The sequence below is a fragment of the Erpetoichthys calabaricus genome, chromosome 9 (assembly GCF_900747795.2).
Source record: "Erpetoichthys calabaricus chromosome 9, fErpCal1.3, whole genome shotgun sequence".
In the NCBI taxonomy this organism is placed as follows: Eukaryota; Metazoa; Chordata; class Cladistia; order Polypteriformes; family Polypteridae; genus Erpetoichthys; species Erpetoichthys calabaricus.
In genome coordinates, this window is record NC_041402.2 from 93,012,297 (window position 1) to 93,063,247 (window position 50,951).

The following is a 50,951-nucleotide window of genomic DNA, read 5'->3' on the forward strand; positions in this document are numbered from 1 at the left end:
CTGTTGCATTTCTTGCTCTTACTTCTTTATCATGAAAAACCTGAGTTAGATTGAATAAACACTGGTATGTTTTGGCACAGTTACCAGATTACTAAGAGATTATATTATTATTATTATTATTATTATTATTATTATATAGGAGCTGTCAAAGATGTTAGCTGACAAGGTAAAATTCTTAGAGAAATCTCTGAAGCTCCTATTTCATCTAATATGAATTAAAGTCTTATCAGGTAAATATATAGTAATCCTTGAATGAAATTTCTGCACCCACTTCTCCTGTGCAGAGATGCTGAAATAAATGTATTAAAAAGAAAAAAAAAAACATTTTCTGATGTGAAGGTGAATACAATTTAAGTTTGAGCTTATACTACAAAGTCATGTTTTTCAAAATAATTGACACAACACTAAAATGGCAATGAAGATGTAAAAAACTGATGAAAGATTTTACACATACTGAAAGAATGTTTGAACTTAACACAGTGACTAGGTTGCAAACTAAACTCATTAACCTGCAGCCACGAGGCAGCAGTCACAATGTCATCAAACATCCATAGAAGTGAATTTACATTTTAAATACAGTAAATAAAGTTAACTATTAATTAAAGCAAAAATAATACATTTTGAAAAAAATAAATAAATGAGAGATCTTCAGTTATTTCCAGTATTTCATTTGGTTACTTGGTAGATGATGGATCTGAGATTCTATTTCAATGTATCCATAAAGTGCAACAGAGCAGAATGGAACACAAGATGATTTCAAATAATATATACAGTATATCTTACAGCTGTTAAAAAGAAGGGGACAGGCAGAGATCATTATAGGGCTGAAGGTTTACAGAATACAATCTTCTGCCTTTATCTTTCAGCTTTTTTGGATCTAATTCAACAAAAGATATCATGGTGTATAATTAAGGAAATGGGCAAGTGCTGCCTTACAGTACGTCACACATCCTGTTACTTTGAACTCTTCTTGTGCTCACATGTTCACTAATACTAATTTAATTTAAAAACTAATATGACATGTGAGTTAAAGATAATAGCTGCTGTTAGATAGTTCAGGCCAAAACAGACATTGAGAGTGAACTAAACATAGAAAGTAACAAAAAACAAATGAAATTCATATAAGCTGTCATATAAGAATCTGCCAGTAACAATAAAACAACTAGCTACAGGAATATTTGAGGAGATCAGAACAAAATGCAAGCCAGGAAACAACTTTGGACAGAATTCCAGTCCATTGCAGGGCCCATTCAGTCACACACAGGGCTAGTTTCGATTTGCCAGTCAACCTAACTTGAACGTTTTTGGCCATGTGTAATGGAAACTGGAGTACCTAGAGAAAATCCTTCACAGACATGGGGAAAATGTGAAAATTTCTAACAGAGAACAACCAGGCACAGGAATTGAACACAGGATGTTGGATCCATGAAGCGTCAGCACCACTGTGCTACCCAGCAAGAGTAATGGTCACATGTAAATTTTTAAATTTGTTTTATCAGCCTAATTTCAAAAACTTGACTGTGCAGCTTACATTTAATTAATTAAAAATAGGCAAACTTTACTTTCTTTGTTGATTGTAGGGAAATTTGTAGAGAAATCCATATCTACAACTAGTGCCCAACCAGTTGATTTGACTCCATAATACTGACATCCTTGTATATTGACTGTGTCAGCTAACTCAACTTTATTCTAGAGCTCTGTCTCTTAACTCTATAAATGTTGTGTTTCACAGTATAGACACATTGCCTTGTGATCAGCTTTAAAGGCACTATATGGAGAATATTGAATTAAGATAGATTATCAATACATCTTTAAGGCAAGGATCAGAATTGTCATATTTTAAAGATTTCACTTCAGCAATGCAACAAAAGAAGTGGTTCTTTAGTCTGAATTTGCATGTTTGGGATGAAGGAACATCAAATGTCAAACTCTTAACATTACACTTTTACATCTTTATTAATTATTGTATGTTTCTTGCAGTCTAAACTGTGTCTTGATAGAATGGTTGACATTTATTCCATGAAATGAAAAGCAATTACACTAATCTCAAGTGAGCCATAACTATGTATCGTGTCAATAGAGCTACATTCCAACTCAGTTTCGTGAATATTTGTAACTGAGACTATAAAGGCAGATTTGAATCATTTTTGCTGGTCACAATAATTTTATCTTAATTATTATTTTATCTTTTGAGCACAGCAGAATCTGACTCTGATTTTGCATCCAGGGATAACATTTAGAAATGCAGTGTAGTGGCTTTCCTGTGTATTTTTCTGGTTTTGCATAAATCACTTAACTCCAGGTTGACCCTGAGGTGAACTAAAAACAAGTTCTGGAGGTGTGTGGGATAGGAAGGAATGAAAGGGGTGCTTTCCTCAGTGATAATTCACTCTTTGAAGTGGCTCAAATGACACTATATATTTTTTATATATGTTATTTTGAACATTCCCCTTTCTTTCTCCTCACTACAGATGAGCATAGCCTGGTTTTCCTAGGACAGAGAGCCACTAGCTAATCAGAGTCCTTCAAAGTGTGTAACGAGATCAGGCTCATGAGTGACGTTGGCGCTCGAGACCCAGCAGGCTTGAGTCCTTGATCGGATCAAGACAGTCAAATCCAGTTCGCCATTTGAGCACCATTCTTGTAGAGGTATTGATCCCCTCCCTTCAAATATCTGAAGATCCAATTAAGAGCGATAAGCAGTGACCAAGCTCATTAGCTCTTGAGGGACAGCGGAAGGCTGCCTGAATTGCCTACCTGATGGGGAGACGGGATATCAAACAGATCTCTCTCTCTCTCTCTTTCTGAAGAGCTGTTTTCACTAATGCTTCCCTAAGATATTTCTTCTCATTCCTTAACTGAACTGCTGCCTTGTATTGTTGCTTCTTCCATATACATCATTTTATGAAGGCACTTAGACCAATTTACAGTTACAAAGAGATGGATCCTATCTTCCCAGAGTCAGCTGTAAGGCAGGAGCAAACCTTAGATAGGATGCCAATAAATCACAGAAAATAATCAAAGAGATACCCAAACTGATTCAATCTGGACCAGTTTAGAGACAACCATCAACAAACAAACACACATGGTGACTGGCGAAATGTGGTATTGCTTTGAAGCAGCAATATGGATCGCCTCATAATTGTGCTGCTCATGTCATCTACTTCTCCTGTCTCTTTTAATTTTCACAGATACATTCCTTGCTATTTGATTATACTTAATATCTACAAGAAAAATATCTAATAATAAGATTCAATAATAAGCTGAAAAACAATTTTAGAACCTCAGAGACTACAGTAACATGTTTAATAGTACATACTTTCTTAAGGTACTAATTTACCCATGATTGCACAAAATCCACATTCTTAAAAGTTAGGATAAAACACCCTGAGGGCATCATATGCAACAAAAATGCTCTCACATTGATCTGTCAACAGATATAGCTGTACAAAAAGGACAGTGGGCAACAAAGTAAACCTTAAATCCAAAAAATAAAAGTCCATTAAATCAGCAACTGAAATCGTAATGAACTAGGTCAACCAAACCTTGTTTGTGAGGAGTATATTACAGTAAATCACTGACTTTTCATGTAACTGCTTTTTCAAATTTGTTTAATGAGCTCATGATAAAAGAGAAAATGGCTGAAAGGCTGCAAATAGTTGCCAAAACACAAGACAATTAAATCCACAGTGGGGGAAATGCTATAATCAAAATATTTTATTTCGTAGCAAGCACTTATTTGATGGTATCCCTGTTTTGCTTATTAGACTTCATTGCACCTAATAAATCTTGTCCTTCAACAAGCTGACCCGGCCCGGTTTCCATTGTTCATATTATTGCAGGTCTAAGGACTTAGGTTTGACTCTTGGTCTGGTAACTTGGTGGGTTTTCTCTGGAAACTTAAGTTTTCACTAATATTTCAAATATCTATGTGTTACATTAAAAATCATTTACTTTAAATGTGCATCCTTAATTTTATCTGAATGTTGATAATTAGCAATGAGCAATATGGACACGGGGTAAACAACACTGAATGCTAATGATGTGTATCTACTTCAGTAGCATTTTTACTTGTCTGTTCATTGAGAAAAGTTTCTTACAATTGGACAGACAAGGCAATGTGGCACTGAGGTCATTGTTCCTCTTTAGCAGTCACTGTTGTCAGCAGTTGGAAACAATTAAGGGTGCAAACTTCATAAAAAAGGATAAATTAAAATGAAAATGGCAAAAAAAAAACTTAAGCATTTAAAGTTTTGGTAAAAATTCAGATATTTCAGAATTTATTAGAATAGAGAATAAATAGGAGAGCTCACTAAACAATGACATCAATTAAAAGTACAAATGATTCACTGATTATGAAAATGGTTTTAATAAAATCCCACAGGCATAGGAGTCTCTAGAACTGAAATTTGGCAACCGTTGCTATAAGTAATTCACTGTTTCAGTATTTGTAACTCATACTGGGTTTATGAACAAAATATCAGGATTTAGAGTGTATTATGTTGAGATTGTGAATATTAACAGGTGTATTTTGTTGAATGGTGCACATTTTCGTAAATGTAGATGTCAATACATAAGAAATATATTGTAGTAATAGTAGTAGTAGTAGTAATAGCATAACAATAAAGTATCTGCAAGCAGTCTATCATACAGAACATCATCTCATCTGCATTTTTTTCACTGTACTATTATATTAGGATACAGTCAGCAAGGTGTCATTATTATGTACATTTTTACTTTTCTCTGGTTTTGGTTCATATTTTTTCCCAAATAGCGGCTTAAAATGTGTTGTGATCATGCTTAGCATTTTTTAACTTCTCTCCAGCATCAGTATTATATTTAGATATATTTAGGTGTTTGCTAATATAAAAAATCATTTGGAATGAATAAAAATGCTCCATCTTCTTCTTGCGTAACACTTAAATATCAGAATTATTATTGCGTATTATGGCACTCTGTGTTGTTTTGGTAATAAATGTTATGTTTTGTTTCCGTTGCTAACAACAGTATTATGTTCAAATATGCCAGAAGGGCATCACATGCAATATCTGAGGTTCAGCACTTTAAATTGCTAGCACTGTGGTCCTGAATGCATCCAAGATTATGTATAAATAAAAGAAAAATTCACTTTGGTATTGTTTGAATCCATTAGGTTATTTTTGGTTTTTGGCTTCTGGCTTGTGTTTTTTTTACTTCAGTTTCTTGGTTAGCATTTCAAACGTAGAGGACAGTATGACTGGTTCTCTGGTATTGTCTGTTTACTTGATTTACATCTATCGCTGATCACTTAATATAAATATTACTTGCGTGCCTACTCACGGTGACAAAACAGAACTATGAGGAATCAAATTATTGTATTATTTTGAGAATTTCAAATTATTCTAATGTTCTCATAATAGTTTCATGTGTTGGCACTCAACCATCTTGGCTTTTCATTGGCATTTCCATTGTGGTTGTTTTTTGGGTACCATTACTAATTATGCTGCTGCCATGTGGCAACTGGAAGTTGCATTGTGTGATGTCATTGTTGCAGTGGTATAGCAGTCAGCATCATGCGCTTCCTGGTTGCTAAGATTCTGGATAACAAAAAGATTTTCCATGGTGTTAATGGTGTAGTTTTGACTAAAGGATTTGAGAACATTTTGCTTGCTTTTTCACCAAATTTTTGGAATTGTACAGTCATATGAAAAAGTTTGGGAACCCCTCTTAATTCTTTGTATTTTTGTTTATCATTGGCTGAGCTTTCAAAGTAGCAACTTCCTTTTAATATATGACATGCCATGAAACAGTAGCATTTCAGCAATGATATTAAGTTTATTGGATTAACAGAAAATATGCATCATAACAAAATTAGACAGGTGCATAAATTTGGGCACCCCAACAAAGATATTACATCAATACTTAGTTGAGCCTCCTTTTGCAAATATAACAGCCTCTAGATGCCTCCTATAGCCTTTGATGGGTGTCTGGATTCTGGATGGAGGTATTTTTGAGAATTCTTCCATACAAAATCTCTCCAGTTCAGTTAAATTTGATGGCTGCCGAGCATGGACAGCCTGCTTCAAATCATCCCATAGATTTTCGATGATATTCAAGTCAGGGGAATGTGACGGCCATTCCAGAACATTGTACTTCTCCCTCTGCATGAATGCCTTTGTAGATTTCAAACTGTGTTTTGGGTCATTGTCTTGTTGGAATATCCAACCCCTGCGTAACTTCAACTTTGTGACTGTTGCTTGAACATTATCCTGTAGAATTTGTTGATATTGGGTTGAATTCATCCGACCCTCGACTTTAACAAGGGCCCCAGTCCCTGAACTAGCCACACAGCCTGATGGAACCTTCACCAAATTTGACAGTAGGTAGCAGGTGTTTTTCTTGGAATGCGGTGTTCTTCTTCTGCCATGCAAAATGCTTTTTCTTGTGATCAAACAACTCAATTTTTGTCTCATCAGTCCAAAGCACTTTGTTCCAAAATGAATCTGGCTTGTTTAGATGAGGATTTGCATACAACAAGCGACTCTGTTTGTGGTGTGAGTGCAGAAAGGGCTTCTTTCTCATCACCCTGCCATACAGATGTTCTTTGTGCAAATTGCGCTGAATTGTAGAATGATGTACAGATACACCATCTGCAGCAAGATGTTCTTGCAGGTCATTGGAGGTGATATGTGGGTTGTCTGTAACCATTCTCACAATCCTGCGCATATGCCGCTCCTGTGTTTTTCTTGGCCTGCCAGACCTGGGTTTAACAGCAACTGTGCCTGTGGCCTTCCATTTCCTGATTACATTCCTTACAGTTGAAACTGACAGTTTAAACCTCTGAGATAGCTTTTTGTACCCTTCCCCTAAACCAGTGTTTCTCAACCTCGGTCCTGGGGACCCCCTGTGGCTGCCGGTTTTTGTTCCAACCAGATTCCTAATCAGTGACAACACCTGATAGCACTGATCGCATTTAATTAGCTGGTATTTTTCTTTTATCCTACATTCAGAAAAGCACAACAGCATGATTTTTACATTTATAAGACATTTAGAAATATTTCTGCTTTTGCTATGGATTTAAATGCTTAATTCTCTTTTGTTGATTTCATCATATTTTGCCCTCTGTGCAGTTTTTCCCCTTTGTTGTATCTTATTAATGAGAATTAAAAATGAGCAGAGCAGACACGCTAGCCAGCAACACTGAATAAGCAAAGGCTGCAACTACTTTAGTATCAGATCCACTAATTAGTAAATAATGGAATAATTAAACAATTAGAACACCTAGAAAAGTAGAATGAAAATCAAGATGAAAATATTATTAAAAAGAACAAAATACATTATACCCATATAACTTAATTTCTTTTTAACCAAACTTAGTTTTCTAATTTCTATATTGTTCCCAAAACACAGAACTTGGGAAATAACAGTTCACTTAATTAGCTCAGGAGTCCAATTAAAAACAGAAGCTGGTTGGAACAAAAACCTGCAGCTACATTGGGTCCCCAGGACCGAGGTTGAGAAATGCTGCCCTAAACCGTGATACTGAACAATCTTTGTTTTCAGAGCTTTTGAGAGTTGCTTTGAGGATCCCATGCTGTCACTCTTCAGAGGAGAGTCAAGGGAAGCACAACTTGCAACTGACCACCTTAAATACCTTTTCTCATGATTGGACACACCTGTCTATGAAGTTCAAGGCTTAACGAGCTAATTCAACCAATTTGTTGTTGCAAGTAATCAGTATTGAGCAGTTACATGCATTCAAATCAGCAAAATTACAAGGGGACCCACATTTTTGCACAGCCAGTTTTTCACATTTGATTTAATTTCATACAACTAAATATTGATTCACTAAAAATCTTTGTTCGGAAAACACCCCAGTACTCAGATGTTCCTAGGAAATGAAAGACATACCACTGTTATCTTTTTGTTGAAAGTAAATTATTATGCAGGCTGAGAGGGGTTCCCAAACTTTTTCATATGACTGTATATTGGGCGAAGTTTTCATTGGTAATTTTAACTTTGGTAACAACCCCTGCTTGCTTGGCTTTTGGATATTCTGAATTTGTAAGTATTCTGTCTCTGCTGTTATTTGTCCCTGGCAGAACACTACTTATAGTTTCCTAAAGAGTAGTTTTAAATGAGCTAAGTGTTAAGTAACACTATGGAAAACTTAATGAACAATGAGAGCTGTTCATTTATCATTTTAAAAGTATTAATTAAATATAGTTACTGTCCTGCGGTGGGTTGGCGCCCTGCCCAGGATTGTTTCCTGCCTTGTGCCCTGTGTTGGCTGGGATTGGCTCCAGCTGACCCCCGTGACCCTGTGTTTGGATTCAGCGGGTTGGAAAATGGATGGATGGATAGTTACTGTCACTGTTAAAGTGATAAAGAAAAATATGACAGAAGCAGTGTTTTCCCCTCATCCCTTTCTTTGTTTTTACTAGACAAAAATACAATTAAATATGAACATTACACTTCAATTATAGGCAATAATGATTTGTGTTACTGAAAATTGCATCAACCCAGTGTATATAGCAATATGAGCTTGTCTAATGGGGTTTTCTCCATGAAATAACAAATTGAATTAAGATGAATGTATCAAGGGTAGAACACTAGCACAAATGATTAGCATTACACTACACTGCTACATACCAAAGAGTTAGATCCTTGTTCAGTCACCCTTGGAATACTTAATGGATTCTCTTTGGGTACCTCAGGTGTACCCCCACATTTCAGATATATTCATTTTAGGTTAATTCATAACTCCAATTGGTAGGGCGTGTGTCTTATGATGGACTGGCATCCTGTCCTGGGTTGGTTCCTGCCTTGTACCTAATACTGATAGGATATGCTTCAGTTCTCTGTTATTCTGTAATGAAAAATTTGCATTGGGAAAACAGATGGATAGACGGTCAGTGTGCTTGTTAACAAGCTGCTCACTCTTTTTTATCTTCACTGTTTGAACAGGAACTAATTTTCATAAATAGAAATAAGTGCAAATGGTAGGTAGTCTTTAGGGTCACTTTCTTCATCAAGATGTGGTTGTTTTTTAAAGCTGCAGTCTATAATTAGTCAAGGAGAACACATTCAGTACAACTGTGTGCGCACAACAATGAATATGTAAAAAAACATCTTTCCTTAGTTTCTTACCACCACTTCCTACTAAGGTTAAATGTAAAAAAGTAATATACAATGAAGCCATTCCCCTGTTCTTTTCTACTTTAATCTTTTCTTAGCGCAAAATGTTACCAGGTTGTACCTAAGAACCAAAGCCAGCATAATACTGACCACACACATAGACACTGCCCTACAGCATGTCCCTCTCATATGTAACTCTAAATGTAGCTTGTGTTAAGCATGAACAATGTACAGTACTTGGCTATTAATACCTTCAAGGGAGTGTTTTACCTTACATTCAGCATTGCATTTTGTGGATTCTACTTAAAATGTTACTACAGTAACACTCCTGCTGTGACTGTACTCTTCGACAATACTTTTTCATTATCATCTAACCTTTTTTTTTCTTTTTCAATACAGATGAAAAGCCCTACTTTTACTGTGAATAAGATTGCAGTCTGCCACAATGTTCTGTTTTAGCACGTTTTGACAAAGAGATATTGTTTGGATGTTAGTAGCCTCTCTTCTCATGGTACTTTTATTCTTACTTATCTCTCACATTGATAGCACTATTCCAATGTAACACGTTTTGGTAAGTGTTTTACAAAGTGATTCCATATTCTTACCCTTCATATAATGATTCAAATGCAAATAGCTTAAATACAAAAAAATAATACACAGAATAAATCAACATATTATGTTTTTATTTTATTTCTTGTTTCATACACATCTCAATATTAAAGAGGTTTGTATCATTAGTAGTCTATGGAGTGCACCTTCCAGGACCTAATGAATTACTTTACTTATACAAACAACTCCACAACCCTGACATGCTTGCTACCTTGAGCAGCTGGCATTAGGTAGCTATATCACCAATCGGCCATCATTTGTCCCTGCTACTGTCAAGATTGTTAGCTGCCATTATTTGCACTCTCTTTAAATGCTGCAGGCTTCCCATATCAATATGACCACCCTCTGCACTACTTCCAGGTTGAAAAGGTTATTGGGCAGCTTGAATGGCTGCATCAGTATAAAATATAATGTCAGCCTGGAGTTGTCTTTGCTGAATGAACTAACGACCTGTAGCACCCAGAAGTAATCTTCTGTACTTTTTGTATAAAACAGATTTGATTGAGTAATAGTTGATCATCACTTGGTTTATATTTTCCAATTCATCTACTTTATTTTTGCCCCAACCCATACTTTATGCTGCCACCTTCTGCTCAGATTCTAATGATGACAGTGGCTACAGTTGACAGAAAGGTATAATTAATGTTTTGAAATATAGTACGTAGCAAAATGAATCCTTAATGTGATTTAAAGGTGGTGTGACTTCTAGATTTCTTGACTTGTAAGCAGAGTATTCAAGTACAAATGCATCCCACCAATATCAGCTACTCTTAAAGCCCAGCTCACTGCAGGAAAAATGTAATTGTAAATTCTTTCTGTAAGTGTATTGATGACAAAAGTAACACACCAGACATGTATCCAAACACAGAGAGAGAGACTGACAGGCTTACCTTAGTGATGAAATTTACAGCACTTTAATCCTAGTACTGCAGTTAAATCTGGATTAGCCAGTAATCTGGAGCACGTCATAGAGTGGAAGGATTAAAAGGGAGGAGGAGGGAGAGTTATAAAGGCAGAGACAGAGAAAACTGCGGCTGAATGATGTCAGGCTGAAACCATTGGAAAAAGGTAAAAAGATGAAAATAATGATACAATGTGAACTGCAACAGACATACTTTAATTACACTTTATTACATTTGTACAAGGTACGAAGAAATAAAACCCTGAATTGTCCTCTACTGAACAATAGTGCAGTTTCCCTGACTTTTCACTGGTCTCAGTCCCTGCCAACCATCAGATAATAAGGGACCACAGTTCATACTGGTTTCTTTTGGACAATCATATAACTCCCAGCCCATAACAGAGGTAGCCCTCACAATTCATCTCTTGTCCCCTTTGTCTCTGATCTTCCCCTCACTGTCCGACCTAATGCCTGAGGGGGTTCTGGTACTTGCTTCTCATTGCTGTCTTCTTCCTCTGGTAATTCATTAATTAGCTGTTCAGCTTCTTTACGCTCCTACAAACAAACAAAATACAATTCAAGTCCTACTCCTACAATTTTTTAAATCCAACATAAAAATGTCACATAAACTTTAAAAAAACTCTCAAAAGTGTTGATGAACCACAAAAAAAATGTGTGATTCAACAGCAAGTCTACTGGTTACCTCATCAGAGCGACTTTCGTCCAGTGTAAACCACAGTGCCACTGCACACCGCTGACCAGATGTCACAGCACGGACTCCATGAGGATTTTGTGAGCCGGATGTGAAGGCAACAAGTCGGCCACAGTGAGGGCTCACCTCTGCCTAAAAGCAAAGGGTAAGAGGTATAAAAAGAGAGACTTTGCCATGCTATATTTTATTTCTCAACTTATACATTAAAAAAGTCCCCGGTCTAGATTGGAACTCCACCTAATCAAATTTATATTTGGAATAGACTCTTTCCCACTTCATTGGTTTGTGAAAATTAATGAATAGAATAAACAGCTAAAACAAAGACAAAAAAAGAAATCATGACAAATAACCCAGGACTAAATACAAGGAAAAACCTCAACAGAGGATTAAGAAAATGGAAAGAGATGTGATAAAAAGGAAGAGGAATATAGGTCAATAAAGAAATGGGAAACATAAAAAGGACATAATTAAACATAAACTCTTACTGTGACTGTTTTGCCATCTCTAGCAGTGAAAATCAAGTTTCCTCCTTCAAAGTCATTGTTCAAATATAAAATAGCACTGAAAGAAGAAGGCAGTGATATAATGGTTAGGAAAGATCAGGAATATCCAGGAATAAGAATAAGTGAAAGGAGATGGTATGAGTGTTCATGGAAGTAAGATAAATGTTATGCTGCAGTACCAAATTGCACTCCATGGGACAAAGTGGTAAAGTAACATAGAATGGAGAGTTTATCCATCTTTGTACAACATGCCATCTAGTGGTAAACCTGTACAACTTCACTGCATAACATAACTCACAACAATTTATTTATTCATTCTGTATTATCTTTTTTCAATCAGAATATAACCAGATATAAAAAATACAAATTTGACAGGACTTAAGGGGGACTACCTTAACCATTGTGAATAACTAAAAACCTTGATTGCCCATAATGATGGTGCAATCCCCAGGCTCCAAAATGTGTCATGTTTTTCTAATTTCAGGTGACATTTTAAATATAACAACCAAAAGGAGTTGGATTGGAGGTGTAACAAATCTCAGATATAATGCTGGTTTTGCAGTGTAAAAGGGACAGAACTGCATGGACAGAGCGTTTGTTTTCTATATAGGTTTTTTTGTATTTAAAACTCAATGAGACTAGTGACAACTATCACAATGTTTTCAACAGCAATTTAAAAAATCCCCAGGGGCCTCATGTATAAACGGTGTATACGCACAAAAATGTTGTGTAAGAACGTTTCCACTTTTCAAACCTAAAAACTTGGCATTAAGCCACGCACATTTCCACGGTAGCTCATACCCTGTCGTACGCAAGATCTCCACTCGGTTTTGCAGACTGGTGGCACCCAGCGCCAAAGCAGTGCTACTGTTCCTGTGTGGTTACCCTTTCTTTTTTAGATCCACATTCCTGACGCGGCTTTATAAATACACTGAAATTAACCGCATATTGTTTATTAATTTAATGTATCTGATTGTAATTAACCTGTAACAATATAATGGTCCACAAAATGGTCAAACTGTTCCAAATACCATAACTGTTTTAGCGTTGTTACTCTCACTGCACCTTCATCTTTCAGCTGCTCCCATTAGGTGTTGCCACAGCGGATCAACTTTTTCCATATTACTCTCACTTGCACCACTCAGAGTATTTATATCCCTGTATCTGAGTGTGGATCACAGCTGTACAGCAGCTGATTGGAAAGAGAATTATCGATATACAGCATCAAGCACACGCTGCCTCAGCCATTCGCTATTTGAACTGCTCTCATCCGACAAACGCTTCAGAGTCTTTCCTGTACTGACCTCGCAGTTCACAAATAGCTGCATCCCAAGAACTATAAATGTACTCAATCAGTCCATCAAGAGCTCCTTGTAGAACTATTTGTACTTATAAGTACAATTACCTCACTGTAAACTTGCGATACAGTTATAATATTGCACAACCTGAGCCACTTTATAAAGCACATATTTACATATGATGACAATATCATTTTTAAGATGAAATGCAGCAAAATATGTTTTTTATACAGATAAAATTTTAACTACACGGTGCCGCAGCGCTAGCGAGGAGCTGGAGCTTCGTTCACCGATTGTTCCCGCCTCACGCTGTATTCTTGCTGTGGCTGGCGCGACACTGGAAGGATAGATGGATAGAATAATTAAACATTACGAAGATATTTCAGTGTTCCTTAAAAGTTTTGAAGAATCTGCATTCTGAGCTTACAGATGGCTTAATGTCTATTACAGAGCTGATTGTGTGGCAATTGGGTATTAGGAGAAAGAAAAGTAAGGACAGATATTGGGGGTTAGTACATTTGAAAGAGACAGTACTTCTGTAATAAAGTATTTCATCGAAGGTCGCGCAAGCAAGCATCTTGCGTGAGACATGAACAATCACTGTGCCACCATGTTCCCATGTTTAATAACATGCTTTAACTCCTATCATCATGAAAATGATATCACGTATACATCTCAGTATTTTAATTATTCAGAGAGCTGTAATATTACGAATGTAATGGATTCTGTGTCCTGTCAGAGGAAGAGAAAGCCTGGAAGCACGTAGTGATTCATGGACATAGAAGATCAAATATAAAACAAAGCATTTAACGTGCTACTTTAGTTATGATGGGATTTGAGAAACTAGTAAATTAAACGATTTTAAGATGAAATTTATGATGTTCTACTTTAATGACAAAATAAACTACGTGACTAAAGTGGAAATTTTGAGATTAAAGTTGACATTTCGTGCTTTTTTAACACTGTGTGCCTTTTTTTTTCTCTGTACCCTAATAAGCTTTCATATGACACTCAGACGGTGGGCTACGACTCGCCTTTTCACGGCGACTTTGATATCTGACAACTTCTTTTTTTATTTCGGGCATTGTGCGACTTTGTGAACTTGAGCTTTCGAGTTTCTCCGACACGCTGTCACTCGATCAGCTTCCTTTTGTTGTTTGTTTATACCACTGTTTAAACCAACAAATAGTACGTTTTTCCTTGCCTCCACTTGGTATTCGCTGAAATTCTTCTATTTTCCCTCATACTTTTGCCATTGTCTTTTCACAGAAGGCTGAGCTTAAGGGCTATTTATATTGATTTGCATATTCAAAGAGGCGTAATTCTGGGAGGAGTTGGGGCGAGATAGCAGGCGCTTGCACATGCGTTACTTTTCATGCTGACCGGGATTTATGTAGCAGAAGAACGTGGAAGCTGGCGTTCACACAGATTTATGCATCTGGATTTTTTGTGCATAAGCACATTTCCGCTTTTGTGCTTACGTCATGTTATAGTGCGAATTCTATGCACGGTGTTATGCATAAGGCCCCAGGTCTTTAAAAAGTTGGTGCTGTCCTTACACACTGTAAATTAATTAATTAGCTAATGCTTCAAAAAACACTCAGTAGATCAGCATGTTGGCATCTAATGTAATGTTTCCATTGGAACGTACAGCCAAATCAGTAACTACAAAGATAAAAATAAAAGTTATACAGTAGATATTTTAGTTTGTTCAACAGTTTCTAATAATGATAATTCAAAAACACACTGCTTTATATCGCTGTGCAAGTTTAAGCCTAATTAACAACAAAAAACTGCTACAAATGAGACAGTATGTAGAACAGAAAACTAGAACTATTATTATTGGTAATTAATGAGACTGCAGAGAGAGAGGTGGTTTCAACAGATCATTGAACAAAAATTAAGAAAATGTTTGGAACTAAAGCCTGCAGCCACTCCGTCACTTCAAGAGTAGGTAGGTAGGTAGGTAGGTAGGTAGGTAGGTAGGTAGGTAGGTAGGTAGGTAGGTAGGTAGATAGATAGATAGATAGATAGATAGATAGATAGATAGATAGATAGATAGATAGATAGATAGATAGATAGATAGATAGATAGATAGATAGATAGATAGATACTTTATTAATCCCAAGGGGAAATTCACATACTCCAGCAGCAGCATACTGATACAAAAAAAAACAATAATTAAATTAAAGAGTGATATAAATATAAATAGTAATAAAAATGAGTAAGGTTTTGAGTCATAGTTACAGCATACCCTGAAGCTGCTCTACTAAGATAGCCTTTGGAATTTCTTGGAGCATCCATTACCACAACAGATTCCAACGCTTTCCCAGATGTAACATTTAGGTGAGGTTTAACAGCTTAACTGAACTCAGAAAAAGAAAAGGGGCTGGGAAATGACTCAAATGACTAGAAGGTCATGCAAACAGAGATTAAAAGAAGAAATCAGAGGTAACTGGAAGTACATCTTGGTGGCATTCTGAAGTAGCAAAGTTGATAAACCAGCCCAGCAAATAAGACTAAAGGATTTGCTTTATTTATTTATTTCTATAAATGTATTCCCATTGATAACCAAATTGTGGGTTTAGTTTTTATACTGCAATGGTATAATTTTAATGTTGAATTTGCCTACTTACACCCAACTGTGTAGAAAAGTATCACTATTTGAACTGCATTAATATTATTAATTCAATTACTAAAATAAAAATACACTATGAAGAGGGCTCTTTTTAAAAATTGTGCACCATCTGTCAGTTGCAGTAAAAAAATGAATGACGAAGTTGGCGATGATGCAAGTTTGGTACCAGGATATTGTATTTCGGGGCATTTATGCTGGATATTCACTGGGGGCTGATGCAGGATTACAATACAAATAAAAGCCACCTTATTTTCAATTCACAACAAATATGCCTGAGAGTGCATAAGCAATAGCTTAAACAGAACTTTATCCTAAACAATGCAGGATTGCACTGTAACAAGTGTAATAAGCCAAATGCATGTTGAATCAATTAAACACATGAAAGGTGGCACCAGTAATCACTTGAGCTCACACACACAGAAAACCAACACACCCACATTATTTTTGACCCACAACAAATATGCATGAGAGTGCATAAACAACAGACTACAACAAACAGAACATCATCCTACATGACAAACCACTGCAGGATTGCACTGTAAGAAGCCAGACACAGTTTGTATCAATGAAACATGTTTAAGGTGGTAGGGCTAGTTGTTATTTTTCATTCACTTTCTCAGTATTTGTTGCAACTTCATTTGTAAATTTCTTCTCTCTATTGAATGAGTCCCTAACTGGCACAACCAGAACCAAATACTTCCCTGCATTGTATTTTCAATGGCTTTCTCTAGCAGTATTTTTTAATTTTCTGGGTGAACCCTGATCGTAAGTATTTTGATACGGAAGCGATAGTTGCGGCAAGGAACTCTTGCCTGGTTCATACTAATGCATTCAACTATTTTGAATGCCTTTTGAATTAACTCATGATGCACTTTTCTTTCCTGCAAAATGCTCAATATAAATTAATGAAGAAAGCATATTCAAAAATGAACTAATGGATAGATTTGGATTAATCTAGTATTTAGCTCTAGGCTACAGTGACAATGAGTGGTGTCTTCAATCACTATATATACAAACACATGCACAGTATATAATGATATTACGTGTGTATGTGAGGTGTTATTCTTTTTGTAGCTTGTAACTGACTTTCACCAAGATCTGAATGATAAATGACAAAAAAACAGAAGAAAGAGTGTTTGTTACAGGAAAGTTATAAGTAGAGAGCACTTTTCTAAAATTTGTCACAATAATAACAGTTCACAAATTCCAGTGGAATCAACAAACATATACTAGGTATGACACTCATTTAAAACAAATCTTTTAACTTCATAAAAATACTTTTTTATACAATGAGGTTCACTCATAATATTTATAATAATAATAATATGTTAAAAAATATGGATAGAGAAGGAAATATGTACCTGAGGTCCCGGTGAATATACGCTGGAGGTTCTTTCCAGCATTCCTGACTCTCGGCATCAAGAAGGCAGTTATCAGCATGGACTGGGTGAGATAGGTCTATCCTGCCTTCTTGTTGGCCTAGACAGGAAGACATTAAGAACAACTACATATAATCAAATGAGAACAGTCATAAAAATGGCACAAAAAAAATACATTTTTTTATTAATCAATATAAAATAGGTTGACATAAGTAAGTAAATACCTGTGATGGCAGTTCGACACACCAGATGAGAAAAAGAGAAATACAGGGGAGTAGGGCTGTTGAAATAGGACTGGAGGAGACGACGCACACGATCTGTAGCATTTAAATAGAGTTGTATGTCAGACTGGTTGATTGCACCATCCAGAGAAAGCTGAGAAAAGTACCAAAATAAAAATAAATGAAATATTAAACTTTGATTACCTAGCAACACCAGATGTGATAAGTACCTTTTAGATAGCTTACATATGTTGCACATAAAGCGTCCTCTATGCTGTTTCAAGTCTAAACCTGATGAGTGCAATTTTAACTATGTACAAAAGAAATACCAGGATTCTTGTTTGTATGTTTTACCCATTAAGTATAAATCTACACATTCATACACTCTCCCATCATCTGTGCCTGCTTTGTATAATTCAGGTTCATGGGGCAAAAGACTACTGTGATATCATTAGCTGCAAATCTGTTGCCTTATTTATAGACAATAGCTGCATACATCAGCATTTGACATGTACAAAATTCTGTAACAAAATAAAGTTATCTAACGTTTAAGAATCCTGAAATATTAGATTCTTCTTTTACACATCAACTTTAATATGGCAATGGGCAAACTACTGAATACATTCCATTTGATTTTCTGCATAAGACACATTCCAGTAATCAATTTGGTAGTCATGATACATTTGCAGTGTAGGAAAAAGAAAAAGCCCTAAAATGTTAGCTTTATATTAATAAAGGTGGAATAATCTCAATTGAAAGTAGTGAGAGATTAAGGTTAATAAAAGTGACTGGAAACCAGCTTTGGCAGTGGAGGTTCCTGCTTTTGGGAGACTAGGGAACTTTCAATTACAAAATTCATCTATATAGATAAATTAGTTTTCGCCTGAGTTAAACAGGGAACTAGTGTAGTGAGAGGGAGAATCATTAGATCATGTTTACACTAATGGAAGTTTGTGTGGGAGGGATGTGTTGAAGGGTTCAGAACAACAAATAATAATAGTAGAGAAAAATAATATGCTTCCAACAGCAATTAAATTACATGAGGCAATCTAGTAACCAAGGTTCAGAGAGAAACATTAAAGCAAACTGTAGCTGAGAGGTAATCGACAGAGAAGATTAGCAAATAATAATCATCTGATGTGATAATTTATGAAAGAAAAGAGAATGGGGAGCTGAACTGCACAAAAGGCTCTTATAAAATATGTTGTAGTGGGAACAGGGCTAACAACAGGTGACTGCCACATCCTGATAAGTGTAAAAGTATGACTTGACTCTGTGATGGCAGCTGTCCTTTAAATGGCTTAGTAAACCACTTTTAAAGAGGGCTAATTAGGGTCTGTACTATGATGGAAAAGTTACATTTTATGATTTGTGCTAATGAAAAGGAGCTGGCAATCCCTTGCAACCTGACCAGTGGACTGGAGAGTGACTTCTGAAGGTGACCTCTGAGACTTTTGTATACTTTACAAGATAAACAGGACCTCAAAGAGAGGGCTTTGCCAAAAGAACAGTAGGCACCAATGTTTATATTACTGAACAATGTCTACATTAATTTTTTTCGCCATATGAATCTGACCTACACTATCTATTGCATTTTGCTAGGTACATTGGGGATCAAAAGTTTGCACACATGTATTGAAATTTCAGCTTTAGTTGAACAGTAAAGAATATCAAAAACAAATCATGTTAGACATTCTTTTCAACTTATATTATAGCTTGCAATCAATAATATTTAAGTGTAAATGACTGAATATATACATTTTTAAAAATAATTAAAAATAAGGATGTTTCAGTGCCTTCCTGCTGAAATTTAAGTAAGGTTTTATATGCTTTCGATATAAACTGCAGTTCTCAATTATTACTGGCCAGAGCAGAGGAGGGATTGTAGGATTAGCTTGACATAAAGTAAACATTTTGGGGCAAACATTTAAAAAGGAAGTCTGAGAGGAAAAGGAAACAAACTGGGTTTATGAAATGTTCAAAGTTGGTATTGATAATGTCTTTATGACTAGCGATATGCATACTTAGTGCAAAACAGACTAGGCATGAATGAGTGTGTACTGCTAGTAACCACTCTAGTGAAAGGTTTCTGTGAAGGCCTCAATTTAACATTTTAAATTTACTCATATATAGCACGCTTAATTTACAAGACTAGCATACAGTACACATTTGCACATGAAGTAGGGTTAACGTACAAAAAACAGCGATATATAATAACACAATAATGAATGTAAAAACACCATTTAATATGTACATAGAAATATACATTTATAAAGTACTAAACAGAATGGTGCCATTTAAAAACTATGATACAGATTATCAAAATGGTTTGAGGTTGGGATTTTGACTGCATCTATCAAGGACATTCACCTTTTTATTCTAACTAGTCAATTGTTTCTTTGGCCTTTTGCAGTTGGTGTCCTGCTGAGAAGCAAAGTTTAATTTTTTTAAGAGGACAATATATTGGTATTGTGCTCTACCTTTTCCTTCAAGACTAAAACGTTGCCCAGTCTCTGCTGAGAAGAAACATTTATAATGTCCATAAAAAACTCCACTGTAGGTACAATGTTTCACAAAAATGTGCAGTATTAGGTTTGAGCCACATTTAGCACTTTAAATCTTTTTCTGTATCTTCTTTTGGTAAACTGCAGGCTTTTCTGACACTGCTGTACAGGCTGATCTTATGTAGAACTTTGGATCTTCCACATTTATTTCACTCTCAACCCCTGAAATCTGTAGGTATTCCAGGATTATTGTTGGTAGCATCCCTCAACCCAGAACCCATAAATCATTATTGTGTTTGGTTTCTGACTTTGATAAACTTTATTTTCTAAGCAGTGGATGGATGGTTAGATAGAGCTGCCAGTTCTTGGTTACTGAGCCGACACATGTAAATCCAAATACTTTTAATGTTTTCTTGATCCCTTTTCCTGAGTAATGCATTTTAACTGCTTTCACATTGGTATCCTTAAAATATTTTTTTTTGGTTTTCATGACATGGCATTTTTTCAGATTAATTGTGTACATAATGCTCCTTTAACACTTTTGTATTTTTTACCCATAAAATATGATAGTGACTACTGTGGTACTCAGAAAAGGGCCAACACTAAAGCAATTATGTATTCACTGGGGCAATTACTGTGAAGCTTATAACAGATCCTGTTTTCTGGCAAGTTATTTATCAGAGCAGCATATTTCAGTTTTTGACTTTAAAGTATATGCGGATAAATAACTAACCATGCTTTTAACATTTTATCTTGAGCATGTTTGCAAGGAAAATGTACAGTAGTTTAGAACAAGATTTACATCTATATGCCATCTTAAGCTAGAACAAAAGCTTCCAAAGCCCATATCTTTATCAATATTAGTTTTTTTAGTAAATATTATGCAATAGATAGATAGATAGATAGATAGATAGATAGATAGATAGATAGATAGATAGATAGATAGATAGATAGATAGATAGATAGATAGATAGATAGATAGATAGATAGATAGATAGATAGATAGATAGATCGATCGATCGATCGATCGATCGATCGATCGATCTATCTATCTATCTATCTCCCAAGGAGGGAATGTGACTTTTTTATTATCGTTAAATAAATAAATGGGAAAATAAATAAATAAGTTCACACACAAACATTGGCCTCAACACACACAGGCAATAAAATTAAAAAGAAAGAAAAGTTCTGCCTTGGCAGTCAGTCACAGTGAGACATTATGCTGTGGCATTTTTTGACACGCTTCAGCTCAATAATTTATTGGCTGAAAATACTCAGTGTTAATGTGTCAGAGAGAGGATGTGCAGCATTGCACATATAAAAGGTTGAACATAAAAGTATCAACTAAGTAATGGTAAATCAAACTTGAGTTGCCTCACTGATCTGGCTATATAGGTATACTGTAGATCAGTTTATTAAGTGGGATGACTTACCCACTTGCCAACTGCCCAAAAGAGAGCACCACAAGCTCTCCCACATTTCACTCAGTGTTATTCTTTGTGTCAGTATTTTCCTGCACTACCTTCCTGCTTTATCAGTCCTTATCCCAACTAAACTTGGTAGTACAGACCCTCATGTGGCAATTGCCTGTCATGCTTCCACACTATGTTTTTTCAAACCCCAGTGACTCATTGCCAGCCAGACAACCTGTAACAATCTTCACTCTGTTATCCAGCAAGAATTCAGAAGTTTCAAAAAGCATAACACTTTTGCGTGAAGCTTTATGTAAACATTTCATAAAACCTCAGAGAAAACGGGCAATGCAGAAATCAGAGTATCATTTGAAGCCAGTGGCCTTTATACTATAAAGTACAAAATAAAAAAAAACTCTTTTTACCAAAGTCCTAACCTATAGTTTTTAAGTCGTAAAACAAGCTATAACCCAAAAACTGGAAAGGTACATGAGAATATGTTGAGAAAGCATAAAGATAGAATAAATGTGTACCACTGAAGACAAAGCATAATTTAGAAAGGTTATAAACCATACACAAAAGGCAATACACTGGGATAGAAAAAACTGTACTACCAACATTGTAAAACTTAACTCAGGAAGGCAATATCATATAGGAAACTCACACAGGCTTTTACTAATTTATGAACTGAGGTTTGCTACAGTATGGTCGTTAACACCAGGATAAATTCTTAGTAATTACGCCGCAGAGATCCTGAATTCAATTTAAAAAATCAATTCCCTTATTTTTTAATAAAATCAGTTTAACTAGGTAGTTGGAGAGAAGGCTTTCTAGACTCTGGTAGATATAACAAGAACTTGTAAGACCTGAATTCCTATCTCTATTATACTTTATGTAATGTTATTTTTTTACTTTGGTAGCCCTGATTCAGAAATTAGGATATTAAGCCAAGTTGTGCTCCTTATTGTCAAGAAAAAGTAACCAGAGCTTTACATATTAATTGTGTGTAACATAAGAATGGTGATATTATCCAAAATATTGTAATGGCAACAATATTACATGCACCACATATGGCAAAATGACGTTCATCGGATTGTTGCCATTAACCAGTGAAAGGGAATTTCCACCAATTCCGACAGGGCATTTACTATTTTAGCAGGTTAGAAGAAAAATATACATGCACAAACAAGGACAAATGACATACCCTAGCAGCCCGTAGCAGCGTCAGTCCCTGGAAATTCTCATGAGGAGTGTGGGGGGAACGACGTCCACGGTAACCATCTCCGGCAGCAGCAGCAATCTTTTAGAAATCAAATATAGGTTACATGAATGCACCATCTTCACTCATGCTTGGACAAATAGATAGGCATGGAACACTTATCATTTACATTTGCCAGTTGTAGCAAAGTTCTGCACTCTTCATTGTTTAGCAACCCATCCAACACAACTCTGTTGGATCCGTTCAAATATTCAGAACTTTGTGCGACAACAACACCCTGTAGTGGAATGGAGCCACCTACAAAAAAGAAAAAGGGGTAATTAGCAACAAGGAGGGAGCAAACAGACAACAATCTGTACTACAGATAAATAACCAATAAAAAAAGGCAGATAACCAGGTCCCTTAATATGGAAGAAACACAAAAACATCAATCTGGTCTTACTAGCATTAAGATGAGAGGAAATTTAAATATGGAAAATCAAAAAGAAAACACATTGAATGGCTGGTCTCTATCTTGATTTGGGGATGTATTTGATAGGAATTCACTGGGAGTGGAACCATCCCTAATTTTGCCTGCTGTTTGCAACTGGCTCCTTCTGTTTGTGTCTGTTAAAAAGCAGCTGTAATTACATAGTAGTCACAGGATGAACGAAACAGGGGAAGTAAAAAAGTGGAGGTTGGATATTATAATTTCTCTAGTCTTTAATACCACTGTATCATTGCAAATGTCACCTTTCAAGATCTACTAGTATTTCTTGTAAAGTTATTTAAATTGTTTGTGTTTTAGGGTTTTGTTTTTGTGTATTACTTTTGCCTATGATTTACTGGAGAATAGGATCTTTCACCCATTCCCATGACTACTTTTTTGGACCAATGGCTTTGAATGAACTACAATTGTATTTTACTAGTTGATCATGTCACTCAAGTAATGGCACATTTTATCTGTCAAGCCTGAAGGGATATTGCCTTGGATGACCATCCTCATGGGAAAGATTCTTCATGTGAGGAACTGAGAGAGCACATTCCTTTGAAGGTACAAATGTGGTATTATGCACCTGCCAGTACTATAAGACCTCAACTTTAATTCATTATTCTGTTGATTTTTGCCTCTGGTTTTGGGTATATGGTGACCATTATGTAGTGTATCATGTCTAGTAAAGAACAAAAACAGATATTCAAACCTGAAAAATATTCAAACCAATAAAAGCCAATTTGAAGATAATAATGTACATCAGAGGAGTAAGATGCTGCAAGGTCATTGTGGATCTGTTTAGTTTACTAACAAATGTCCCAGTAAGAAGAAACTTTGAATATTAAACATATGAAATTCTATTACTGTAGATACTTGCGTATTAGTCGATCTCGCAGATAAGTCGAGTGTATTGTTTAAGCCGAAAATTACTAAATTTGTTATGACCCGCGTATAAGTCGAGGGTAAAACTTGACAGCTATCAGAGATAGAGGGCAACAATCAGCTGTTAATGGCGACAAAACTCACAGTCACGTCACAGGCATTCCCTCTGTGCTTGGAGGAATGCTAGACTCGTTGACTCAGCAACTAATCCTGGCGTGTGCGTGAGTTGCAAAATGTAAACAAAGGCAAGATGGCATCGATATGTCACAAGGGAGCGAAGCGAGTGCAGAAAAGAAAACACTCGGCAGACGATGTTTTACACATTATTGCTGAGTCGGACTCTGATTTTTCAGAATCGGATTTTATTGACAGTGATCAGGAATCGAGTAAGAGAGTGAGAAGCTGGCATCAGCTGATCGGACACCAGCCGATGCCGCGCCAGCTGATCGGCTGCCAGCTGAACGCATTCGCGCAGCTAATGCAGCTACGGCAAGATTCACGTGGGAAGAATACCCAGACATTGATCCATGGGAGCAGAACTGGCTACCGGACTTCACAAGACAGCACGGCTTGCTGTTGGACACGACAGATCACCCGCCGCTGGACTACTTCAGGCTGCTCTCTCCTGATGCTGCTTTTCGGCTACAGTCAGACAAGACAAACAGGTAGGCAGAGAAATTTTTTGAATTGCGGGCTGTGCTTGCATCGCATTGATAGCGTACGTTGCCTTGGTTCTTTTGATTCCAAATCTGGTTGCACGTGGCAGCTAATGGTATGTTTGTTATCCAAAACCTGCCAAAGCTAATGCTCAAATTCAAGTATTTCACAGTTTAAAGAATTATTTAGTGAAATTAAAAAAAAAACTAGCTAATTAGCAATAGTATTGCTGGCTTACAATTATTTCAAAGACCATGGGAAACGGCAGATGACCGGTGACTTAACACCGTGAAGCGTTGAGTATACAATGTCATTACCCAAATTCTATGGACAATTGTGTTGCCCCGCGGATAAGTCAATTTTGTTTTTTTGAATGAATTTTAAGGCATAAATTTTTCGACTTGTACGTGAGTATCTATGGTATATTATCAAATAAGTAAACAGATTCATCTTATATTCAGAGTAAACTTTAATAATTTTGTCTGAGCATCTCTGTCACCAGTTTACAAAAGATAAGCAACTTGGAAACGGCTTGTACTGTTATCCTGGGTAAAGCCAAACAATTTCCAAAGAGCAGAGGTAACTAGTGATGGGCAATACTGTTGATTTTCTTTACGATCCGATACCGGGTGATATTGAGGCCAGTATTGCTGATACTGATACCAATACTGATGCAGTCAGAGTGTCATCTTGCAAGAATGGTTAACCTTATATAAAAACTTACAACCTTTTCACTACATTGGAGTAATTTGGGTTTGGCCTGAACATTTGTGCATGGATCAAACTACTGTATACCAATCCAGAAGCTTCAGTTTGTATTAACAACATTTGTACAGACTACTTTAAACTAGAACGTGGTTCCAGACAACGATGCCCCTTGTCACCTCTGCTATTTGCAATCACCATTGAACCACTGGCAGTTCACTGTCGAAATGCTTATCAGATAAAGGGGATTATCAGAGAAGGACTTGAACAGTACATTTCTCTATATGCAGATGATATGGTTTTGTATATATCAGACCCACAAAATACTGTGCCTGCAGTCTTAACAGCAGTTACAGAATTTCAAATGATCTCTGGTCTCAGAATTAATTTGAATAAAAGTGCTCTTTCCAGTGAATTCTCAAGCATACAATATTAGATTGGACACCTTCCCTTTTATTATTGCAGATCAGTTTAAATACCTAGGGGTAAATATGACAAGTAAACATAAAGCTCTTTATCAACAAAATGTTGCCGTCTGTATGGAAAAAATTAAGCAACACTTGCATAGATAGGCAACCCTTCATCTCACTCTAGCTGGAAGAATTAACATTGTTAAGATGAATATCCTTCCTAAGCTTCTCTTTTTATTTCAAAACATTCCAATATACATCAATAAATCATTCTTTAAGCAATTAGATTCAACCATAACCTCATTTATTTGGAACTTAAAACATTCACGTATCCAAAGAGCGACTCTACAAAGACCTAAGGCAGAAGGTGGCATGGCTCTACCTAACTTTCAGTTTTATTACTGGGCAGCAGACATACAAGCTATAAAAACCTGGACACAAATAGATGGACATACACAGGCTTGGCCCGCAATAGAAATAAAATCCTGCAGTACTTCTTTATATTCCTTGCTTTGTGCTCCAATAAATGCAAGTTATTGCCAATATACTAATAACCCAATTGTGCTTCACTCACTCAGAATATGGAACCAAAGTAGAAAGCATTTTATGATGAAGAATATTTTATCTGTGGCACCTCTGCATGAGAACCACCTTTTTCAACCCTTGCAAACATATGCAGTCTTTAGTATCTGTAAAACATTTGGGATTAAATTGCTTAGAGATCTTTATATAGACAACATCTTTGCATCCTATGAACAATTACATTCCAAATTAAATTTTCCAGCTACACATGTGATTCACTATCTTCAAATTAGAAACTTTGTTAAACAGGACCTGCCCGATTTTCTCCATCTCCCACCTTCCTCTATGCTGGAAAAAATATTGCTCAGTTTCGAGGACTCAGACAGCATTTTTTCTGCAATATATAAAATTATTTTACAGTCCTTCCCTTTCAAATATCCAAGAGGTCAATGGGAAAAGGATCTCTCACTCAACATATCAGAAAAGGAGTGGAAGGTAGCAATGCAGAGAATTCATTCTAGCTTCATATGCACAAACCATACAATTATTCAACTCTAAATTATATATAGAGCTCATCTGTCGCGCTTAAAACTGTCCAAATTGTTTCTGGGACAAGATCCAACCTGCGAACGCTGCAGTCAAGTTCCAGCCTCACTGGGTCACATGTTTTGGGCCTGCACCAAATTAACATCATTCTGGACAAAAATTTTTAATTGCCTTTCAGACAGCCTTGGTGTCCCAATCCCTCCTAATCCACTAACAGCTGTGTTTGGTGTTCTTCCAGATAGGCTTAAAGTGGAGAAGGACAAACAAACTCTGATTGCCTTTACTACACTATTGGCACGCAGACTTATTTTGCTATACTGGAAGAATCCTAACTCTCCTATTTTAAGTCAGTGGGTAACTGATGTTTTATATTATTTGAAATTGGAAAAAATCAGATTCTCAGTTAGAGGATCTGTGCAGAACTTTTTCAAAACCTGGCAGGATCTAATCAATAATATTTTAGAATAAGCTCTTAAAGCACTATAGAAGTAGATTCTTTTCCCATTTCTTTTTCTTCTACATTTATCTTTATCTGCCTATTAAACTCATCAATTCATTTATTTTTACTAGCTTTAAGTTTTATTCCGTTGGCTGTGTTGTCCTTCTCAGGGGTGGGGGTTGATTGGTTTTCAATCCTATTTTTTGTAAAAATTGATCTATTTGTATGGAATGATTACAATAAAATCAATAAAATTTAAAAGAAAAAAAAAACTTACAGTATGTGTAGACATCAAAAAGTCAACTGGCATTAGTAGACTATTACATATAGTGCCAAAGATCAGATGTCTTTGCTTATTTATTAACAGAAATTATTAAACATGTTAAGTCTTTTTTTCCTGTACAAAAGCATGTAAAAAGCATTGCATTTTTTGGCTCAAAAAAATTATTTTTATTTTTTACTGTATAAAACGTGCAAAACATTAAAAGTACACAGAAGTGTAAAAAGTATAAAGATGCAAATACAGAGCGAGCGTCAAATTCGGATTCATCAGACTCAATTTCGCTTTCACTGTCTGTTACAAGTTTACTGACTAAAGGCAGTAACTGCTGAGGAGAGGCACCTCAACATCACTGCTTGTATCACTGTCAACAATGTGGAACACTTGGACTGCTGAAAAACTTTTTTGTGAGACACAATTGTTATAGGCATGCCTACAGGTGAGAGGAGAAGATGCAGCTATATTGTTGCCCGGGTAACGCTTGAGACTACCACTTTTAGCATTGTTAATACAGCCCAAGTGAAGTAAAGCTAATGTTGAGTAATATTTTTTTCTTTTTACAAAATGGACATAATACAGAAAATGTTAAAATGTGTTCTAAGTATGTCCATTCATCAAGCTATAAATGTAATATGCTCCTCACTAAAAACAGACATTGATTTTTTTTTTCTATTCAAACAATTACAACAACCCCATATCAGTTTGTAGTACTAACATTACCTGGTTACTGCTTGCCTTTCTACAAAGCTTCTTTAACAGTAGACTACAGCCCTTTGGCAATTGTGCCAGACTTTTTAGCCAGTGTGTCTGTTCTCTTTTCTGATCACCTCTGTTGTAACTCCTCATGTTTGGCAATGTGACTGACTTCCAGGTGCAATACCAGGTTTGTGGTGTTGCCACAATAATGTACAGTCTTCTGAAACACATCAACTTCTGGCTTCATTATTGTTCACTGGAGTTAAATAACTCCAAACAACACTTCACTTTCTTTCCGCCAATGGCTCACGTACACAGTCCCACTGGTTTGGCTGGTGGACCGCAGCACTGACCGTGTCACAGCTGTATTTATCAATAGTGCCTGATGACCCCGAATCTCTTGATTCACTAACACAATGTCTGACTTGTATATCAGAATGGATGAATAGTAACTTTCTCAAGTTAAATAAAGAGAAAACTGAAACCTTAGTGATTGGCAATAATGGATACAATGAGGCTATTAGAAATAAACTGGAAGCATTAGGATTAAAAGTCAAAACGGAGGTAAAAAGCTTAGGGGTAACTGTTGACTGTAATCTAAATTTTAAATCGCATATTAATCAGATCACTAGGACACCATTTTTTCACTTAAGAAACATAGCAAAAGTTAGACCTCTTATATCATTGAAAGATGCTGAGAAATTAGTTCATGCGTTTGTTTTCAGTCAACTAGATTACTGTAACGCACTCCTCTCAGGACTACCCAAAAAAGACATAAATCGTTTGCAACTAGTGCAGAATGCAGCTGCTAGAATCGCAGGAAAAGAAAATCCGTGCACATCTCTCCAGTTTTTAGGTCACTACACTGGTTACTTGTGTCATTCAGGATTGACTTTAAAATTTTGCTTATGGTTTATAAAGCCTTAAATAATCTCGGCCCATCCTATATATCGGAATGTCTGACGTCTTATATTCCAAATCGCAACCTCAGATCCTCAACTGAGTGTCTCCTTAGAATTCCAAGAGCAAAACTTAAAAGAAGTGGTGAGGCGGCCTTCTGCTGTTATGCACCTAAAATCTGGAACAGCCTGCCAGTAGGAATTCGCCAGGCTAATACAGTGGAGCACTTTAAAAAAACTGCTGAAAACACATTACTTTAACATGGCCTTCTCATAACTTCACTGTAATTTAATCCTGATACTCTGTATATCCAATTCATTATAATAAGCATTCATGGTGGCTCTAAAATCTGTACTAACCCCTATTCTCTCTTCTGTTTCCTTTTCCGGTGTCCTTTTGGTGGTGGCTTGCGCCACCACCATCTACTCTAAGTACCATGATGTTCCAAAAATGATGGATGGATTAAAAGCCAGAAGTCTGTATGACCATCAGCATCAAGTGACTCCGTGAGAACCCTAACTACAAAGAGGACTATTTCATTTAAGTTAGGTAGAATGCCCAGAGGGGACTGGGCGGTCTCGTGGCCTGGAACCCCTACAGATTTTATTTTTTTCTCCAGCTTATTGAGTTTTTTTTTGTTTTTTCTGTCCACCCTGGCCATTGGACCTTACTCCTTTTCTATGTTAACTAATGTTGCCTTATGTTAATTTCTTTTTTTGTCTTTTATTTTTCTTTTCTTCATTATGTAAAGCACTTTGAGCTACATTTTGTATGAAAATGTGCTATGTAAAGAAATGTTGTTGTTGTGTGAATTCAGGACAATGAAAAGTGTGAAAGGAAACATAGCTCCCGTTTTACACAATATGACATGTTTAATAATCATGCTCTCACCATCAACTGCTTTTAAACATAATCTCTAATAAACTTTCATATTATTGAAAACGTGTAATATCGATACTTTTAATGTGAACTTCAATGTTTAAATTCAAAGGTCAGGATTGGAAGTAGGGGCGGCACGGTGGCGCAGTGGGTAGCGCTGCTGCCTCGCAGTTGGGAGACCTGGGGACCTGGGTTCGCTTCCTGGGTCCTCCCTGCGTGGAGTTTGCATGTTCTCCCCGTGTCTGCGTGGGTTTCCTCCAGGCACTCCGGTTTCCTCCCAAAGACATGCAGGTTAGGTGGATTGGCGATTCTAAATTGGCCTTGGTGTGTGGGTGTGTTTGTGTGTGTCTTGCGGTGGGTTGGCACCCTGCCTGGGATTGGTTCCTGCCTTGTGCCCATGACCCTGTGTTCGGATTCAGCAGATTGGAAAATGGATGGATGGATTGGAAGTATTGATATTTTAGTTTCGATCCGCCCATACCTAGATGTAACACTACTGTACCTGTTCTAAACTCTTTCAATTTTCATCTTTGCTCCACTTTTTTTCCCCAAATGCATATCACTACTACAAGGCCAAATGGGCATAGTTGACACAGTCATGCTGAGATAGAACAGTGGAGATTCAATTTAACTGTTGTAAGAAGTTGTTGAAAATCAAAACTACCGAACATAGTTACCTTTTGCATATTAATTTCTTAAATATCAAATTGAATTTAAAGTTCAGTATATCTCCCAGCCCTGCTTGGAAACTATATGAAAGGGCCCTAGTGTTTTATGAAAAGTGACTACACCTACAAGTGCTATAAATAAAAGACAAAAGATTAGACAGACTACAAAAACTTGGAATTTTTTTTTCCCTTGACAAACTTATTCTACTGAATATTCAACATTGTTTATGGGAATATAAGAATTTTGGATTTAACAGAATTTGCTTTGGCAGAGTGGAATTGTGATTGATAAGGTTTTCATAGGATGGTTGAGTGGTCTTGCTTGCAATTCTTTTTGTTTTGTTGTATAATTGCCTGGTCAAATGCAAAATTTGTAAATACACAAAACAAAGTACATCACTTCTCAATATTTTCTTACCAAGCAGTTGCGTTATTAATCTCCACCTTGGAACGAGAAGGAATGAACATGGGTAACAAGTTTGTAGGTATAAGAGTGTGCTGTAAACACAAATCATCCATACAGAGTTGTTTCATCCTATCCATTCGATGATACCAAGATGGACTCCAACATCCTGAGACCCTAAAATATTCTTTGCTGGTGTCAATAATGGATGGTTTATTTTATTTTCTTATCAAGGCATTTGGATTATAAAAACAAAAAACATAACCAAGGAAGAGGAAACTAAGAGAATATAACAAAATTTTAAATATATGTAAATCTTTTGTCATCTTACCGCGTCTATGATTACAACAATGTAGGATAGTATAACATTCTCAAATCTGGTTAATCCATTTAAGGGTCACAAGGGGACTGGAGTCCATTAAGACAGCATCAGGTGCAAGGCAGGAAGCATACACCCTTTCTGGCACAGGGACAATTTAGAGGTGCCCGATAACATAACACATACATATTTGCAGATATGCAAGGAAAACTGTAGTGCTCAGAAGAAAACAAGACAAATACTGGGTGCAGGATTCAAACCCAAGGTTCCAGGTTTGTGAAGGAGAAGCACTAATCACTGTGTCTTTATGCTGCCAACAAGGTAAAATACTCCTCACAGTTTACTTTGGCTTACCTTGCTATTCTAATCACATACTTTCGGCATTTTTGGGAGTATCCCATGTAAAAGAGAATCATAAGCAAGACATTAATTTCTAATAAAATAAACTGCTGCACATACTTCAAGTGCAGAATCTGTATTTGCCAATTAATTGATATACAAAGTTAATCAATATTCTATATTTTGATTCTTCCTTACCAAGAGACCCACCTGCAATAGCACTCAAGCCCATGGCAATCATAAGCAGATATCAGATCAAGGATTTATATGCATGGCGGAGCAATTATCTGCCCAGAATTCACCAGTTAAGGTAATGCACAACAACTGAAATTCATAAAACCAAACAAGATGGTCCGCTTAGTGTTGTGGGGTACCTGGAATCAACTGAAGTAAAAGATTTTATAATACAGTAATCCCTCACCTATCGCGGGGGTTACGTTCCAGAGCCCCCCGCGATAGGTGAAAATCCGCGAAGTAGCGACCTATATTTATTTTATTATTTATACATATTTTAAGGCTTTATAAGCCCTTCCCACACTCTTATAAACCTTTCTCACTCTCTTGTTAACCTTTCCCACGCTCTTATAAACACTTCTTATACTCTTAAACACTTTCTACATTCTTAAACACCTCAGACCAACACTGCACACTGCACGCAGCGATCAGACGTCAGTGTGTCAGCACTCGCTTTGTGAAGGGGGGCAGCTGAACTCACGCTGAGCAGAAATGGACTTTGTGCTGCTTCTGCCAAAATGCCTGCTTGTCGCTCTGCGCGAGGAGTGTGTGTGGGTGTGTGAGAGCTGAACGCACCTTCGCTCAAACCCCCCCCTCCCTGGAAGCGCAGTACGCTCCTGCCACTTCGCATTGTCAAGGGGGTGGGGAGCTGAATGAACGCTAAGGAGAAGTGGACTTTGTGCTGGCTTTGTGCTGCTTGTCGCTCTGCGTGTCAATAATTTAAAAGCCTGTATATCACCAATTTTCCTGTCTCACTGTCTTGTCTTGCGTGAAGTTAAAATGTTATATAATAGTGAGATGTTACTCATATCCTTAGCCCGACATCCACATATCATATGTGTTAACAAAGTGTGTTTTATAAGTTTACATGTGTTTAAAGCATGTGGGATGGGTATTTTAAGGCTTAAACTATAAAAATGTTTATTTATATGGTCTTTCTATATCGTGGATTTTCTCCTGTTGCTGATGGGTCTGGAACATAACTTCCGCGATAGGCAGGCAATCACTTGTATTTAAAAACCCGCGAAGTCGTGAATCCGCGAAAAGTGAACCGCGAAGTAGCGAGGGATTACTGTATAAGAAGTTGACTTTAAGCAGCTACCATATCATCGTACCAAGCCTAAAGATACTGGAATAATCCTGCTGACAGTATACCATTGTAGCAATAGTGATACCATTTGAATACAAGGACCATATTCACATAACACAGTTACCAGTTCAGATTCAGGAATGAAGTCAAGAAACTGACTAACAATACATGCAGCTCCTCTCTACCAACACCATATATGCATATATGATGTTGGCTTATTTAACATTTAGAGGGCAGAGAAAACTGAGCAAGAAATTTAATTAAGCAGTTTTTCCCTTTACTGGCAGGAATTGAAAATGAAGCCCTGCAACCACGGCAGCCCTCTGGGACCAAGGTTTCCTTCCCAACACACATTTATCTTTCATTGCTTTGCTGACTATACCAGCTTACAGTTAATTATAATTATTATGTGATGTGCGAGATTAAAGTACCTCACAAGCATGCCAGCAAAACACTCAGTGAATTAAAGAGTCTCTGGAGAAAAAAACAACTGAAAGAAATAGTTTGTATGCCAGCAGTAGAGATACAGCACTCCTAGGGAGTAAACAGATGGAAAATCCTGCGTACACAGAAGAAACAGCATGGGTCTCCCTGACTAGTGTGATACATTGCTGTAGAGAACAGCCAGGCACCTACAGGGTGAGAAAGTAAATGAGAACACAAAAGAAAACATATACAAGAAGACAAACAAGTCATTGGAGCACAAAGAGGAAGGACACTCAAGTATGGTAAGAAAAAAAAAAAATCACCTACCTTCAATGAACACTGACTCTTCCTCTTTAGTGTGACCTTCAGATTCATTACCATATGGTGCCTGGTCAGCTCTGTATACAGTAAACACAACATGTCACTTCTATTTGTCCCCTCTCTACATCTGCATCTATATGCTCTTTTTGTCTGAAACTTGAGTTCACTTTCTCATCACATTTCTAATTGTATTGGACTCTCTAAAAAGGGATGTGAAATGTGATTTATTATTAAATACATCGATTGAATGAATCATTGAATGAAAATCTATACAAGAAGATTGGACACTATGGTTTTCTCCACATCACAAAGACATGCAGGTTAGGTTAACTGGTGTGTTCAAACAGGCCTGATGTGGCCGAGTGTTGGAATGTGATGAACTGGTGCACTGCCCAAAGTTTGCTCAATCAAGGACACTTTATTGGAGTCAAATTTGTATATAGCATCTACAGTATTTGTATAGTACATTTTATGTTACGTTTATCCCCAAAGACTCATGGGAAGGACTTTTTGAGTTGAAGACCTGCCTCTCCCCATCTTTCGTTGGTTAAGAATCCTGTCTCCAATTCAAAAAGTCCCTCCTGTGAATCTTTGAGTTTATTGTTTACTTAGCCCCTGATAATTCACAAAATAACTAACAACATTTTAACAAAAAAGCATTTTTTTTGCATGTTTTGAGGTAGTGATGGTATGAAATACATTTTTCACGTTTGCTATTGTCCGTTGATGGTCAAATATTGAATTGTTTACAACAATCTCTTATGTACCTTCTCCAAGAAACCTTAAGATTAAAAAAAAAATTGTTGGCCACCACTATAAAGGACATGAGTTAAGTAACATAAAAAATAATTTTTGGGTGGAGCATTCTTTTAATTTCACCTCATGCAGCAAAACTCTTACTAAAACCTCTATTTTACATGGCACTTTTAGGAGTGAAAGTCCTCTCAAAGCAATTTACATGAAAAGGGCTAGATAAATTTTACACAAAGACTGCACAGATATAGACAAAATAGTAGCAATTAGTCAAATTTAAACCTGAATCATATTTCGAAAATTATATGGTTAAAAAAACGTGATGGAAATATATTTTCATATGCTGTTTTTTAATATTTTATATTTTAACATACTGTAATTTTATTATAGATATTTGTGATAGCATGTTTATTATGCTGTGGTGGGTTGGCGCCCTGCCCAGGATTGGTTCCTGCCTTACGCCCTGTGTTGGCTGGGACTGGCTCCAGCAGACCCCTGTGACCCTGTGTTCGGATTCAGCGGGTTAGAAAATGGATGGATGGATGTTTATTATGTTTTAGCATACTGTATTGTACCATTTGTAAGATTATGATGTAAGGGTTTTAGGACATTTTGCATTATTTTTCAGCTTTTTTTTTTATTTTTTAGCTTTTTTTTTTTCGTTCCTCCCCCAAACTATGCGACTCTTCAATTCCACCCGGGGGGGTAAGCGTTAACATTTGACATTATACAAAGTTATTGTCTGGTTTTTTTTTTTGTTTTTTTACCTGCATTATTATCAATCTTTAATTTAATATTGTTTATTGTATCAGTATGCTGCTGCTGGAGAATGTGAATTTCCCATTGGGATTAATAAAGTATCTATCTATCTATTACTATTTTTATCGTCATTTTTGTGATGTTACTACTCCACTATTTGATAATTTGTATTGGATTAATGAGCACCACTATTTTGTGTATTTTTGAATGGCTATGGAAATATTGTTGTTGACAATGGTTTACCATGGCTACCATGTGATGGCAAGAGCAGTGAAGTGTGATATAATCATGCCGACACTATTTAAGATGCCCATACATTATCCCAGGTGTCCAAGTTTTTCTTTGTGTGAGAATTCTTGAGAACATTTTATATTTTCAAAATCTTAGGAACTCTGGACCTCACATGTGTCTTTGCCTTTTGGTTTGCATATTGGGTTTTGTTATTTTGGTCAGTTTCCTTAATGGGTCTGAACCCTGCCTGCTCCGGACTTCTTTCGTCTCCTGGTTCTTGTCATTAATACTATTGGACATGTCAAATTTCTAAATTCATTGTAGCAGAACAGCTTGATTCCTACTTTGTACTTGATACTGGCAATGCTGTAAGTAGATTCTGAAAATAAATTGCTGGAAGGACTGATGTTGAACCTGTTTTCTACTTTGACATCAGAGGCTTTGTGTTGTAATCAATGGCAAAAATGCAAGATCGAAACCTTATTATATTTAATTGTAACAACATAAAATGTTTGAACATGAGTTCAGCTATCCAGCATTCGTTTAATGTAACCCTGAGTTCAGCTGATAACAAGTAAACATTAAGCATTTACTTTCTGTTATGAAAAGTTACTACTTGAAATACAAACTTGCTTAGCGTGAGACACTTAAATATAGACTTCATACACTATATATATTATTTGTGTTCATTAAAATTTTGTCTCATCATACAGAGCAAAACTTTATCACATTTTTTTGCCAGTAAAAATACAAACAAATTACTGTAGTCTAGGTAAATCACTTATGTTGCATTTAGACATTGGCCTTGGTTTATTATTTTGAAATTTCCCCAACTGGTCATTCAACTTTTATTCATATAGCACTTTTATTAGGACATGTTACTGAAACATGAAGTAATGCACAAAATTACAATATTTGAAAAAAAGGTACCAAACACAGAGAACTTAGCTAATATAACCATTACAGTTAGGCCAGCAGAACAATTAATCAAAGAAAGAGAAATTACAGATTTTGGGTAGTATGTCTTAGAAGCAGAAACTTGTAAGATGTGTTGTTATTCATTTAATGGGTAAACCTAGATTTGACTGTCTCAGCTGAAAGAGTCTTGGATAAAAGCAAATTGGGCACCAGTAAACTGATTTAGCAGCTTATTTAAATGTGTTTACTGTATATACAGATTTATGGAGTATTACATATTAAAATAACTAATCCTTTTCAAAAGGGTTACTTTATAAAATGAAACAGTAGAAAATGGGTTGCATTGTAATAAACCATAATGTAAGCTCAGTAAACTACTGTGAGACAATGCAGCAAATTGTGATCTTACTCTCCAGTACTCTGTATATACCCCTTATTCCCCATGCTTTCCCTATCCTTCTTACCGCCAGGCTTCACGTAAGGATTCTGGAACAACAGATTCTGGGGTCCAAGGATCCTGCAATGAGTAAAGAATGCCACTATGAATAGCAATAAATCAAAGAAAGACTGGGAAACCACCAAAAGGAACCTAAGGCACTTATAGAGTTAGTGACACTGACCGGGTCTTTGAAAGAAGGAAACCCCAGGTTCTCAACACCAAAAAACAATAGGCGCTTTTCTTCAAGAGACTGCTGGACAAAGGCTTGTACATCCTGAAAAGGAAGGTATAAATGAGTGAAATGTTTTGACAGGCCTAGGCTGCAACTTCACCCTCAAGAATATAATTTTCTTGAAAGCAGGGCTTAATCTTTTTTAGGTTAGAACAAAAGAATTGACCTTTAACAAATGTTTAAAGGTTAAAGTTTAGAGGATTTCAATCATTTATTATGCTGTGTCCTGATGTCCTAAATTATGATATTTCTGTTTAATGACACTAAAACCAAAATAAACTAACAAAACACAGTCTAGTTCACTGCTTGTTTTCAGACACATGAAAAAATAAGCAGTCAAGGAGTGGTCACTTAGCTAAAGAAGAGTTGTACATAACTTTAAGAGAGGTTTTCTGTTTACTTTTTAAAGGAGATCTGTAAATGGACTCACTTAAGAAGGTCAAAGAAAATGCATTAGAGACCAAATCACATACAAATGAACAATGACAAATTAATGGACATCCATCCTGTTACTGTATTTATATTCCTGCCTGCTTTCTTCACCATAGGCCCTTCAGGTGTGAGAATTCAGTGTAAACAGGCTGTCAGTATAACGGAGAAACAAGGCCTCACAGGCATACCTAGTGTGTAACGTTAATTTATTTATAACTATAAATTACAGCTTCCACACTAATACTGACATTTTGTTTCCAGCTATGTGAAAGTGACAGTTTTTTATGATTATCAAACAGGACATCTTTGATATTAAAAAACAAGTGTAATTTGAGATTACTGGTTAGATATTTTCAACCTATAAAATACTGAGGCTTAGCAACACAAACTTAAAAAGAGGAGACACAGTACTATTTGGAGCATCTGCTTTGTTTATTTGTTACTACGTATGTTTTGTTAATAGCAAGTATTTTTATGCAGGGTGGTTATATTGCATGTATTAAATTTAATATGTCATGTCAATATGGAGCTTGAAATAATGGGTACAGAAGAGGTAGTGCACACTTTTTGTTTAGAAAAAATTAGACATGCTAGTTTACTCTACAAACAGTATAAGGTGACTTTTGGTCAAAACTGGGAGTGTTGCTTGATTATATATTGTTATATAATGTATATAAGTAAACGCTATCTTACTCCCCATGCTTGATTAATTTAACTATTCAAAGTTGAGCTCAACGTACAACACTGGAGGGTACACTGACATGAGCTCACAGAAGACCTCTTTACAGTCACCAACAAATGACGTATTCTCATTTTTGTGATGTTGAAGAAAATTAGACTACCCACAGAAAGTCCTACACAGATAGAGGAAAAAATCATGCAAACTCTAAGCAGGTGATCACCAGGCCAAGATTTGAACTTAGTCTCTTGGAAATGTGAGGTAGAAAAGCTCTTTCAATACCGCTAATATCACTTCACTTAAATATGAAAACTAAAGAATATTATTTTCACATTAAACAATAATAAGAAAATTAATCTCTTCCAGCATTTGCATACCTTTCCCATAATTTTAAAATCCACATATGCTATTTATGATGCTACTTTAACATTAATATTTGAAAACTATAAATTCTTTAATTGTGCAAACATCCTGCAAGTTGACAATTTGTTTTACACCTTTGTTAATATTCAGTATTATTATTTGGAATTTATTTTGAGCAGCACCTTGATAAAGCTTGTATCTTTTCTCAAAATAATGTACTGCTTTCTGGCTCAGTTTTAATACATTTTCAGTTACTTGGTTAGAGGAGGAGAAACAATTGACCACTGATTAAAAAAAAATCTTTGATAGACAAAAGAATCATTGCTTTTTCTACTTTAAGAAAAATAATGGGCACACAGAAAGGTCACGGCAAATGTCCAAAACAATGAAAATAAATAGCTGTTTATTGATTATTTGTTGAGGCAGCACTCAAAGATGACAGATGTGAGCATTGTGTATTCTCCATAATGTAATGTATTATGTATTCCATGAATAAAAATAGTTCTTTTTTAGTCTTGCAAAGTCTTGGAAAGTCAAAAGTTTAGTGACCACTGGTTGTAACTAACAAAATGAGCTCACAGGGAAGTTTTGTGTTAGCCTGCAGGAGTTTTTTAATTTATAAATAGCACAAGGGGGCTCCGCCCCCTGCTCGCTTCGCTCGCCTACCCCCAGAGTTGAGTATCCCGAAATACATTAGTCGAGCTCGTTCATTTTGGAGCTGTGCCCGCTTTGCCCGCGGCATTTCAGACGCGCGTTGTAGGCGCCTGCATTCATTGATTTTATCCAGGCGGGCTCGTGTTTGTATATCCGTTAGTCGAGCTCGTTTGGTTTGGAACCGTGCCTGCTTTGCTTCCGCGTTCATTTTGAACCCGTGCCTCCTTTGCTTCCGCAGTCTCAGACGCGCGTTGTAGGCGCCTGCGTACATTGATCTTATCCAGGTGGGCTCGTGTTTGAATCGTTGAGCTGTATTGTGTTTGAATTTGGTGTAAAACGTTCAGCGGTTTGTACAATCCCAAGCAGCACATTATTCCTAACTTCACTCCTGCAGTAGTGCCACTCACAATATGGCGGTGACACCTGCACCTTCATTCCACAGTAGTGCCACTCACAATATGGCGGTGACGCTTGCGCCTTCCGTACTATGTCGGGTTTCACTATGCTGTGTAGGCGCCTTTGCCTTTCGTACTTTCCCACGCCTTCCGTACTATCTTTGTGGACCTGTGGGGCCTCCGTAGCCTCTTCCATTTGAATCTGGACTGCAGCGCAGAATCCTCTTTTTTGTGTGGCCGTGTCGGTAGTCGTTAGCTATGGGTGCATTGTTGCTTCATTTCTCATTCACGTCAGTTGAGCTCTTTCGTTTTTGGGCTGTGACTCCTTCGTGCATGGTGGATACGACTTCGCTTGCGGTGTATGAGGCGTGCACTGTACGCGCCTGCGCAGTATGTCTCATGGTCCCATCGCCGTGTACCTGCGTCCATGCCATCCGGTTTACCATTCTCGGTTATCTGGGCTGCAGCGCAAAATCCTCTTTTTTGTGTGGCCGTGTCGGTAGTCGTTAGCTATGGGCGCGTTGTTGCTTCATTTCTCATTCACGTCAGTTGAGCTCTTTTGTTTTTGGGCCGTGACTCCTTCGTGCGCGGTGGATACGACTTCGCTTGCGGTGTATGAGACGTGCGCTGTACGCGCCTGCGCAGTACGTCTCATGGTCCCATCGCTGTGTACCTGCGTCCATGCCGTCCGGTTTACCATTCTCGGTTAGTAATATGGATATTGTCAATTAGATCACTTTGGTTAGCACTACTGTCTGAAACATTCTGCATCCTAGTTTTGAATGCAACAGGGGCCTCATGCATAATGCCATGTGTAGAATTCACACTAAAACATGGTGTATGAACAAAATTTGAAATGTGCATATACTCAAAAAAATCCAGATGCATAAAAATGTGCATACACCAAGTTCCACACACTTCTTCATAAATCCCAAAAAACGTGAAATTTAACGCACATGCATGTGCCTACAGCCCCACCCCGACTCCTTCAACAATTTTGCATATTTGAATATGAAAATCAATTTAAATAGCCCCTTCTGTCCAGGGTTTGTGCAAAAGACAATGGCAAAAGCATGTGGAAAGAAGAAGAATTATAGCAAATGCAAAGTGGAGGCAAGGAAAAACGCACTATTTGTTGGCTTAAGCAACAAAAGGAAGATATGGAGTGAAACAGCATGGCAAAGACACTCAAAAGTTTAAATTCAGAAAGTCACACAGTGCCTGAAATAAAAAAGAAGTGGTCAAATATTAAAATCAACATGAAAAGGCGAGACGCAGCCCACTGGCTGTTTATTCTGTTACAGAAAATATTACAAAAGCTGACCCCTGTGCCGAGGACGCGAATGCGCGTGATGATGGTGCTGCTGTGCCCAGCACATCTTCAGGCACTGGATGCTCACACACCACTGCCTGAGAAACCAGTGTGCGTCCATGTGGCTGTGTCCTGAGGAATGCTGTTCTGGAATCTCAAAATGCAATAGTGGATGCTGTAAGAGTTTTGGCCAGTGAACTAAAGAATTTAAGGGCTGTACTATGTGATATTGACCACAACTTAAATGAAATGGTTAAAAAATAAATGCTGCATCTGATGACCTGTTTTCACACTCTGCTAATTACATTTAAATGAAGTTGTAACGCTGTCCGATTTGGCTGATCATTTGATGGGCCAGGTTCATCATCTCTTCAGGTACGGGCAAGCCATGATTGTGTGCCACATTATGCAGCAAGCTACATGCTTCCATAATGCAACACACTTTCTGTAGACTATACAGCAGCACATTAATAGAGTGGAAATGGTTTCTATTTACATATAATTAATTCTCTGAAGGCACCTTTATAGTGTAGCGTTGGCACCGAGTGCCACAATGGATAGATTCTCTGCTCTTTATATGGCTTTTTGAGGTGACTCTCTCTAAAAGCACTGCTTGCCTTTTGCTGCACTAGCTGGAAAAAAACATGTGCGACTGTGCAGAGTTGTCATGTTTATAAGCTCTCCTGCTGTAGACGATGTAATGCCAGCTCATCCTTTTGGTAGATGTAACTTGTCTAGTGTTGTTGCAATAGAAATGTGCATGCAGATGACCACTCTGATTACATTTGGAAAACAGACCATGCTGCGAATTGCACTTTTGTATTTGCCAGTTCAACCACAGTGTACGGAAATCTTGTATATCCGGATGACAAGTGGATAATACCATCCCATATAGCTGCCACGTGGCGCAACTCAGTGATGTTTGTGACATACTCAATCTGTCAGCAAATTCATGATGAAAAGCTCCTGTGGCTAAAAACCCGAGAATGAGCAGAACTAGCAAAGGAGCAGGTACAGCACAATTCCTCAAAGTCTGCCTTTGTAAAGCTGATGCCAGTTCAGCACAAAACCCTAAGAGGATAGCTTGGAAATTGAAATCAACTTAGAAGCCAGTCATCATCGTCTATAAATATGCGCTCATTTCTCCATCCATCCATCCTTTATCCAACCCACTATATCCTAATTACAGGGTCACGGGGGTCTGCTGGAGCCAATCCCAGCCAACACAGGGGGCAAGGCAGGAAACAAACCCCGGACAGGGCACCAGCCCACTGCAGGGCACACACACACACCAAGCACATACTAGGGACAATTTAGAATCACCAATGCACCTAACCTGCATGTCTCTGGACTGTGGGAGGAAACCCATGCAGACATGGGGAGAACATGCAAACTCCACGCAGGGAGGACCCAGGAAGCAAACCCAGGTCTCCTTACTGTGAGGCAGAAGCGCTACCCACTGCACCACCGTGCCGCCCATGCACTCATTTCAAATTCTACTATTTGCCATGTCTTCTAAAAACGCTAAAGCAGCTATGGTAGTTGGAATATTTTGGCCATTCCGTGCACCATTATATTGTTAAAGATGATTACAATCAAGTGAACTAAATTTGTAAACAATGTGCAATTAAGTTTGGTGTATTTGAAAAATCCTGCATCATTGATGCAAACCTGAGAAAAGTGAGAGCATATAGAAACAGTAGCACTGCTTTGATGCTGAATGCCACCAGTTTGCAAAACTGAGCAGAAACTTGCGTACACATGGGGTGAGGCTGCCATGAAAATGTGCGTGGCTTTAAGCAAAGTCTTGTTTTTATACATCTCGAAGAATGCGTGGAAATGGGCGTACACAGCATTTTTTTGTGTATGCACCATATATACGTAAGGCCCCTGGTCTGTATCATTGTGGAGGAGTCATGTTCTTCCCACATTTCCATGGATTTCCTTCTGGGTATGCTAGTTTTAGTCCCACACTTCAAAAAACATACAGTTGGGTTTAACTGGTAACTCTAAACTGGCCTCATGGGCGTGAATGAGCCGTGCAAATTACTGGTGACTTGTCCAGGGCTGTTTCCTGCCTTGCACCCACTGCTGTCAGCGTGGACTCCATCCCACATGAATTGTATTAAGTAGACTGTGATTGATGTTACTCTCATTGATTATTGTTACTTTGTTTTTGATGCTCTTACTCGCATAAATCCTGTTAAAAAAATGGATGAATGAATGTTACCATGCTTTCTAAAGTCAAAATAAAATAAGATAGCATCAGGTTTTGTGCAGCTTTTATCTAATATTACATAAAATGCTTAAGTAGCAAAACTGTAATGCCAGGCACTGTTGAGGAAATACTAAGAGTTAAACCTAAAGTTGCTTATAAATTTCATAACCATTCAATGCACAGTGGTGCAAGGGTTAGTGCTGATGCCCCATGGGTTAAGCTTCCAGGGTTTGTTGTCTGTGTGGACTTTGCACTATGGCTGTTGGGGTTATTTTCTACATTATTCCCAAAGATGTGCTGGCGAGTTTATTTGGCAGTTACAAATTTGACCCTGTGTGAATACGTGTGTGAGTAGTCCCTACATTGAATTAATTCTCTGTCCAGGATGGGTTCCCGAAATGTACCCAGTACAGTTGGGATAGGCTTCAGTCCCCCACAACCCTGAATTGTATTAAGGATGGTTGCTTTTATGTTATATCATTTTATAGGACTTGGGTGAAATGGTAAATAGCATTTTTTACAATAAAGAGAAATCCATCCATTTTCCTTCACAGGGCAGCATACAGGCAAAGGCTGAACTGACAATATCCAGCAGTGAATAAGACTGTAGTTCAGCACAGGACACATTCACTCAAACTGTAAAAGTTTAAAGTCATTAATTAACCCATGTCACAGGAATGTGACTCAAGTACCTTAAGAAAACTCACAAAAACAAAAAAAGATAATGTGTAGACTCCTCACAGTTATCAGCTGGGGCATCTGGCAGAATCCCTAATTATTGTGCCACAATAAGTCCAGCTGTTAGACAAAAATATTTAAAATGAATTAACTAAATTTCTATTGTTCTGCATGCTGCCCTCTTTATAGTATTCACAAAAGCAAAAAATTGCTGTGCAGATACAGTTCTCACCTTTTTATGTGATAAAATCTGAACACTGGGGAGGAAAGCAATGTCTGTGTGAAGAATGCACATAAATTTCCCTGTGGTACAAAGGATTATAAAGGCTTATATAATGACGCATGTTAACATAAAAAAGTGCATTTCATCAAGCTGTCAGTGTAGGAGAATACAAAATATTATACAGGGAAATTTTTGCATTTAAATACAATGCATCACTTAGGATTTGAAACTTAGGCATATGCAATAAATTAGACAGCTGAGGTAAACAAGTGGCAAGATGTGTAACAATTATATACACATTTTTTCACCTTTACTGTATTTTCAAACAATACAAGTAACTATTTGAGCTGATAAGTAGTGGGTTGTAAATCACTTGATCAGGTGGCTGCCTCCTTGGGGTCCCTATAGTAGTTACCTGGTTTGCCTTATGGTTAAGTTGTCTTATCATCTTCCTGCAAGCTATCTTTACAAAAAGTATTCATCTCCATTTCTCTTCTTCTAACCACAGCACAGCTGACTTCTTTCACTGGATATGTTACTTATGGGACTAATCCCATCAACCCCATCATCCTTACCTCCCTGGCAATAACTGTGCGCTCATCATCTTTTCCTTCAGATTGTAAATACTGTTGCAGACTTTCATTTATTTCTTTGTCATCTGGGTAGAACAATTGTAGGGTCTTAGCGGCCTGAACTGCTTGGTTTAGGAGTCCAGCTAAACACAAAAACATCAGCAGTGATGCATTTAAATCAACAGGGATCACTGACTTGCTAAAATATTTGTTTGCATGATAAGGAAAAACCCACCAGCCTGAGCACTGTAGTAAAGTCGTCTAAATAAACTTGGAAGGAAATCTTCATACGCTGAAAGGCGTCCAGGCTTAGTGGCCACCTGCAAGGCACAGCCCTGACGACATGACAGGACCTGCAAAAAATGAGCTGGAGACATTTGTTTAAAGATGTTAATGTAAGGTCTACCAAAGTCATTATGTGACACACAAGTAGAATGTATCAGAAGTTATACAAAGTGAGACAAGTACCTGCAGTTTTCTGGTAAAGGTCGCGCAAGTCATTCAAGTAATCTTCATCCTCCCCATACTGGTATGGCCCCTCACATGTTGCCCGACACTGGTTTAGTGCTGCCAGTGACTCATTCACACACTTCTCCCAATGCTGCATTGCTCCCACGAAGTCATTCTTCTCCTCACAAAGTATAGCACTGTCATATGCCAGCTTGATGCCGGTGAGAGACAGAGATGGTGAGAGTGCACTCTGGGAACCAGGCGCTGTGATATAGCCTGCACATGGTCTAGTAGAGGAAAGAGATATTGGTACAGCCAACACACAAGCTGACGGAAGAATACTGATGCAGCCGACACAAAGGAAAAAAAAAAAAAACGAAACAGCCAATAAACAACTTGAGGCAAATACAAATGTAGTCGCCATACAAACTAAATGGATACAAGTGAAGCAAGAATACAGCGGAATGTATGGCGGCAGTCAATGGGGCTTGAAAAATCACCAGAAAGGGAAAAAAAGGCAGACAAACGAATGAAGCCAATGTGTAAAGATGTAAAACTAGTGCTGAAAGATACATTGCCATTAAACATTTGATGCATCATATTTAGTACACTCTGCAAGCAAGTTAACAGACATTATAAGGAGGTCACAATGCAGTTATAGTAATATTATAACAGACCAACAAACTAAGCTACCAGTACAGATAGCTACCACTGCACAACATGTGTGTTAAACAAATTTTTTAAATTCGATGTAGTGTGACATGCACAAGTGCAAAAACAAAATCTTGAAATTGGTCATAGTGTGACACACATCAGTGAATGCAAACAAGCAAAACATTGTGCCTATGACTAGCTTGTGTTCAAACTTGAATGTAACTTTTTTATGTTTCATCATGTAATAAAATCTAAATATGCTCTGCTAAAAAACATAAAAAAAACACTGACCACGTGCAACACAGTCTAAAAAATTAAATGCATCTGTACAAATTGCTATCTGTGCAATGACTACTCAACTTATAATTACAGTATACTAAAAATGGGATAGAAAGAAGGCATGCAATTAGGCACAGAATACAACCTTTGATCCATTAAGATATAAGAACAGACTCCAAAATGAAATGTTGCTGGGACTCATTCATTACTTAACTCACTGTAAAATGAGGCTCAGAATAAAAAAAAGTACTAAAATTATTTGAAATACTGCAGAAGTCCACCTAATGTATAATAAAGAAATTACAGGACGTTAGTACATGCTACTATTCATTGCCACTAGTCCTAAAGTTACGGTGGAACTGAATAACACAGTAGATGTATACACTCAATAATGTAAGCTGAACTGCAGCTGTATTTGTTAACAGACCTTTTATAAGATGTCACTGTTAAATTTCACACATAAAAAGGATTTGGTGAGCCCAGCAGGGGGCACTTACCCTGTTGTGTGTGGACCCTAATGTCCCAGTGGAGTGATGGGAACACTGTGCTGTAAAAAAACTGCTGCCATCCTTCAAATGAGACATAAAACATGTGGACTGTCTGTGGTCTAAAAGATCCCTGGGCATCCTTTAGAGATTAGTGTTTATCCCACTAACCATCTCATGTCCCTTATTGCTCTCTAACTAGCTCTCTCACCCCTTTACCTAACCTAATAGTCAATGTGTGGTGAGCGTACCGACACTGTGCTACACATTGATGAGTGTTGATGTGGTTCCCCACTGTCTATGTAAAGTGCTTTGAGTAGGTTAGAAGACTGTTATATAAATTAATTATTATTATGAGTGTAGCTCAAAAGTTAATTGTTTACTTCAGACATTTCTGGGTACATACCATATAAAAGTACTTTACAATGGCTTCAGTGACGTGTAGACTGCAGACAAATTCAAACATTTCGATTGGAGGCAGGTTATGAGATTTTCTCCGACATTACACATGTCACCCGTAGTAGGAAATAACTTTGTAACCTTCAAGGTTGCCATTTTTCCACTTTCTCTACTAGGCCACATTATCTAAACTATACCCACTATTTGTATATATAAACAGTTTGTTTTTTTTTTTTTTCCCCAAGTGACATATGACCCTTTTTACACAATTAAGAAAGGTGCATCTTCACATTCGAAATGTAGGCAGTTCAACTGAATTGGCACAGAGATCCAAGCAATAGTAAGTCAATGAGAACCGAGCCTGATACCTACTGGTTGCAATTCCAGTTTCTCATATCTTAGGCCACCCTATCAGCAAAACAGTGGTAGAAGAAAGGAAAGGACAGAGGAAGAATAGTTTATCTCATGCCCAGTGCAACAGAAAAAAGTACACAAAGCCTACTGAAAATAAAGTAAAGAGGAATGTGGAGACAGTCGTCTCACCCAGTGCCCCTGAGCCTCTCTGTCAACGAACGCCTCCTCAGACAGTCCCTTTATTTTCCGATAGCTGCGAATGTTCATCTTCATCTCAATATGGTTTGGGTTTGACACAAAAAACGTGTGGGCAGCTGACACTGCTTTGTCAAACTTCTTTAACTGCAGAGATGGGAACGAAGGACAAACTTGAATGGGATTTAAAGACTTTTAAAATTGACAGAGATGTGAATGCACACTTAATCAAAGCCAAAACAAATTGCACGTTTACACTGCACATGCCTACCTTGTAGTAGGCGACCTGCAGAAAGTTGTATGGCACCCGCTTGTTGAAATCCGACTGCACATCCTCAGACACAGGGGCTCGCGCTGCTGGTTCCAGACGGCTACGTTCACAAAAACTCAGACACTCACCCCGACGCAGGACTGCCTGAAAAAAGTTCAAGTCGGACACAAGAGGCTCCGCATCTCGTGCAATCTCATCAAGTCTACAACCGCTGTGGCAGCCAAGCCGGGCCTGGCTCACATCGTCTTGGGTCTGCAGAGCCCATTCCAGCAGCGTGACTACTTTCTCCCAGTCTTTCATAAAGTATGCTCGGACCCCGTCGTGGTACAAACTGTCGTAGGACTGCAGCAGGGCAGCGCTGGAATGCATATGCGACCCAGCTGAGACAAGCCATGCGAGGGAAAACTGTAAGAGCAACCCAGCTGGCGGATGAAAAAGAAAAACTGAGAAAACTGATGCCACGTCTGCAAGCGAGGTAGCCATGATCGTCCACGCAAAGCAGGCTGAGCGATAGCGAGGAGGCGCTACAGGCTCCAACAAGTTTCTGAAAATCCGACAAGGAGAGGGAGGGACAGGGAAAAGCTGAAGACTAAGCAGTGGTTTCGCAGCCCATGGTGTGTTGCCAAGCAACCAGAATGTCCAGCCTTATTTCTCCCCCATCTCGCTTCTGCCGCGTGTCATCTCGTTTCTTTATTATTTTTGTTTCTTCGTTTACAAACAGCACGAGAAACAGAGTTAGCTTGTTTTTTTATCTTTGTTTACCGTGTGTGTGTATGTTTTTCTTCGGGCACTGCAGTTTCCCAGTAAGACGCGAAAGACGTGCGTGAGTATGCTTTGAAATGGATCGCCCTCCCATAACAGGGTTGGCTGTTATGTACCACGGGATACGCGTATTCTAACCGCAAGATATCAAATCGGGTAAATGAATGGCAATTTCTGATTTGCTCTGTACACCGAGTATAATCAAACATACCATCTAACATACGACTAGCAGAGGTAGCTGGCGTCGACAGGGTGGGATGAAGGTTCGGTACCTAAATAAATTGAATAATCTGTACCAAACCAAATTGTAACTAACTAAACCAAACGTTGGGAGCAACTTTTTATATATATGTGACAAGTCCAAAATATGCCTCCTATGGGAACTTCCCTAATAAATCACGGGTCACTAAGTAAAATTCCCCTAGGGGAAAACATTTCCGAACGAACCATAGCCCCGAGGCCTTCACCTGTGCAAAACGGGAATAGGTTCAAAACAGATCTGTAAAAATATGAATAGTGACTAGAAACAAAAGTGCATGTTAGGTTACCTTGCCACATTAAACTGGAATAGCGGTCAAATCACACCTGTCTATAATGTAACCCCGGGTGTTATGATCAGATAATCCTGTGCTCTGTCTCTTAACTCTACTGGCAAAAAAAAAAAAAAACTAATTAAAATGAAACAAAATGCAATCTAATCATAGTTCAATTAAGGTATATTGCTTTCTTCAGTAAAACAAATTTGGCGCAGAATACCAGTTCAGACCTGAAATGTGAGGCAGATGTTTAACTCTTTCTTACATAGTAAAATTAAGCAGAAGCGTGTTTTTTTAAATAGATAGATAGATACTTTATTAATCCCAAGGGGAAATTCACATACTCCAGCAGCAGTATACTGATAAAGAACAATATTAAATTAAAGAGTGATAACAATTCAGATATACGGACAGGCAATAACTTTGTATAATTTTAATTTTTACCCCCCGGGTGGAATTGAAGAGTCGCATAGTGTGGGGGAGGAACGATCTCCTCAGTCTGTCAGTGGAGCAGGACATTGACAGCAGTCTGTCGCTGAAGCTGCTCCTCTGTCTGGAGATGATACTGTTTAGTGGATGCAGTGGATTCTCCATTATTGACAGGAGTCTGCTCAGTGCCCGTCGCTCTGCCACGGATGTCAAACTGTCCAGCTCCGTGCCTACAATAAAGCCTGCCTTCCTCACCAGTTTGTCCAGGTGTGAGGCGTCCCTCTTCTTTATGCTGCTTCCCCAGCACACCACTGTGCAGAAGAGGGCGCTCGACACAACCGTCTGATAGAACATCTGCAGCATCTTATTGTAGATGTTGAAGGATGCCAGCCTTCTAAGGAAGTATAGTCGGCTCTGTCCTTTCTTACACGGAGCATCAGTATTGGCAGTCCAGTCCAATTTATCATCTAGCTGCACTCCCAGGTATTTATAGGTTTGCACCCTCTGTACACAGTCACCTCTCATGATCACTTTAGATATTCTCTATTTAACCTCTGACTTAATCGTAGGCCCAAGCTGCAGCTACAGTGGATTCAAAAATAATTCAAGCCTCTTGACATTCTGCACACATTTTGCGCTGCAGATTTAATTTAAAATGGATACATTTACCATTTTTACCCATCAATCTACACTTAGTAACCCATGACAAAGTGAAAACATGTTTTTAGAAAGGTTTGCTAATTTATTAAAAATCAAAAACTGAAATCTCTTATTCATATACATATTTAGACCCTTTATTGATGTCTTTGGCAACAATTATAACTGAGTTTTCTTGGGTAAATCTTTACAAGCTTAGCACACCTGGATTTGGGCAGTTTATTGCATTATTCCTGTCAGATCCTCTTGAGCTTTGTTAGACTAAATGAGAAACATTTGTAAGCTGCAATCGTCTCCATTTATGTCCTAAGGCGTTTCTGGGCTTTGAGTGGGCCACTCAAGGATAGTAAGAAACTTGTCCTGAAGCCATTTCAGCATTGACTTGGCTGTATGCTTCGGGTCATTCTCATGTTGAAAGGTTGCCCCAATCTGAGGTTGCGTGCACTCTGGAGCAAGTTTTCTTCCAGGACCTCTTTTTATTTGGCTGCATTTATTCTTCCCTCAGTTCTAACCAGTCTCCCTTTCCTTGCTGCTGAGAAGCACCCCTATAGCTTGTTTCTGCTACCACCATTTCACACAATAGGGATAGTATTAGGCAAATGATGAACAGTGCCTCGTCATATATATATACATTGTGGTACCCGGCGAGTGTTCATGCCCGGCCGGGATGCCCAGGAGGAGCGGAGGAGGGCTTGTGCCTCCTCCAGGACATGAGGGGGTGTCCTCCCTGGTTGCTTTGGGGACCACGGGTACAGAGCTTGGAAGCTCAACCCTGTAGGGTCCCGTGGTCACTGCCAGGGGGCGCCCCGATGCCTTGGGAGCCCTGGACCTCAGTACTTCCGCCACACCCGGAAGTGCTAGGGGGAAGTATTGGGGACACCCGGAGGACTTCCAGATAAGCCGACAGAGCTTCTGCCACAC

At 37.7% G+C, this 50,951-nt stretch overlaps 1 protein-coding gene across 1 annotated transcript; it reads right to left on the bottom strand.

The window, feature by feature from the left end:
- Nucleotides 1-10,838: 10,838 nt before the first annotated feature.
- On the bottom strand, nt 10,839-48,183 carry p3h3 (prolyl 3-hydroxylase 3). Its single transcript, XM_028809924.2, has 15 exons — nt 47,647-48,183; nt 47,370-47,522; nt 45,028-45,220; nt 44,795-44,926; nt 44,563-44,702; nt 36,983-37,075; nt 36,827-36,879; nt 33,708-33,778; nt 22,683-22,810; nt 22,499-22,594; nt 17,382-17,532; nt 17,140-17,257; nt 11,825-11,900; nt 11,331-11,471; nt 10,839-11,182 (listed from the first exon to the last, which is right to left on the bottom strand). Exons 1-15 carry the CDS (start codon nt 48,127-48,129, stop codon nt 11,039-11,041), a joined length of 2,172 nt encoding a protein of 723 aa, XP_028665757.2. The 5' UTR covers nt 48,130-48,183; the 3' UTR covers nt 10,839-11,038.
- Nucleotides 48,184-50,951: the final 2,768 nt, after the last annotated feature.

Coding starts and splice junctions, on each gene's coding strand:
- p3h3 (XM_028809924.2), bottom strand. CDS start 48,129: ATGGCTACCTCGCTTGCAGACGTGGCATCAGTTTTCTCAGTTTTTCTT. Junction 45,221..47,369: donor GAGAGGCTCAGGGGCACTGG/GTGAGACGACTG, acceptor ACCGGCATCAAG/CTGGCATATGACAGTGCTAT. Junction 33,779..36,826: donor TCCTTACGTGAAGCCTGGCG/GTAAGAAGGATA, acceptor TACTGTATACAG/AGCTGACCAGGCACCATATG.